General features: G+C 43.7%; 2 protein-coding genes across 4 annotated transcripts; one reads left to right on the top strand and one right to left on the bottom strand.

The window, feature by feature from the left end:
• The first annotated feature begins 42475 nt into the window (after nt 1-42475).
• Nucleotides 42476-45020, top strand: LOC123144850 (uncharacterized). Its single transcript, XM_044564102.1, has 2 exons — nt 42476-44634; nt 44769-45020. Exons 1-2 carry the CDS (start codon nt 42720-42722, stop codon nt 44780-44782), a joined length of 1929 nt encoding a protein of 642 aa, XP_044420037.1. The 5' UTR covers nt 42476-42719; the 3' UTR covers nt 44783-45020.
• Nucleotides 45021-46537: 1517 nt separating this feature from the next.
• Nucleotides 46538-55679, bottom strand: LOC123144849 (probable inactive histone-lysine N-methyltransferase SUVR2). Of its 3 annotated transcripts, none has more exons than XM_044564100.1 (10): nt 55269-55679; nt 55047-55147; nt 52655-52850; nt 52180-52558; nt 49564-50522; nt 48772-49037; nt 48037-48103; nt 47892-47942; nt 47489-47585; nt 46538-46750 (listed from the first exon to the last, which is right to left on the bottom strand). In XM_044564100.1, the coding sequence occupies exons 3-10, from the start codon at nt 52847-52849 to the stop codon at nt 46719-46721; spliced, it is 2046 nt and encodes a 681-aa protein (XP_044420035.1). In that variant the 5' UTR covers nt 52850; nt 55047-55147; nt 55269-55679; the 3' UTR covers nt 46538-46718. The 3 variants fall into 3 exon arrangements, with proteins under 3 accessions (XP_044420035.1, XP_044420034.1, XP_044420036.1); XM_044564099.1 differs by having other exon boundaries at nt 55047-55142; XM_044564101.1 differs by lacking the exon at nt 55047-55147.
• Between the last annotated feature and the right edge of the window lie 16410 nt (nt 55680-72089).

The raw sequence follows: 72089 nt of genomic DNA, 5'->3' as shown, positions 1-72089 counted from the left end.
CTTTGGGGCACTCTTTGAAGTTCTTTGTGTTGGTTCGAATAGATGAATCTGAGATTGTGTGATGCATGTCGTATAATCAAACCCGCGGATACTTGTGGTGACATTGGTGTATCTAGGTGACATTAGGGTTTTGGTTGATGTGTGTCTTAAGGTGTTATTTTAGTGCAAACTCTAGGGCTGTTTGTGATACTTATGGGAATAGCCCAATAGATCGATCATAAAGAATAACTTTGAGGTGGTTTTGTACCTTACAATAATCTCTTCGTTTGTTCTCCGCTATTAGTGACTTTGGAGTGACTCTTTGTTGCACGTTGAGGGATTGTTATATGATCTAATTATGTTATCATTGTTGAGAGAACTTGCACTAGTGAAAGTATGAACCCTAGGCCTTGTTTCCAAGCATTGCAATACCGTTTTCGCTCACTTTTATTACTTGCTACCTTGCTGTTTTATATTTTCAGATTACCAAAACCTATATCTACCATCCATATTGCACTTGTATCACCATCTCTTCGCCGAACTAGTGCACCTATACAATTTACCATTGTATTGGGTGTGTTGGGGACACAAGAGACTCTTTGTTATTTGGTTGCAGGGTTGTTTGAGAGAGACCATCTTCATCCTATGCCTCCCACGGATTGATAAACCTTAGGTCATCCACTTGAGGGAAATTTTGTACTGTCCTACAAAACTCTGCACTTGGAGGCCCAACAACGTCTACAAGGAGAAAGGTTGTGTAGTAGACATCAGACGCGAACCTTTCCCATGCCTCTCTATCGATGGAGCTGCCCCTGATGCCTCACACACTCCCAGTCATTTCCCCTCTCCCAAGTCTTCCTCTCCTCCCCCAAATATTACCCGCTCCACCAAAACAGAGAGAAATCAAGAGATGAGAGAAAGCCCCCATGGCGTCCGCATGATCATGGCTTTCCCAGGGCCTCGTCATTGAGTCCAGGAGCATCGCAGCGATGCCTAATTCTGCCATGTACATGGAAATGGTCTGGGACTCCAAGACGCTGACACCTACTTTGTCGTCTTCGGCTATATAGCAAATCAACAGCGACGAGTGATTCCGTTTGACTCCGTCGACTCCATGGCTAGCTAAGCACCTGCACGTGGTTGTTGTGAGCCCCTATTCCTTTTCCCTCCATAATTTCCATTTGTTTCATCCTTTGACATGTCTTGCCATGAAACCTGAGCATCACCTCCGCACAACCATGTCGTCGGGAATGCTTCAATGACCTCTAGCCCTTTTATTTTGTGGCGGTCGTCGTAGTTTCATCTCTAGCGTCGATTACACCTTTTAGCTCACCATTTTGCACGCCGTAGTACCTGATCCGGTCGATCCCAAGCCAGTCTGGTTGTTGCTTACCACCGGTGATGCCTCCGTCCTCGTCTAGAGGCAAGACTTGCACCCGTGTGTGTAGATTTTCATGTTTGCTTTCGCACCTAGGTGCACGTCAAGAGTACGTCGGGAACGTGTTCCTCCACTGCTTTTGTGGTTGATACGTCTCCGTTGTATCTACTTTTCCAAATACTTTTGCTCTTGTTTTGGACTCTAATTTGCATGAGTTGAATGAAACTAACCCGGACTGATGCTGTTTTCAGCAGAACTACCATGGTGTTGTCGTTTGTGCAAAAATAAAAGTTCTCGGAATTGGACGAAACTTTTTAGAGATTTTTTTGGAACAAATAGAAAATACTTGAGCAAAGACCCACTGGAGGGGGGCACCTGCTGCCCACGAGGCACCAGGGCGCCCCACCCCCTGGGCACACCCTGGTGGCTGGTGGGGCCCACAAGGCTCCGCTGACCCTAATCTCAGCACTATAAATTCCTATTTCTCGAGAAAAAATAAAGGGGGAAGTTTCATCGCATTTTATGGTACGGAGCCGCCGCCACCTCCTGTTCTTCATCGGGAGGACAGATCTAGAGTCCGTTCGGCCTCCGGAGAGGGGAATCCTTCGTCATCGTCATCATCAACCATCCTCCATCACCAATTTCATGATGCTTACCGCCGGGAGTGAGTAATTCCTTCGTAGCCTTGCTGGACAGTGATGAGTTGGATGAGATTTATCATGTAATCGGGTTAGTTTTGTTAGGGCTTGATCCCAAGTATCCACTATGTTCTGAGATTGATGTTGCTATGACTTTGCTATGTTGAATGCTTGTCACTAGGGCCCGAGTGCCATGATTTCAGATCTGAACCGTTTATGTTTTCATCAATATATTTGTATTCTTGATCCTATCTTGCAAGTTTTATGCACCTGCTACGTGTTATGATCCGCATACCCCAAGGTGACAATAATTGGGATTCTTTCCGGTGATTACCGTAGTTTGAGGAGTTCATGTATTCACTATGTGTTAATGCTTTGTTCCGGTTCTTTATTAAAAGGAGGCCTTAATATCCCTTAGTTTCCTTATGGACCCCGCTGCCACGGGAGGGTAGGACAAAAGATGCCATGCAAGTTCTTATGGCAAGCACGTATGACTATATATGGAATACATGCCTACATTACATTGATGAATTGGAGCTAGTTCTGTGTCGCCCTAGGTTATAACTGTTACATGATGAATTTCATCTATCATAATTATCCATCACCGATCTAATGCCTATGAGCATTTCACATATTGATCTTTGCTAAGTGACTACTTTTTTTGCTTCTATCACAATTGCTACAAAACTATCACTGCTACCGTTATTGTTGCTATCGTTACTACTGCTACCAAATTATCATATTACGGTGCTACCGATCACTCTGCTGCAGATATTTAGTCTCGAGGTGTGGTTGAATTGACAACTCAACTGCTAATACTTGCAAATATTCTTTGGCTCCTCTTGTGTCGAATCAATAAATTTGGGTTGAATACTCTATCCTCGAAAAGTATTGTGATCCCCTATACTTGTGGGTTATCAATGGTAGCCACCCACGCACCAATGTCAGCAGCACAAGCTCCTTGTGAGCTTCAAAAATGGTTGTCATATTTGGTTTGAACAGCCGCGATTAGATTCCCCCGTACCCGTTCATCACCCAAAGGGAAAGGGCGGCGGTAATTACACCGGAGGGGGTGAGGATGAGGGGAGAGAGGAGGCATGATAATTACACATGGGGGCTGCCATGGCGCATAGAGGCGAGCTGCAATGACTTGAAATGGTCGGGAGCATCGGGACTGGGCGTAGAGCATCAGTTCTGCATGTCAGTGGCGTGTCCACCACTTGCATGGCATAGCCAAGCCAACTAAGTGCTGCCAAACCATGTTACTAGTGTTTCTTGTTTTCATAAGAGACAACCTAGAAGATGGGACAATCAGGGGATCAATGGATTGAGTGCAGTGACCGAAGACATGTTCTGAATGGCGAGTGTTTGTACTGAATGATGGTATATTGGGTTGGTGGAATGAGTTGACACTTGGTAGGTAGTGGTCGGTTACTATGGTGAGTGATGTGGTAAATTTTCAGTCAAATAGGATTAATCTAGTTGTCAGTTGTAGTTCAATGATGATGCCAAAGTTAGTTTTGGTAGTTTTGCACATTATATGTACCATGGGATCCAATGTGTTGGTGTGCATGGGTGTGGTAGGTGCACAAGCTTAATTATAATAACATTCTTTTCATAAAAAAATAATGTTTCTTTGGGGAGAAGAATTATGGAATGGCTAGAATAGATGTGCCATTGCCTTATAGAGGTTGGATCACTTGGGAGAGAAAGAGTAAAATGTTTTGATCTCAAGTCCAAACAAACTTCCAAATGAAGATCCGGACCAAAATTCAAAGAGAATCCAAATGAAACTCAAAGAGAAAGAAATGGGAAAATTTAGGGTGTTACAGAGCTCTAAGTTGTTTTTATTGAATTACCAAAAACTGGGAGACTGAAAATGCAATTGCCCTTTAATTGTGTTGTTTTGGAATCCATGATGACAAGTTAGTTGGGACTAACGTTGGCCTCTAAGTGTTTACACACGTGTTAGTCTCAAGGTTACAAAGTGTTGTGGCCTGACGACTGTCGAAAATTACTAGGCTCAAAGAAGAGGTGAAAATGGCCATCAAACATAGCATATCATTCATGTTTCTTGAGTATAGGCATCCCACATTATTAAGAGGGGATAATCAGGCTTCAAAGATTAAGACCGAATGGCAGTTACACACTTACCATATCCATAGCCAAATAACACTACAACAACTATGTGGGAAATGCAGGGAGAAGCCAAAAACAGGGGGTCGGCATAAATGGGGAATCACCCAGTGTAACAGGCCAGGAGGTCAGGGTAGAGGCACTAGTGGGAGGTTGGACCAGCTCTCGAGCTGGGGTCGGTTCAACTTGGCACTCTCGGGCTATCAACTAGGTATAACTGGGCGTTAGTGTGGCCTGCGTGTGGGTATCTGGATGGGAGACCTTCGCTGCCAGGTCTAACTAGTCGTACGACGGGCTTCTCTCAGCCTCACACTATATAACATGGCCTTCATGTTTGGTACAATCCGGCCCTGGGTTGTATAGGTTCTCTAACTAGTTGTCTCTATTCTCTACAACCGGCATTCATCAGTGACCCAGTCTGACCAAACACTTTGCCCCGGTTACACTAGGACCCAAATTTCTGCAGCCAAACATCTCTTTTACGCACTATATAATCCACCTACCACTTCAGTAGGTGGCTGCCACACTTATGATATTTTGATCAAGATTCATTTGAGCCTCTCTCTCTTTTCCCCTCATGAAAATTGAAGACTTCATGAGAGATTCTTGGCATTTTGGAGAGATTTCACCAAGCATAGATCCACTCATGCTCTCCCTTTTTGACATAATCTTTTCGTGATTTGAGCAAGTTCTAAGTTTTCCTTTCAATCTTGTTACTCTCGGAGGTTGCAGACACCTAGACGGTAGAAGTTCTTCGGCGAGGGATCAATCTTTTATTTACCTTGGAAAGTTTATGAAGGTTTGGAGTCTGCCTTAAGGTCTGTCACTAGTGGTTGAGAATCGCCTTCGTGGTGATATCTCAATGGGAATAGGGTGAGCCTTCGTGTGAACACTCATCTCTCCAATGGTGACTAGCTTTCCTTAGGTGGTGATATATCCTCATCTCCGAAGTCTTCGGTTATCTCCAATCTCTTTAATTGTGGTTTAGTTTAGTCACTTGACCTTGAATTCATCATATATGGTTGTATATCTTATTGTAGCAATTGTTTAAGCACACCTTTATATTTCACATAGCCTTAACTTGCTAATTATCAAAGTAAAATTTATAGTTGTCCCTATTCACCCCTCCCTCTAAGGCCATCTTGATACTTTTAGCGACGTGTGGCGTGATTGTATAGGGGATGGGTTCTCCTTAGTAATGGGAGGATGAAGGATTGATTGAATATGTTAGTGGTGGTTGTCGTGGTCATGGTGCAGATGACGAGATATTAGCATCATTGAATGTGGTGGAGTATAGTGCATCACTGGTTAAGGAAAAAAATGGAAAGAGCTAGAGAAGCTGAAACCGAATAAGTAAAGCTTAAATTAGAGGACATGTTGATTCATTTGTTGATCTTTATTTTCAATACTTAGAGAAGCTTTCTGGATTATCTGTTTACGGGAAAAGTTTTCCTTTTTTGGTCCTTTAATACAAGTTGCATTGCATTTTGAAATGACTATACCTATTGTCGTTTATGTGATCAATGGAATTTACAGAACACTAAGTATGATCTAAACAATGGCCACCATAATTGTATTGTGTGGATAGTACAACTTCAGTATTCATGTCCCCAATTACTATTTCAGTAAGCACAATGTCTAAAGTTTTGGTGAAACCATGGAACGTTCATATAGTTTATAAATTTGTGTGGTGATGCCCTTTGAGAGCTGGTTTGGATAGCAGAAGGTTTTTGTGCCTTTCCTCAAGGAATGACCCTGAGTTATCAAACCCACAACAGGATGTGCACTATATGACAAAGGCTCTGACAAGTTATTGCTAAAAATATTAAATTCTAGTTTTCAACCTTTAACAACCTTTTGGGGTGTAAACACTAGTATTAAAAACATGCATAGGTATGAGGTCTTACTCTCACAACGTTATATGTGTGCTTGGGATCTTAATGATATTAAACTGTGCTCTGGAAAACAACCTCTATGATGTGCTTGCGACGCGAGAATGTGGGGGATGTATCAAAAGTACGTATTGACCGGTGCACGACCTGCATCAAGAGTTAGTTGTCCAACTGATGGCCCTTACCGTTGTGTGGGGTTACCTTGGTTATCAAGAATAAACATTCAGATAAAAGCATTGGGCGTTTAATGACTACACCTCATTCGTCCCCAGGGAATAGCTTTCTGCTACCGTACTAACCCCTTCTCTCACTGTTGTTTGGGATAGCGTTCCACCTTCTCCTTGATAGATCTATAGGATCCTAGGTACCTACAGAGCCTTAGAATGAGAAGAAGACAAGAAACAACTTTATTGCAATCGAACACATAAATAGTGTCAAATACCCAAAGCCATTCCAACAATACCTTGCACAAATACATAGGGTTGCATGGCCTACCCTAAACCCATTACCTTACCAGATTACTCACACACGACGATCGGATCACAAGATGAACTCATTGAAGATAACATAAAGATGAATGATTGATTGATAATATGTCTTAAAATAGTTGTCGAATGTGATACACCGATTACAGGTATGACAAACTTGGAGAGGGATGGCTGCTATGGTGGCAGAGGCAATGGAGATGAGATAAGAAATGGCGGCGGCTAGGTTTGGAAGATGGTTATTTATCCCCGTTTCGTGAATGGTTCTCTCCCTGTCGAAAATTAGGTGTCGACCCCTTTATAACTATTGGTCATGTGGACCTCCGGGACCTGACGACAAGCGGTACAAGCATTGAGCGTGTGCTTGTACCAAGCGTCATCTTGTGCTATATTGGCCTTGGTACACCTCCAATTGTCTTGCCTCTTCCACCAAACTTCATGTTTCCTTGTGTGTGATGAATAGGAATGGACTAACAGATTCTGATGTGTTACAGTCTACAAGATAAGTGTGTAGATGTGGTTTTTAAGAAGAAAGATGGTGACCACAAAAGGAAATGCACTAGTTTGTTGCCTCCTATGTAGATTAGGTTGAATAGATGGGCTGAGGTGCTACAAAAACTCTGTCATGTAAGATGAAAATATGTTTTGTGATGTTACTAATGAGCTTAACAAGCTACTCATGAAACTTGTTAACTCGTTCGTTAAGCTTGTTCATTAAGAATCAAGCCTCAAGCTTAAGGAGCCGAACTATCGAGCGCTCATTAAGCTCACGAGTTACGAGCTTTTAGTCCACCCCTAGTGACGACCCCCTTTCGTGTTTAGACCACTTTCCTATTGAAACACATTAAACAAAGTATTTTGTGATCTCTCGCATTCATTACCCGGTTTAAACAACGGTGTGATGAGCTCAAAAATATCACTCATCATGTGGTTGTTACGATTTATGCTTAGTAGTTAGGTAAGAAATGAACCATACTTTTAATTTTTTTGAGAAATCACCGGGGGAGGAGTCCCTCCACCTCAATATATTACTCAAGTGGCCATATGCCAAGAGATTGATTTAGTTTATAAGGAAAACCGGACAATAACAAAATAAGTTGACCTCGTTTATGAGGAAAATCGTAGAAGTAACAAGGTTAAAAGAAGAGAATAAACGAACACCAAGGAGACGGTGTGACCTAGCTAGCAGACAGAAAGACCATCACCACAAAAGGCACAAGAGATGTGGGGTGCTATCGAGGGATCACAATACCAAAACTTTGCAAACAGCTTAACACACCGCACTGGCGTGCGTACCGAACCCCGTGGCACAACACAAGAGCATCAACAATCATTGAGTGCCTTGACACGAACCTTGACTGCAAGCACCGCCACGAGAGATCGGAAAATTTAGCTAGTTGGGGAGGCATCATTGCACCATCACTGAGCAAAGGCGAACCAATATAACACCAAGAGCACAATGCTCACCACAACACAACGGCAACCATGGGAAGGTCTTGAGCATGCGCAACAAAAGGATGCCACACCACACAGTGGGCAAGCGTGGAAGGATGGCAACTCCACAAAACCAAGAGGTGTTATTGCCAGACCCAAGGATACACCACCGTTGCCCCAAAGTCGGTAGCCGCATCAACCCACAGCCACAATCCTCCTCCATCCAATCACCACCAATGACCTCAGGCAACCAACAAGGATTGTCACCTCCAAGACGGCGCCACCATGGTGGTTACGGTCTCAGGGAGTCGCTGTCATCCGATCCAGGAGCTGGATCTTGGGAAATTACCCATAGAGTATACAAGGTAGGCGGGCATAAGAGCATGACGCAATGACGCCTCCAAGGAGGGATACGACACCGCCGGTGCTGATCAAAGTTGACATTGGGCTATCACCCGTAGCATCCCATCTCTCCACCGAAATTGCACCATCTCCTCGTTGAGACCAAAGGCACCATCACTCAGGTCCTCACTAACCTCCCGTCACGACTATTTCCGAGCGCCGCCAGATCCAACCCAGGTAGTCGAAGCTATCACGTTTGGACAGATCTAGGCGACACAACCATGATCTGGCAGGGACCGCAAGCCTCCCGGTGCCGGGAGACGCTTGCAGAGGGAGGCAGCCACCCGGACCTTCAACAGACTGGAGCAGACGAAAGGACTGTCCGCCAACTGATAACCCAAGAGTATAGGGGATCGCAACAGTTTTCGAGGGTAGAGTATTCAACCCAAGTTTATTGATTCTACACAAGAGCCAAAGAATATTCTCAAGTATTAGCAGCTGAGTTATCAATTCAACCACACCTGGAAGACTTAATATCTGCAGCAAAGTATTTAGTAGCAAAGTAATATGGAAGTAACGGGAACGGTGGCATAAGTAACAGTAGCAGTTTCGTAGTAATCGTAACAGTGGCAGCGGAAAAGTAACTAAGCAAAGATCAATATGTGAAAAGCTCGTAGGTAATGGATCAGTGATGGATAATTATGCCGGATGCGATTCCTCATGCAACTGTTATAACATAGGGTGACACAGAACTAGCTCCAGTTCATCAATGTAATGTAGGCATGTATTCCGAATATAGTCATACGTGCTTATGGAAAAGAATTTGCATGACATCTTTTGTCCTACCCTCCTGTGGTAGCGGGGTCCTATTGGAAACTAAGGGATATTAAGGCCTCCTTTTAATAGAGTACCGGACCAAAGCATTAACACTTAGTGAATACATGAGCTCCTCAAACTATGGTCATCACAGTGAGTGGTCCCGATTATTGTCACTTCGGGGTTGCCGGATCATAACACATAGTAGGTGACTATTGACTTGCAAGATAGGATCAAGAACTCACATATATTCATGAAAACATAATAGGTTCAGATCTAAATTCATGGCAATCGGGCCCTAGTGACAAGCATTAAGCATAGCAAAGTCATAGCAACACCAATCTCAGAACATAATGGATACTAGGGATCAAACCCTAACAAAACTAACTTGATTACATGATAAATCTCATCCAACCCATCACCGTCTAGCAAGCCTACGGTGGAATTACTCACGCACGGCGGTGAGCATCATGAAATTGGTGATGGAGGAAGGTTGATGATGACGACGACGACGGATTCCCCTCTCCGGAGCCCTGAACGGACTCCAGAGCAGCCCTCCCGAAAGAGATTAGGGCTTGGCGGCGGCTCCGTATCGTAAAACGCGATGAATCCTTCTCTCTGATTTTTTCTCCCCGAACGTGAATATATGGAGTTGGAGTTGAGGTCGGTGGAGTCTCAGGGGGCCCATGAGGTAGGGGCGTGCCCCAGGGGGGTGGGCGCGCCCTGCACCCTCGTGGACAGGGTGTGGGCCCCCTGATGTTGATTCTTTCGCCAGTATTTTTTATTATTTCCAAAAAGTGTCTCCGTGGATTTTCAGGTCATTCTGAGAACTTTTATTTCTGCACAAAAATAACACCATGGCAATTCTGCTGAAAACAGCATCAGTCCGGGTTAGTTCCATTCTAATCATGCAAGTTAGAGTCCAAAACAAGGGCAAAAGTGTTTGGAAAAGTAGATACGTTGGAGACGTATCAACTCCCCCAAGCTTAAAGCTTTGCTTGTCCTCAAGCAATTCAGTTGACAAACTGAAAGTGATAAAAAAACTTTTACAAACTCTGTTTGCTCTTGTTGTTGCAAATATGTAAAGCCAGCATTCAAGTTTACTCATATCAATAACATTTAGGTCTCATGTTTACTCATATCAATGGCATAATCAACTAGCGAGCAATAATAATAAATCTCAGATGGAAACACTTTCTCAAAGCAATCATAATATGATATAACAAGATGGTATCTCGCTAGCCCTTTCTGAGACCGCAAAACATAAATGCAGAGCACCTCTGAAGATCAAGGACTGACTAGACATTGTAATTCATGGTAAAAGAGATCCAGTCACAGTCATACTCAATGTAAATTAATAGTAATGCATACAAATGACAGTGGTGCTCTCTAACTGGTGCTTTTTAACAAGAGGATGATGAGTCAACATAAAAGTAAATAGATAGGCCCTTTGCAAAGGGAAGCAGGGATTTGTAGAGGTGCCAGAGCTCGAGTTTTGAAATAGAGATAAATAATATTTTGAGTGGCATACTTTCATTGTCAGCATAACAACCAAGAGATCTTGATATCTTCCATCCTACATACATTATAGGCGGTTCCCAAACAGAATGGTAAAGTTTATACTCCCCCACCACCAACAAGCATCAATCCATGGCTTGCCCGAAACAACGGGTGCCTCCAACTAACAAAAATCCTGGGGGAGTTTTGTTTGCAATTATTTTGATTTGATTTGAGCATGGGACTGGGCATCCCGGTTACCGGCCATTCTCTCGTGAGTGATGAGCGGAGTCCACTCATCGTGAGAATAACCCACCTAGCATGGAAGATATAGACAGCCCTAGTTGATACATGAGCTATTCGAGCATACAAAACAGAATTTCATTTGAAGGTTTAGAGTTTGGCATATACAAATTTACTTGGAACGGCAGGTAAATACCGCATATAGGAAGGTATGGTGGACTCATATGAAATAACTTTGGGGTTTATGGAAGTGGATGCACAAGCAGTATTCCCGCTTAGTACAAGTGAAGGCTAGAAAAAGACTGGGAAGCGACCAACTAGGGAGCGACAACAGTCATGAACATGCATTAAAATTAATAAACAATGAGTGCAAGCATGAGTAGGACATAGATCACCATGAACATAAATATCGTGGAGGCTATGTTGATTTTGTTTCAACTACATGCGTGAACATGTGCCAAGTCAAGTCTCTCGAATCGTTCAAAGGAGGATACCACCCTATCATACCACATCACAACCATTTTAATAGCATGTTGGCACGCAAGGTAAACCATTATAAACTCCTAGCAAATTAAGCATGACATGAGCAACTATAATCTCTAATTGTCATTGCAAACATGTTTAATTCATTAGGCTGAATCAGGAATGATGAACTAATCATATTTACAAAAACAAGATAGGTCGAGTTCATACCAGCTTCTCTCATCTCAATTAGTCCATCGTATATCGTCATTATTGCCTTTCACTCGCATGACCGAACGGTGTGGATAATAATAATAGTGCACGTGCATTGGACTAAGCTGGAATCTGCAAGCATTTAATACAAGGGAGAAGACGAGGTAATATGGTCTCTTGGTTAAATCAATAATAATGCATATGAGAGCCACTCAACATTTTCATCATGGTCTTCTCCTCTCGACCCCCAAAGAAAAGAAAATAAATAAAACTATTTACACGGGAAAGCTCCCAACAAGCAAAAGAAAACTAGCTAAAAGCTACAAACATTTTCATCTTTTTGGATTTTCTTTTAATTACTACTACTACATGCATGAAAAGTAAACTAGCTAAAAGCTACAAATATTATTTTTTTGGTTTTTCTTAAGGTTTTTCAGACACACAAGAAGAAGGCTTAGAAAAGAAAATAAACTAGCATGGATAGTACACTGAAAAAGTATGAGCACCGGCAACTAGAATGAGTGTGTGATCATGAATGTAATGTCGGTGAGAAATACGTACTCCCCCAAGCTTAGGCTTTTGGCCTAAGTTGGTCTATGGCCGCTACTGGCCTGACGGATATCCAAAGTTGTAACTGGGGTTGTACTGAGATGCAGCGGCTACTGCCTGACGAACTGCAGCTTGGAGGCGAGCTGCCTCCGTCCTCCTTTCATACTCGTTCGCCTCCTCCCTGGTTATAACATATCTCATTTTTGCCTGAAAGTCAAAGAAAGTAGGAGCAGGGAGAGCAACATGGACGGTGCGACGTCTGCCAAAGATTAGTCGGTACTGGAGGAACTGTTCATTCCTCTCCACAAACTGATGGCGAACCATAGCATTATAATCTAGATAAGCAGGAGGCAACTCTATATCATTTTCACGTATGGGTACATCAAGATAATTAGCTACACGAGTTGCATAAATTCCACCAAACAAATCTCCACTTATACCGTTAAGATGCAACCTTCGTGCAACAATGGCCCCCAAGTTATATTGTTTATCACCTAATACCGCACTCTTGAGGACACTAAGATCTGGAACGCACATGTGACAAGCCTCATCTTTACCATTAATGCATCTATCTACGAAGAGAGCAAAATAATGTATGGAAGGAAGATGAATGCTCCCTATGGTAGCTTGTGTGATTTCTCTAGATTCCCCCACAGTGATATTAGCAAGAAAGTCTTTAAATTCAGATTTGCGAGGTTCACTAATATTGCCCCACTGCGGGAGTTTACAAGCGGTATTAAAATCTTCTAGGTCCATGGTGTATGATTTATCATAAATATCAAATAAAACAGTGTGAGAATTTTGCGTGGATGTAAATTTAAACCTTCTCACAAAGGAATCAGTTAAGTAGTAGTATTGTGGGCACTTATCTGACACGAAGCCCTCAAGATTAGCGTTACGCACATACGTGTCAAATTCATCCTTGATGCCTGCTTGGACCATAAACTCCTTTGACGGCCATTCACAAGGCCGTACTTGAGCTTCCCTTGGTGGTTCATCGTCCGGCTCACGTATCGCGAGCCTTGGTCCTTGCTTCCTTGAGGAACCACCTCGGTATATTTTCATGAAGATTTTTCTTTCTCTGAAAAATTTCTGAAATTTTAGTGACTCAAAATAAAAGTGAACCAAACTCGACAAGATTGATAGCAACTACTCCCACAAGTGCCTAGAGGCTATATCATGCATTAAAACTACTTTGGACCTTATAAATTTGACATGCAAGCTCAAGAACAGGGTCACTGATACGTCTCCAACGTATCTATAATTTTTTATTGCTCCATGCTATATTATATTTTGTTTTGGACATTATTGGGCTTTATTATTCACTTGTATATTATTTTTGGGACTAACCTATTAACCGGAGGCCCAGCCCAGAATTGCTGTTTTTTGCCTATTTCAGAGTTTCGCAGAAAAAGAATATCAAATGGAGTCCAAACAGAATGAAACCTTCGGGAACGTGATTTTCGGAGCGAACATGATCCAGAGGACTTGGACCCTACATCAAGAAACAAAAGAGGAGGCCACGAGGTAGGGGGCGCGCCTACCCCCCTCCCCCCCCCAGGCGCGCCCTCCACCCTCGTGGGCCCCCTGTTGCTCCACCGACGTACTCCTTCCTCCTATATATACCTACGTACCCCCAAACAATCAAAAACGGAGCCAAAAACCTAATTCCACCGCCGCAACCTTCTGTACCCACGAGATCCCATCTTGGGGCCTGTTCCGGAGCTCCGCCGGAGGGGGCATCGATCACGGAGGGCTTCTACATCAACACCATAGCCTCTCCGATGATGTGTGAGTAGTTTACCTAAGACCTTCGGGTCCATAGTTATTAGCTAGATGGCTTCTTCTCTCTTTTTGGATCTCAATACAATGTTCTCCCCCTCTCTCGTGGAGATCTATTTGATGTAATCTTCTTTTCGGTGTGTTTGTTGAGACCGATGAATTGTGGGTTTATGATCAAGTTTATCTATGAACAATATTTGAATCTTCTCTAAATTCTTTTATGTATGATTGGTTATCTTTGCAAGTCTCTTCGAATTATCAGTTTGGTTTGGCCTACTAGATTGGTTTTTCTTGCAATGGGAGAAGTGCTTAGCTTTGGGTTCAATCTTGCGGTGTCCTTTCCCAGTGACAGCAGGGGCAGCAAGGCACGTATTGTATTGTTGCCATCGAGGATAACAAGATGGTTTTTTTTATCATATTGCATGAATTTATCCCTCTGCATCATGCCATCTTGCTTAAGGCGTTACTCTGTTCTTATGAACTTAATACTCTAGATGCATGCTGGATAGCGGTCGATGTGTGGAGTAATAGTAGTAGATGCAGGCAGGAGTCGGTCTACTTGTCTTGGACGTGATGCCTATATACATGATCATACCTAGATATTCTCATAACTATGCTCAATTCTGTCAATTGCTCAACAGTAATTTGTTCACCCACCATAAAATACTTATCTCTTGAGAGAAGCCACTAGTGAAACCTATGGCCCCCGGGTCTATCTTCATCATATTAATCTTCCAACACTTAGTTATTTCCGTTGCTTTTTACTTTGCATCTTTATCATAAAAATACCAAAAATATTATCATATCATATCTATCAGATCTCACTCTCGTAAGTGACCGTGTAGGGATTGACAACCCCTTATCGCGTTGGTTGGGAGGATTTATTTGTTTTGTGTAGGTGCGAGGGACTCGCACGTAGCCTCCTACTGGATTGGTACCTTGGTTCTCAAAAACTGAGGGAAATACTTACGCTACTTTGCTGCATCACCCTTTCCTCTTCAAGGGAAAACCAACGCAGTGCTCAAGAGGTAGCAAGAAGGATTTCTGGCGCCGTTGCCGGGGAGGTCTACGCAAAAGTCAACATACCAAGTACCCATCACAAACCCTTATCTCCCGCATTACATTATTTGCCATTTGCTTCTCGTTTTCTTCTCCCCCACTTCACCCTTGCCGTTTTATTCACCCTCTCTTTTTCGTTCGCCTCTTCTTCGCTTGCTTCTCGTTTGCTCGTGTGTTGGATTGCTTGTTTGTCACGATGGCTCAAGATAATACAAATTATGTGACTTTACCAATACCAACAACAATGATTTCCTTAGCACTCCGATTGCTCCTCTTACCGATACTGTGAAGGAAATATGCCCTAGAGGCAATAATAAAGTTATTATTTATTTCCTTATATCATGATAAATGTTTATTATTCATGCTAAAATTGTATTAACCGGAAACGTAATACTTGTGTGAATACATAGACAAACAGAGTGTCACTAGTATGCCTCTACTTGACTAGCTCGTTAATCAAAGATGGTTATGTTTCCTAGCCATTGACATGGGTTGTCATTTGATTAACGGGGTGACATCATTAGGAGAATGATGTGATTGACTTGACCCATTCTGTTAGCTTAGCACTCGTTCGTTTAGTATGTTGCTATTGCTTTATTCGTGACTTATACATGTTCCTATGACTATGAGATTATGCAACTCCCGTTTACCGGAGGAGCACTTTGTGCGCTACCAAACGTCACAACGTAACTGGGTGATTATAAAGGTGCTCTACAGGTGTCTCCGAAGGTACTTGTTGGGTTGGTGTATTTCGAGATTAGGATTTGTCACTCCGATTGTCGGAGAGGTATCTCTGGGCCCTCTCGGTAATGCACATCACTTAAGCCTTGCAAGCATTGCAACTAATGAGTTTGTTGTGGGATGATGTATTACGGAACGAGTAAACAGACTTGCCGGTAATGAGATTGAACTAGGTATTAAGATACCGACGATCGAATCTCGGGCAAGTAACATACCGATGACAAAGGGAACAACGTATGTTGTTATGCGGTCTGGCCGATAAAGATCTTCGTAGAATATGTGGGAACCAATATGAGGTTCCGCTATTGGTTATTGACCGGAGACGTGTCTCGGTCATGTCAACATAGTTTCGAACCCGTAGGGTCCGCACGCTTAAGGTTTCGATGACAGTTATATTATGAGTTTATATGTTTTGATGTACCGAAGGTTGTTCGGAGTCCCGGATGTGATCACGGACATGACGAGGAGTCTCGAAATGGTCGAGACATGAAGATTGATATATTGGATGACTATATTCAGACACCGGAATGGTTCCGTGGGTTATCGGATATATACCGGAGTACCGGGTGTTACCGGAACCCCCCGGATGCTATTGGGCCTCATGGGCCCAATTGGTGGAAGAGGAGAGGCGGACAAGGGGCATCCGCGCGCCCCTCCCCCCCCCAAGTCCAAATTGGACAAGGAGGGGGGCGCCGCCCCCCCTTTCCTTTCCCCCTCTCTCCTTCCCTCTCCCCTCCTAGTCCAACAAGGAAGGGAGGGAGTCCTACTCCCGGTGGGAGTAGGACTCCTCCTGGCGCGCCTCCTCCCTGGCCGGCCGCACCTCCCCCTTGCTCCTTTATATACGGGGGCAGGGGGCACCCCAAAGACACAACAATTGATCGTTTGATCTTTTAGCCGTGTGCGGTGCCCCCCTCCACCATAGCCCACCTCGATAATACTGTAGCGGTGCTTAGGCGAAGCCCTGCGTCGGTAGAACATCATCATCGTCACCACGCCGTCGTGCTGACGAAACTCTCCCTCAACACTCGGCTAGATCGGAGTTCGAGGGACGTCATTGGGCTGAACGTGTGCTGAACTCGGAGGTGCCGTGCGTTCGGTACTTGATCGGTCGGATCGTGAAGACGTACGACTACATCAACCGCGTTGTGCTGACGCTTCCGCTTTCGGTCTACGAGGGTACGTGGACAATACTCTCCCCTCTCGTTGCTATGCATCACCATGATCTTGCGTGTGCGTAGGAATTTTTTTGAAATTACTACGTTCCCTAACAGTGGCATCCGAGCCAGGTTTTATGCGTTGATGTTATATGCATGAGTAGAACACAAGTGAGTCGTGGGCGATATAAGTCATACTGCTTACCAGCATATCATACTTTGGTTCGGCGGTATTGTTGGATGAAGCGGCCCGGACCGACATTACGCGTATGCTTACGCGAGACTGGTTTTACCGCCGTGCTATGCACACAGGTGAGTAGCGGGTGTCAGTTTCTCCAACTTTAGTTGAACCGAGTCTGGCTACGCCCGGTCCTTGCGAAGGTTAAAACAGCACCAACTTGACAAACTATCGTTGTGGTTTTGATGCGTAGGTAAGAACGGTTCTTGCTCAGCCCGTAGCAGCCACGTAAAACTTGCAACAACAAAGTAGAGGACATCTAACTTGTTTTTGCAGGGCATGTTGTGATGCGATATGGTCAAGACGTGATGAGATATAAGTTGTTGTATAAGATGATCATGTTTTGTTGAAGTTATCGGCAACTGGCAGAAGCCTTATGATTGTCTCTTTATTGCATAAGATGCAAGCGCCATATAATTGCTTTACTTTATCGCTATGCGATAGCAGTAGTTGCAAGAGCAATAGTTGGCGAGACGACCTTGTGACGACACATTGATATAGATCAAGATGATGGAGATCATGGTGTCATGCCGGTGACGATGCTTTGAAGATGGAGATCAAAGGCGTAAGATGATGATGGCCATATCATGTCACATATTTTGATTGCATGTGATGTTTGTCTTTTATACATCTTATTTTGCTTAGTTCGACGGTAGCTTTATAAGATGATCTCTCACAATTTATCAAGGTACAAGTGTTCTCCCTGAGTATGCACCGTTGCGAAAGTTCTTCGTGCTGAGACACCACGTGATGATCGGGTGTGATAGGCTCTATGTTCAAATACAACGGGTGCAAAATAGTTCACACGCAGAATACTCAGGTTAAACTTGACGAGCCTAGCATATAACAGATATGGCCTCGGAACACTGAGACCGAAAGGTCGAGCGTGAATCATATAGTAGATATGATCAACATAGTGATGTTCACCATTGAAACTACTCCATCTCACGTGATGATCGGACATGGTTTAGTTGATATGGATCACGTGATCACTTAGAGGATTAGAGGGATGTCTATCTAAGTGGGAGTTCTTAAGTAATATGATTAATTGAACTTAAATTTATCATGAACTTAGTCCTGGTAGTATTAGCATATCTATGTTGTAGATCAATAGCTCGCGTTTAGCTCCCCTGTTTTATTTTTGATATATTCCTAGAGAAAAATAAGTTGAAAGATGTTAGTAGCAATGATGCGGATTGGATCCGTGATCTGAGGTTTATCCTCATTGCTGCACAGAAGAATTATGTCCTTGATGCACCGCTAGGTGACAAACCTATTGCAGGAGCAGATACAGATGTTATGAACATTTGGCTAGCTCAATATGATGACTACTTGATAGTTTAGTGCAGCATGCTTAAACGGCTTAGAATCGGGACTTCAAAGACGTTTTGAATGTCATGGACCATATGAGATGTTCCAGGAGTTGAAGTTAATATTTCAAGCAAATACCCGAGTTGAGAGATATGAAGTCTCCAACAAGTTCTATAGCTAAAAGATGGAGGAGAATAGCTCAAGCAGTGAGCATGTGCTCAGATTGTCTGGGTACTACAATCGCTTGAATCAAGTGAGAGTTAATCTTCCAGATAAAATAGTGATTGATAGAATTCTCTAGTCACCATCACCAAGTTAGTAGAACTTCGTGATGAACTATAATATGCAAGGGATAACGGAAACGATTCCCAAGCTCTTCGTGATGCTGAAATCGACGAAGGTACAAATCAAGTAAAGCATCAAGTGTTGATGGTAAACTAAAACCACTAGTTTCAAGTAAAGGGACAAAGGGAAGAAAGGGGAACTTCAAGAAGAACGGCAAGCAAGTTGCTGCTCAAGTGAAAAAGCCCAAGTATAGACCTAAGCCTGAAACTGAGTGCTTCTACTGCAAAGGGACTGGTCACTAGAAGCGGAACTACCCCAAGTATTTGGCGGATAAGAAGGATGGCAAAGTGAACAAAGGTATATTTGATATACAGATTATTGATGTGTATTTGTTCGTAGCAACCCCTCGGTATTTGATACTGGTTCAGTTGCTAAAGAGTAGTAACTCGAAACGGGAGTTGCAGAATGAACAGAGACTAGTTAAGGGTGAAGTGACGTTGTGTGTTGGAAGTGGTTCCAAGATTGATATGATCATCATCGCACGCTCCCTACACTTTCGGGATTAGTGTTGAACCTAAATAAGTGTTATTTGGTGTTTGCGTTGAGCATGAATATGATTTGATCATGTTTATTGCAATACGGTTATTCATTTAAGTTAGAGAATAATTGTTGTTCTATTTACATGAATAAAACCTTCTATGGTCATACACCCAATGAAAATGGTTTGTTGGATCTCGATCGTAGTAATCCACATATTCATAATATTGAAGCCAAAAGATGCAAAGTTAATAATGATAGTGCAACTCATTTGTGGCACTGCCGTTTAGGTCATATTGGTGTAAAGCGCATGAAGAAACTCCATGCTGATGGGATTTTGGAATCACTTGATTATGAATCACTTGGTACTTGCGAACCGTGCCTCATGGGCAAGATGACTAAAACGCCGTTCTCCGGAACTATGGAGAGAGCAACAGATTTGTTGGAAATCATACATACAGATGTATGTGGTCCGATGAATATTGAGGCTCGTGGCGGATATCGTTATTTTCTCACCTTCATAGATGATTTGAGCAGATATGGGTATATCTACTTAATGAAACATAAGTCCGAAACATTTGAAAAGTTCAAAGAATTTCAGAGTGAAGTTGAAAATCATCGTAACAAGAAAATAAAGTTTCTACGATCTGATCGTGGAGGAGAATATTTGAGTTACGAGTTTGGTCTACATTTGAAACAATGCGGAATAGTTTCGCAACTCACGCCACCCGGAACACCACAGCGTAATGGTGTGTCCGAACGTCGTAATCGTACTCTACTAGAAATGGTGCGATCTATGATGTCTCTTACTGATTTACCGCTATCGTTTTGGGGTTATGCTTTAGAGATGGCCGCATTCACGTTAAATAGGGCACCATCAAAATCCGTTGAGACGACGCCTTATGAACTGTGGTTTGGCAAGAAACCAAAGTTGTCGTCTCTTAAAGTTTGGGGCTGCGATGCTTATGTGAAAAAGCTTCAACCTGATAAGCTCGAACCCAAATCGGAGAAATGTGTCTTCATAGGATACCCAAAGGAGACTGTTGGGTACACCTTCTATCACAGATCCGAAGGCAAGACTTTTGTTGCTAAATTCGGAATCTTTCTGGAGAAGGAGTTTCTCTTGAAAGAAGTGAGCGGGAGGAAAGTAGAACTTGATGAGGTAATTGTACCTGCTCCCTTATTGGAAAGTAGTTCATCGTAGAACCAGTTTCTGCGATGCCTACACCAATTAGTGAGGAAGTTAATGATGATGATCATGGAACTTCAGATCAAGTTGTTACTGAACCTCGTAGGTCAACCAGAGTAAGATCCGCACCAGAGTGGTACGGTATTCCTGTTCTGGAGGTTATGCTACTAGACCATGACGAACCTACGAACTATGAAGAAGCGATGGTGAGCCCAGATTTCGCAAAATGGCTTGAGGCCATGAAATCTGAGATGGGATCCATGTATGAGAACAAATTGTGGACTTTGGTTGACTTGCCCGATGATCGGCAAGCCATTGAGAATAAATGGATCTTCAAGAAGAAGACTGACGTTGACGGTAATGTTACTGACTATAAAGCTCGACTTGTTGCAAAAGGTTTTCGACAAGTTCAAGGGATTGACTACGATGAGACCTTCTCACCCGTAGCGATGTTTATTCTATCCGAATCATGTTAGCAATTGCCGCATTTTATGATTATGAAATTTGGCAAATGGATGTCAAAACTGCATTCCTGAATGGATTTCTGGAAGAAGAGTTGTATATGATGCAACCGGAAGGTTTTTTCGTTCCAAAGGGAGCTAACAAAGTGTGCAAGCTCCAGCGATCTATTTATGGACTGGTGCAAGCCACTCGGAGTTGGAATATACGCTTTGATAAGTTGATCAAAGCATATAGTTTTATACAGACTTGCGGTGAAGCCTGTATTTACAAGAAAGTGAGTGGGAGCACTACAGCATTTCTGATAAGTATATGTGAATGACATATTGTTGATCGGAAATAATGTAGAATTATTCTGCAAAGCATAAAGGAGTGTTTGGAAGGAGTTTTTCAAAGAAAGACCTCGGTGAAGCTGCTTACACATTGAGCATCAAGATCTATAGAGATAGATCAAGACGCTTGATAAGTTTTTTCAATGAGTACATACCTTGACAAGATTTTGAAGTAGTTCAAAATGGAACAGTCAAAGAAAGAGTTCTTGCCTGTGTTACAAGGTGTGAAATGGAGTAAGACTCAAAGCCAGACCACGGCAGAACATAGAAAGAGAATGAAAGTCATTCCCTATGCCTTGGCCATAGGTTCTATAAAGTATGCCATGCTGTGTACCAGATCTATTGTATACCCTACACTGATTTTGGCAAGGGAGTACAATAGTGATCTAGGAGTAGATCACTGGACATCGGTCAAAATTATCCTTAGTGGAATAAGGATATGTTTCTCGATTATGGAGGTGACAAAAAGGGTTCGTTGTAAAGGGTTACGTCGATGCAAATTTTGACACTGATCCAGATGACTCTAAGTCTCAATCTGGATACATATTGAAAGTGGGAGCAATTAGCTAGAGTAGCTCCGTGCAGAGCATTGTAGACATAGAAATTTGCAAAATACTTACGGATCTGAATGTGACAGACCCATTGACTAAAATTATCTCACAAGCAAAACATGATCACACCTTAGTACTCTTTGGGTGTTAATCACATAGCGATGTGAACGAGATTATTGACTCTAGTAAACCCTTTGGGTGTTGGTCACATGATGATGTGAACTATGGGTGTTAATCACATGGTGATGTGAACTATTGATGTTAAATCACATGGCGATGTGATCTAGATTATTGACTCTAGTGCAAGTGGGAGACTGAAGGAAATATGTTCTAGAGGCAATAATAAAGTTATTATTTATTTCCTTATATCATGATAAATGTTTATTATTCATGCTAGAATTGTATTAACCGGAAATGTAATACTTGTGTGAATACATAGACAAACAGAGTGTCACTAGTATGCCTCTACTGGACTAGCTCGTTAATCAAAGATGGTTATGTTTCCTAGCCATTGCATGGGTTGTCATTTGATTAACGGGGTCACATCATTAGGAGAATGATGTGATTGACTTGACCCATTCCGTTAGCTTAGCACTCGACCGTTTAGTATGTTGCTATTACTTTCTTCATGACTTATACATGTTCCTATGACTATGAGATTATGCAACTCCTGTTTACCGGAGGAACACTTTGTGTGCTACCAAACGTCACAACGTAACTGGGTGATTATAAAGGTGCTCTACAGGTGTCTCTGAAGGTACTTGTTGGGTTGGCGTATTTCGAGATTAGGATTTGTCACTCTGATTGTCGGAGAGGTATCTCTGGGCCCTCTCAGTAATGCACATCACTTAAGCCTTGCAAGCATTGCAACTAATGAGTTAGTTGTGGGATGAAGTATTACGGAACGAGTAAAGAGACTTGCCGGTAACGAGATTGAACTAGGTATTGAGATACTGACGATCGAATCTCGGGCAAGTAACATACCGATGACAAAGGGAACAACGTATGTTGTTATGCGGTCTGACCGATAAAGATCTTCGTAGAATATGTGGGAACCAATATGAGCATCCAGGTTCTGCTATTGGTTATTGACCGGAGACGTGTCTCGATCATGTCTACATAGTTCTCGAACCCGTAGGGTCCGCACGCTTAAGGTTTCGATGACAGTTATATTATGAGTTTATATGTTTTGATGTACCGAAGGTTGTTCGGAGTCCCGGATGTGATCACGGACATGACGAGGAGTCTCGAAATGGTCGAGACATGAAGATTGATATATTGGATGACTATATTCGGACACCGGAATGGTTCCGGGGTTATCGGATATATACCGGAGTACCGGGGGTTACCGGAACCCCCCCCCCCCCCCCCCCGGAGGCTATTGGGCCTCATGGGCCCAATTGGTGGAAGAGGAGAGGCGGCCAAGGGGCAGCCGCGCGCCCCTCCCCCCAAGTCCGAATTGGACAAGGAGGGGGGGGCGCCCCCCCTTTCCTTTCCCCCTCTCTCCTTCCCTCTCCTCTCCTAGTCCAACAAGGAAGGGAGGGAGTCCTACTCCCGGTGGGAGTAGGACTCCTCCTGGCGCGCCTCCTCCCTGGCTGGCCGCACCTCCCACCTTGCTCCTTTATATACGGGGGCAGGGGCACCCCAAAGACACAACAATTGATCGTTTGATCTTTTAGCCGTGTGCGGTGCCCCCCTCCACCATAGTCCACCTCGATAATACTGTAGCGGTGCTTAGGCGAAGCCCTGCGTCGGTAGAACATCATCATCATCACCACATCGTCGTGCTGACAAAACTCTCCCTCAACACTTGGCTGGATCGGAGTTCGAGGGACGTCATCGGGCAGAACGTGTGCTGAACTTGGAGGTGTCGTGCGTTCGGTACTTGATCGGTCGGATCATGAAGACGTATGACTACATCAACCGCGTTGTGCTAACGCTTCCGCTTTCGGTCTACGAGGGTACGTGGACAACACTCTCCCCTCTCGTTGCTATGCATCACCATGATCTTGCGTGTGCGTAGGAATTTTTTTGAAATTACTATGTTCCCTAACATACTGAATCTTGTGAAATCAATACTGCTTTGTTGAATCTTGTCATGAAAGATCAATTCGCCGGCCTTCCTAGTGAAGATGCCGCTACTCATCTAAATAGCTTCGTTGATTTGTGTGATATGCAAAAGAAGAAAGATGTTGACAATGATATTGTTAAGTTGAAGCTATTTCCTTTTTCGCTTAGAGATCGTGCTAAAGCTTGGCTTTCGTCTTTGCCTAAAAATAGTATTGATTCTTGGAATAAGTGCAAAGATGCTTTTATCTCTAAGTATTTTCCTCCCGCTAAGATTATCTCTCTTAGAAACGATATCATGAATTTTAAGCAACTTGATCATGAACATGTTGCACAAGCTTGGGAGAGGATGAAATTAATGATACGTAATTGCCCTACACATGGTTTGAATTTGTGGATGATTATACAAAAAATTTATGCCGGATTGAATTTTGCTTCTCGAAATCTTTTAGATTCGGACGCGGGAGGCACCTTTATGGAAATCACTTTAGGAGAAGCTACTAAACTCCTAGATAATATTATGGTTAATTATTCTCAATGGCACACTGAAAGATCTACTAATAAAAAAGTGCATGCGATAGAAGAAATTAATGTTTTGAGTGGAAAGGTGGATGAACTTATGAAATTATTTGCTACTAAGAGTGTTTCTTCTGATCCTAATGATATGACCTTGTCTACTTTGATTGAGAATAATAATGAATCTATGGATGTGAATTTTGTTGGTAGGAATAATTTTGGTAACAACGCGTATAGAGGAAACTTTAATCCTAGGCCTTACCCTAGTAATTCCTCTAATAATTATGGCAATTCCTACAACAATTCTTATGGAAATTTTAATAAGATGCCCTCTGAATTTGATACTAGTGTTAAAGAGTTTATGAATTCGCAAAAGAATTTCAATGCTTTGCTTGAAGAGAAATTGCTTAAAGTTGATGAATTGGCTAGGAACGTTGATAGAATTTCTCTTGATGTTGATTCTTTAAAACTTAGATCTATTCCTCCTAAACATGGTATCAATGAGTCTCTCAAAGCCATGAGAATTTCCATTGATTAGTGCAAAGAAAGAACCGCTAGGATGCGTGTAAGAAAGATTGCTTTATAAAAGCATGTTCTTCTAATTTTTATGAAAACAAAGATGAAGATCTAAAAGTTATTGATGTGTCCCCTATTAAATCTTTGTTTGGCAATATGAATCTTGATAATGATAGGACTGAATATGATCCACCTTTACCTAGAAGGCGTTCCAAAAATTCGGAGTTTTTAGATCTTGATGCTAAAATTGATAAAAGTGGGATTGAAGAGATCAAAACTCTAGATGTTAATGAACCCACTATTTTGGATTTCGAGGAATTTAATTATGATAATTGCTCTTTGATAGATTGTATTTCCTTGTTGCAATCCGTGCTAAATTCTCCTCATGCTTATAGTCAAAATAAATCTGTTACCAAACATATTGTTGATGCTTTGATGCAATCTTATGAAGAAAAACTTGAGTTGGAAGTTTCTATCCCTAGAAAACTTTATGATGAGTGGGAACCTACTATTAAAATTAAGATTAAAGATCATGAATGCTATGTTTTGTGTGATTTGGGTGCTAGTGTTTCCACGATTCCAAAAACTTTGTGCGATTTGCTAGGTTTCCGTGATTTTGATGATTGCTCTTTAAACTTGCACCTTGCGGATTCCACTATTAAGAAACCTATGGGAAGAATTAATGATGTTCTTATTGTTGCAAATAGGAACTATGTGCCCGTAGATTTTATCGTTCTTGATATATATTGCAATCCTTCATGTCCTATTATTCTTGGTAGACCTTTCCTTAGAATGATTGGTGCAATTATTGATATGAAGGAAGGGAATATTAGATTCCAATTTCAATTGAAGAAAGGCATGGAACACTTCCCTAGGAAGAAAATAAAACTACCATATGAATCTATTATGAGAGCCACTTATGGATTGCCTACCAAAGATGGCAACACCTAGATCTATCCTTGCTTTTATGCCTAGCTAGGGGCGTTAAACGATAGTGCTTGTTGGGAGGCAACCCAATTTTATTTTTAGTTTTTTGCTTTTTGCTTCTATTTAGGAATAAATATTTGATCTAGCCTCTGGTTAGATGTGTTTTTATGTTTTAATTAGTGTTTGTGCCAAGTTAAACCTATAGGATCTTCTTGGATGATAGTTATTTGATCTTGCTGTAATTTCCAGAAACTTTATGTTCACGAAAATAATTGTTAAAAATCACCAGAATGTGATAAAATATTGATTCCAATTGCTGCTGATGCAGGCAGGAGTCGGTCTACTTGTCTTGGACGTGATGCCTATATACAAGATCATACCTAGATATTCTCATAACTATGCTCAATTCTGTCAATTGCTCAATAGTAATTTGTTCACCCACCGTAAAATACTTATGCTCTTGAGAGAAGCCACTAGTGAAACCTATGGCCCCCGGGTCTACCTTCATCATATTAATCTTCCAACACTTAGTTATTTCCGTTGCTTTTTTACTTTGCTTTTATTTTACTTTGCATCTTTATCATAAAAATACCAAAAATATTATCCTATCATATCTATCAGATCTCACTCTCGTAAGTGACCGTGTAGGGATTGACAACCCCTTATCGCGTTGGTTGCGAGGATTTATTTGTTTTGTGTAGGTGCGAGGGACTCGCGCGTAGCCTCCTATTGGATTGATACCTTGGTTCTCAAAAACAGAGGGAAATACTTACGCTACTTTGCTGCATCACCCTTTCCTCTTCAAGGGAAAACCAATGCCGTGCTCAAGAGGTAGCAGTCACCTTAGCAGCAAAAATTTGCAATAAATAAAGCACTAGAACAAAAACTAATTGGACCATTGGAGGAGTCACATACCGAAGAACAATCCCCCAAAACAGTTTTGTGAATGAAGCTTTGAGCAAGGAGATCGAAAATGGCAGCAAGATGAGCTAGAACACGGGTTTGAGCTATGGGAGGATTTTTTCTGGAGGAAGACAAAGTGAGTGGGTGTAGGAATAAGTGGAGGGGGTCCACGTGGGGCCCACGAGGCAGGGGGCGCGCCCTGCACCCTCGTGGCTAGATGGTGGGGCCCCCTGGTGTGTTCTCAGTGCCAGATATTCTTAAATATTCTACAAAAAATCATATTTCAATTTCAGGATGTTTGGAGAACTTTTATTTTCGGGGTATTTTTTTTATTACAAGGATAATTCGGAAAACAGACAGATAATACTATTTTTGCTTTATTTAATCTAAATAACAGAAAGTAAAAGGAGGGTACAAAGAGTTGTGCTTTCTAACTTCATCCATCTCATTCTCATCAAAAGGAATCCACTAACAAGGTTGATCAAGTCTTGTTAACAAACTCTTTCCAAATAACATGAAACTGGAGAATTTTTGAATAACACTAGGTTACCTCAACGGGGATATGCATGTCCCCAACAATAAGAATATCCTATTTCTTCTTGATGGTAGGAAGAGGGAATTCAAAACCTCCAATAGTAATTGTTGAGGTTTTTCCAATAGAATTGATACTGTGGACTTGAGGTTGTTTCCTCGGAAAGTGTACTGTGTGCTCATTACCATTAACATGAAAAGTGGCATTGCCTTTGTTGCAATCAATAACAGCCCCTGCAGTATTCAAAAAGGGTGTACCAAGTATAATCGACATACTATCGTCCTCGGGAATATCAAGAATGACAAAGTCCGTTAAAATAGTAACGTTCGCAACCACAACAAGCACATCCTCACAAATACCGACAGGTATAGCAGTTGATTTATCGGCCATTTGCAAAGATATTTCAGTAGGTGTCAACTTATTCAAATCAAGTCTACGATATAAAGAGAGAGGCGTAACACTAACACCGGCTCCAAGATCACATAAAGTAGTTTTAACATAGTTTCTTTTAATGGAGCATGGTATAGTTGATACTCCTGGATCTCCTAGTTTCTTTGGTATTCCACCCTTAAAAGTATAATTAGCAAGCATGGTGGAAATTTCAGCTTCCGGTATCTTTCTTTTATTTGTAACAATATCATTCATGTACTTAGTATAAGGATTCATTTTAAGCATATCAGTCAAACGCATACGCAAAAAGATAGGTCTAATCATTTCAGCAAAGCGCTCAAAATCCTCATCATCCTTTTTCTTGGATGGTTTAGGAGGAAAAGGCATGGGTTTCTGAACCCATGGTTCTCTTTCTTTACCGTGCTTCCTAGCAACGAAGTCTCTCTTATCATAATGTTGATTCTTTGATTGTGGGTTATCAAGATCAACAGCAGGTTCAATCTCTACATCATTGTCATTGCTAGGTTGAGCATCAACATGAACATCATCATTAACATTATCACTAGGTTCATGTTCATCACCAGATTGTGTTTCAGCATCAGAAATGGAAATATCATTGGGATTCTCTGGTGGGTCAACACCAAGTTCACTAAAATCATGAAAAGTCCTATCATTTTTCTTTTCTTCCTCTTAGAAGGACTAGGTGTATCAACATTAGTTCTCTCAGAATCTTGCTCAACTCTCTTAGGTTGGCCCTCAGGATACAAAGGTTCCTAATGAAGGAAATATGCCCTAGAGGCAATAATAAAGTTGTTATTTATATTTCCTTATATCATGATAAATGTTTATTATTCATGCTAGAATTGTATTAACCGGAAACTTAGTACATGTGTGAATACATAGACAAACAGAGTGTCACTAGTATGCCTCTACTTGACTAGCTCGTTGAATCAAAGATGGTTATGTTTCCTAGCCATAGACATGAGTTGTCATTTGATTAACGGGATCACATCATTAGAGAATGATGTGATTGACTTGACCCATTCCGTTAGCTTAGCATTTGATCGTTTAGTATATTGCTAATGTTTTCTTCATGACTTATACATGTTCCTATGACTATGAGATTATGCAACTCCCGAATACCGGAAGAACACTTTGTGTGCTACCAAACGTCACAACGTAACTGCGTGGTTATAAAGGTGCTCTACAGGTGTCTCCGATGGTACTTGTTGAGTTGGCATAGATCAAGATTAGGATTTGTCACTCCGATTGTCGGAGAGGTATCTCTGTGCCCTCTCGGTAATGCACATCACTATAGGCCTTGCAAGCAATGTGACTAATGAGTTAGTTGCGGGATGATGCATTACAGAACGAGTAAAGAGACTTGCCGGTAACGAGATTGAACTAGGTATTGAGATACCGACGATCGAATCTCGGGCAAATAACATACCGATGACAAAGGGAATAACATATGTTGTTATGCGGTTTGACCGATAAAGATCTTCGTAGAATATGTAGGAACCAATATGAGCATCCAGGTTCCGCTATTGGTTATTGACCGGAGATGAGTCTCGGTCATGTCTACATAGTTCTCGAACCCGTAGGGTCCGCACGCTTAAAGTTCGATGGCGATCAGTATTATGAGTTTATGTGTTTTGATGTACCGAAGGTAGTTCGGAGTCCCGGATATGATCACGGACATGACGAAGAGTCACGAAATGGTCGAGACATAAAGATCGATATATTGGACGACTATATTTGGACATCAGAATGGTTCCGGGTGAGATCAGGAATATATCGGAGTACCGGGAGGTTGCCGGTACCCCTCGGGAGGTATATGGGCCTTATTGGGCCATAGTGGGAGAGAGGATAAGGGAACAAAGGAGGGGGCGCCCCCCCCCCCAAGCCCAATCCGAATTGGGAAGGGGGCCGCCCCCCCTTTCCTTCCTCCTTCCTCCCCCTTCGTTCTCTCCTAATCCAACTAGGGAAGGGGGGAATCCTACTCCCGGTGGGAGTAGGACTCCCCTTGGGGCGCGCCTAGGAGGCCGGCCTCCTCCCCGTCCTCCACTCCTTTATATACGGGGGAAGGGAGCATCCCATAGACACACAAGTTGATCATGGATCTCTTAGCCGTGTGCGGTGCCCCCTCCACCATAATCCACCTCGGTCATATCATCGTAGTGCTTAAGCGAAGCCCTGCGCCGGTAGCTTCATCATCACCATCATCACGCCGTCGTGCTGACGAAGCTCTCCCTCGTAGCTCTACTGGATCATGAGTTCATGGGACGGCACCAAGCCGAACGTGTGCAGATCGCGGAGGTGTCGTACGTTCGGTACTAGGATCGGTCGATCGTGAAGACGTACGACTACATCAACCGCGTTGTCATAACGCTTCCGCTTACGGTCTACGAGGGTACGTGGACAACACTCTCCCCTCTCGTTGCTATGCATCACCATGATCTTGCGCGTGCGTAGGATTTTTTTTTTGAAATTACTACGTTCCCCAACAGAGGCATCCGAGCTAGGTTTATGCGTAGATGTTATATGCAAGAGTAGAACACAAGTGAGTTGTGGGTGATACTAGTCATACTGCTTACCAGCATGTCATACTTTGATTCGGCGGTATTGTTGGATGAAGCGGCCCGGACCGACATTACGCGTACGCTCACGCGAGACTGGTTCTACCGACATGCTTCGCACACAGGTGGCTGGCGGGTGTCAGTTTCTCCAACTTTAGTTGAATCGAGTGTGGCTACGCCCGGTCCTTGTTGAAGGTTAAAACAACATATACTTGACGAAATATCATTGTGGTTTTGATGCGTAGGTAAGAACGGTTCTTGCTCAGCCCGTAGCAGCCACGTAAAACTTGCAACAACAAAGTAGAAGACGTCTAACTTGTTTTTGCAGGGCATGTTGTGATGTGATATGGTCAAGACATGATGCTAAATTTTATTGTATGAGAGGATCATGTTTTGTAACGGAGTTATCGGCAACTGGCAGGAGCCATATGGTTGTCTCTTTATTGTATGAAATGCAATCGCCATGTAATTGCTTTACTTTATCACTAAGCGGTAGCGATAGTCATAGAAGTAATAGTTGGCGAGACGACAACGATGCTACGATGGAGAACAAGGTGTCACGCCGGTGACGATGGTGATCATGACGGTGCTTTGGAGATGGATATCAAAGGCACAAGATGATGATGGCCATATCATATCACTTATACTAGTTGCATGTGATATTTATCTTTTATGCATCTTATTTTTCTTAGTACGGCGGTAGCATTATAAGATGATCTCTCACTAAATTTCAAGGTACAAGTGTTCTCCCTGAGTATGCACCATTGCGAAAGTTCGTCGTGCCGAGACACCACGTGATGATCGGGTGTGATAAGCTCTACGTTCAGATACAACGGGTGCAAGCCAGTTTTGCACACGCAGAATACTCGGGTTAAACTTAACGAGCCTAGCATATGCAGATATGGCCTCGGAACACTGAGACCGAAAGGTCGAGCGTGAATCATATAGTAGATATGATCAACATAGTGATGTTCACCATTGAAAACTACTCCATCTCACGTGATGATCGGACATGGTTTAGTTGATATGGATCACGTGATCACTTAGATGATTAGAGGGATGTCTATCTAAGTGGGAGTTCTTTAGTAATATGATTAATTGAACTTTAATTTATCATGAACTTAGTACCTGATAGACCTGATAGTATTTTGCATGTCTATGTTGTTGTAGATAGATGGCCCGTGTTGTTGTTCCGTTGAATTTTAATGCGTTCCTTGAGAAAGCTAAGTTGAAAGATGATGGTAGCAACTACACGGACTGGGTCCGTAACTTGAGGACTATCCTCATTGCTGCACAGAAGAATTACGTCCTGGAAGCACCGCTAGGTGCCAAACCCGCTGCAGGAGCAACGCCAGATGTTATGAACGTCTGGCGGAGCAAAGCTGATGACTACTCGATAGTTCAGTGTGCCATGCTTTACGGCTTAGAACTGGGACTTCAACGACGTTTTGAACGTCATGGAGCATATGAGATGTTCCAGGAGTTGAAGTTAATATTTCAAGCAAATGCTCGGATTGAGAGATATGAAGTCTCCAATAAGTTCTACAGCTGCAAGATGGAGGAGAATAGTTCTGTCAGTGAACATATACTCAAAATGTCTGGGTATAATAATCACTTGATTCAACTAGGAGTTAATCTTCCTGATGATAGTGTCATTGACAAAATTCTTCAATCACTACCACCAAGCTACAAGAGCTTCATGAAGAACTATAACATGAAAGGGATGGATAAGACAATTCCCGAGCTCTTCGCGATGCTAAAGGCTGCGGAGGTAGAAATCAAGAAGGAGCATCAAGTGTTGATGGTCAACAAGACCACCAGTTTCAAGAAAAAGGGTAAAGGTAAGAAGGGGAACTTCAAGAAGAACGGAAAGCAAGTTGCTGCTCAAGTGAAGAAGCCCAAGTCTGGACCTAAGCCTGAGAGTGAGTGCTTCTACTACAAAGGAACTGGTCACTGGAAGCGGAACTACCCCAAGTATTCGGCGGATAAGAAGGATGGCAAGGTGAACAAAGGTATATGTGATATACATGTTATTGATGTGTACCTTACTAATGCTCGCAGTAGCACCTGGGTATTTGATACTGGTTCTGTTGCTAATATTTGCAACTCGAAACAGGGACTACGGATTAAGCGAAGATTGGCTAAGGACGAGGTGATGATGCGCGTGGGAAATGGCTCCAAAGTCGATGTGATCGCGGTCGGCACGCTACCTCTACATCTACCTTCGGGATTAGTTTTAGACCTGAATAATTGTTATTTGGTGCCAGCGTTGAGCATGAACATTATATCTGGATCTTGTTTGATGCGAGACGGTTATTCATTTAAATCTGAGAATAATGGTTGTTCTATTTATATGAGTAATATCTTTTATGGTCATGCACCCTTGAAGAGTGGTCTATTTATATTGAATCTCGATAGTAGTGATACACATATTCATAATATTGAAGCCAAAAGATGCAGAGTTGATAATGATAGTGCAACTTATTTGTGGCACTGTCGTTTAGGTCATATTGGTGTAAAGCACATGAAGAAACTCCATTCTGATGGACTTTTGGAATCACTTGATTATGAATCACTTGGTACTTGTGAACCATGCCTCATGGGCAAGATGACTAAAACGCCGTTCTCCGGAACAATGGAGCAAGCAATAGATTTGTTGGAAATCATACATACTAATGTATGTGGTCCGATAAATGTTGAGGCTCCCGGCGGGTATCGTTATCTTCTCACATTCACAGATGATTTGAGCAGATATGGGTATATCTAATTGATGAAACATAAGTCTGAAACATTTGAAAAGTTCAAAGAATTTCAGAGTGAAGTGGAAAATCATCGTAACAAGAAAATAAAGTTTCTACGATCTGATCGTGGAGGGGAATATTTGTTACGAGTTTGGTCTTCATTTGAAACAATGCGGAATAGTTTCGCAACTCACGCCACCCGGAACACCACAGCGTAATGGTGTGTCCGAACTTCGTAATCGTACTTTACTAGATATGGTGTGATCTATGATGTCTCTTACTGATTTACCGCTATCGTTTTGGGGTTATGCTTTAGAGACGGCCGCATTCACGTTAAATAGGGCACCATCTAAATCCGTTGAGACGACACCTTATGAACTGTGGTTTGGCAAGAAACCAAAGTTGTCATTTCTTAAAGTTTGGGGCTGCGATGCTTATGTGAAAAAGCTTCAACCTGATAAGCTCGAACCCAAATCGGAGAAATGTGTCGTCATAGGATACCCAAAGGAGACTGTTGGGTACACCTTCTATCACAGATCCAAAGGCAAGACACTCGTTGCTAAGAATGGATCCTTTCTAGAGAAGGAGTTTCTCTCGAAAGAAGTGAGTGGGAGGAAAGTAGAACTTGATGAGGTAATTGTACCTGCTCCCTTATTGGAAAGTAGTTCATCACATAAATATGTTCCTGTGACTCCTACACCAATTAGTGAGGAAGCTGATGATGATGATCATATAACTTCAATCAAGTTACTACCAAACTTCGTAGGTCAACCAGAGTAAGATCCGCACCAGAGTGGTACGGTAATCCTGTTCTGGAGGTCATGTTACTTGACCATGACGAACCTACGAACTATGAGGAAGCGATGATGAGCCCAGATTCCGTGAAATGACTTGAGGCCATGAAATCTGAGATGGGATCCATGTATGAGAACAAAGTGTGGACTTTGGTTGACTTGGCCGATGATAGGCAAGCCATCGAGAATAAATGGATCTTCAAGAAGAAGACTGATGCTGACAGTAATGTTACTGTCTATAAAGCTCGACTTGTTGCGAAAGGTTTTCGACAAGTTCAAGGAGTTGACTACGATGAGACCTTCTCACCCGTAGCAATGCTTAAGTCCGTCCGAATCATGTTAGCAATTGCCGCATTTTATGATTATGAAATTTGGCAAATGGATGTAAAGACTGCATTCCTGAATGGATTTCTGGAAGAAGAGTTGTATATGATGCAACCTGAAGGTTTTATCGATCCAAAGGATGCTAAAAAAGTTTGCAAGCTCCAGCGATCCATTTATGGACTGGTGCAAGCATCTCGGAGTTGGAATAAATGTTTTGATAGTGTGATCAAAGCATATGGTTTTATACAGACTTTTGGAGAAGCCTGTATTTACAAGAAAGTGAGTGGGAGCTCTGTAGCATTTCTAATATTATATGTGGATGACATATTTTTGATTGGAAATGATATAGAATTTCTGGATAGCATAAAAGGATACTTGAATAAGAGTTTTTCAATGAAAGACCTCGGTGAAGCTGCTTATATATTGGGCATCAAGATCTATAGAGATAGATCAAGACGCTTAATTGGACTTTCACAAAGCACATACCTTGATAAAGTTTTGAAGAAGTTCAAAATGGATCAAGCAAAGAAAGGGTTCTTGCCTGTGTTACAAGGTGTGAAATTGAGTCAGACTCAATGCCTGACCAATGCAGAAGATAGAGAGAAAATGAAAGGTGTTCCCTATCCTTCAGCCATAGGCTCTATCATGTATGCAATGCTGTGTACCATACCTGATGTGTGCCTTGCGATTAGTTTAGTAGGGAGGTACCAAAGTAATCAAGGAGTGGATCACTGGACAGCAGTCAAGAACATCCTGAAATACCTGAAAAGGACTAAGGATATGTTTCTCGTTTATGGAGGTGACAAAGAGCTCGTCGTAAATGGTTACGTCAATGCAAGCTTTGACACTGATCCGGATGACTCTAAGTCACAAACCGGATACGTGTTTATATTGAACGGTGGAGCTGTCAGTTGGTGCAGTTCTAAGCAAAGCGTCGTGGCGGGATCTACGTGTGAAGTGGAGTACATAGCTGCTTCGGAAGCAGCAAATGAAGGAGTATGGATGAAGGAGTTCATATCCGATCTAGGTGTCATACCTAGTGCGTCGGGTCCAATGAAAATCTTTTGTGACAATACTGGTGCAATTGCCTTGGCAAAGGAATCCAGATTTCACAAGAGAACCAAGCACATCAAGAGACGCTTCAATTCCATCTGCGATCAAGTCAAGGAGGGAGACATAGAGATTTGCAAGATACATACGGATCTGAATGTTGCAGACCCGTTGACTAAACCTCTCTCACGAGCAAAACATGGTCAGCACCAAGACTCCATGGGTGTTAGAATCATTACTGTGTAATCTAGATTATTGACTCTAGTGCAAGTGGGAGACTGAAGGAAATATGCCCTAGAGGCAATAATAAGGTTGTTATTTATATTTCCTTATATCATGATAAATGTTTATTATTCATGCTAGAATTGTATTAACCGGAAACTTAGTACATGTGTGAATACATAGACAAGCAGAGTGTCACTAGTATGCCTATACTTGACTAGCTCGTTGAATCAAAGATGGTTATGTCTCCTAGCCATAGGCATGAGTTGTCATTTGATTAACGGGATCACATCATTAGCGAATCATGTGATTGACTTGACCCATTCTGTTAGCTTAGCATTTGATCATTTAGTATATTGCTATTGCTTTCTTCATGACTTATACATGTTCCTATGACTATGAGATTATGCAACTCCCGAGTACCGAAAGAACACTTTGTGTGCTACCAAACGTCACAGCGTAACTGGGTGATTATAAAGGTGCTCTACAGGTGTCTCCGATGGTACTTGTTGAGTTGGCATAGATCAAGATTAGGATTTGTCACTCCGATTGTCGGAGAGGTACCTCTGGGCCCTCTCGGTAATGCACATCACTATAGGCCTTGCAAGCAATGTGACTAATGAGTTAGTTGCGGGATGATGCATTACAGAACGAGTAAAGTGACTTGCCGGTAATGAGATTGAACTAGGTATTGAGATACCACGATCGAATCTCGGGCAAGTAACATACCTATGACAAAGGGAATAACGTATGTTGTTATGCGGTTTGACCGATAAAGATCTTCGTAGAATATGTAGGAACCAATATGAGCATCCAGGTTCCGCTATTGGTTATTGACCGGAGATGAGTCTCGGTCATGTCTACATAGTTCTCGAACCCGTAGGGTCCGCACGCTTAAAGTTCGATGGCGATCAGTATTATGAGTTTATGTGTTTTGATGTACCGAAGGTAGTTCGGAGTCCCGGATATGATCACGGACATGACGAAGAGTCACGAAATGGTCGAGACATAAAGATCGATATATTGGATGACTATATTTGGACATCGGAATGGTTCCGGGTGAGATCGGGAATATACCGGAGTACCGGGAGGTTACCGGAACCCCCCGGGAGGTATATGGGCCTTATTGGGCCATAGTGGGAGAGAGGAGAAGGGAGCAAAGGAGGGGGTGCGCCCCCCCAAGCCAAATCCGAATTGGGAAGGGGGCCGGGCCCCCTTTCCTTCCTCCTTCCTCCCCCTTCCTTCTCTCCTAATCCAACTAGGGAAGGGGGGGGGATCCTACTCCCGGTGGGAGTAGGACTCCCCTTGGGGCGCGCCTAGGAGGCCGACCTCCTCCCCCTCCTCTACTCCTTTATATACGGGGGAAGGGGGCACCCCATAGCTAGACACACAAGTTGATCATTGATCTCTTAGCCGTGTGCGGTGCCCCCCTCCACCATAATCCACCTCGGTCATATCGTCGTAGTGCTTAGGCGAAGCCCTGCGCCGGTAGCTTCATCATCACCGTCACCACGCCGTCGTGCTGACGAAGCTCTCCCTCGAAGCTGTACTGGATCGTGAGTTCGTGGGACGTCACCGAGCCAAACGTGTGCACATCGTGGAGGTGCCGTACGTTCGGTACTAGGATCGGTCGATCGTGAAGACGTACGACTACATCAACCGCATTGTTATAATGCTTCCGCTTATGGTCTACGAGGGTACGTGGACAACACTCTCCCCTCTCGTTGCTATGCATCACCATGATCTTGCGCGTGCGTAGGATTTTTTTTGAAATTACTACGTTCCCCAACACCTAAGTCATTTTACCCCCTCTAGTCATAACTCTAACAGCATTATCATTTTTCTTATTATTTAATTCCTTGAGAAAATCATCTGGAGCTTTAAGCACTTGTTCTACCTGAGTGGTGACCATAGAAGCATGTTTACTAATAAGTTTAAGTTCACCTTTAACTCTAGACATATAATCACTCAAGTGTTCAATCATATAAGCATTACGTTTCAATTGTCTACCAACATAAGCATTGAAGTTTTCTTGTTTAACAATAAAATTATCAAACTCATCTAAGCATTGGCTAGCAGACTTATTACGAGGAATATCACCTTCATCAAATCTATAGAGAGAATTTACCTTTACTACCTGTGTCGGGTTATCAAGACCATGTATTTCTTCAATAGGTGGTAAATTCTTAACATCTTCAGCTTTAATACCTTTTTCTTTCATAGATTTCTTTGCCTCTTGCATATCTTCAGGACTGAGAAATAAAATACCCCTTTTCTTCGTAGTTGGCTTAGGAGTTGTTTCAGGAAGTGTCCAATCATCATCATTACTCAATATATTATTCAATAACAATTCAGCTTGCTCAACAGTTCTTTCCCTGAAAACACAACCAGCACAACTATCCAGGTGGTCTCTGAAAGCATCGGTTAGTCCATTATAAAAGATATCAAGTATTTCATTTTTCCTTAGAGGATGATCAGGAAAAGCATTAAGTAATTGGAGAAGCCTCCCCCAAGCTTGTGGGAGACTCTCTTCTTCAATTTGCACAAAATTATATATTTCCCTCAAGGCAGCTTGTTTCTTATGAGCGGGGAAATATTTAGCAAAGAAGTAATAAATCATATCCTGGGGACTACGCACACAACCAGGAGTAAGAGAATTAAACCATGTTTTAGCATCACCCTTTAACGAGAACGGAAATAGCTTAAGGATATAGTAGTAACGAATTTTTTCCTCATGAGTGAATAGGGTGGCTATATCGTTCAATTTAGTAAGATGTGCCACAACAGTTTCAGATTCATAGCCATAAAAAGGATCAGATTCAACCAAAGTAATTAACTCAGGATCGACAGAGAAATCATAATCCTTATCAGAAATACAGATAGGTGAAGTAGCAAAAGCAGGGTCATATTTCATTCTAGCATTCAAAGACTTTTCTTTCAGCTTAGCTAACAGTTTCTTAAGATCATATCTATCTTTGCAAGCAAAAAGATCTCTACCAGTTTCTTCATCCATAACATAACCCTCAGGCACATCGGGCAATTCATATCTAGGGGGAGAAGTTCATCATCACTTTCATCAATATTATCAGTTTCAATAATTTCATTCTCTCTAACCCTAGCAAGTTTTTCATCAAGAAATTCACCTAATGGCACAGTGCTATCAAGCATAGAAGTAGTTTCATCATAAGTATCATGCAAAGTAGAAGTGGCATCATCAATAACATGCGACATATCAGAATCAATAGCAGGTGCAGGTGTCGCAAGTTTACTCATAACAGAAGGTGAATCAAGTGCAGAGCTACATGACATATTTTTACCTCCCCTCGTAGTTGAGGGATAAATCTTGGTTTTTCGTCTTTCAAGTTCCTCATAGGGATCAACAGATATAAATCCCAAGTGACTCAGAGAATAGAGCTATGCTCCCCGGCAACGGCGCCAGAAAATAGTCTTGATAACCCACAAGTATAGGGGACAGCAACAATTTTCGAGGGTAGAGTATTCAACCCAAATTTATTGATTCGACACAAGGGGAGCCAAAGAATATTCTCAAGTATTAGTAGCTGAGTTGTCAATTAAACCACACCTGGAAGACTTAATATCTGCAGCAAAGTATTTAGTAGCAAAGTAATATGGAAGTAACGGTAACGGTGGCAAAAGTAACAGTAGCAGTTTTGTAGTAATCGTAACAGTGGCAGCGGAAAAGTAACTAAGCAAAGATCAATATGTGAAAAGCTCGTAGGCAATGGATCAGTGATGGATAATTATGTCGGATGCAATTCCTCATGCAACAGTTATAACATAGGGTGACACAGAACTAGCTCCGGTTCATCAATGTAATGTAGGCATGTATTCCGAATATAGTCATACGTGCTTATGGAAAAGAACTTGCATGACATCTTTTGTCCTACCCTCCCGTGGCAGCGGGTCCTATTGGAAACTAAGGGATATTAAGGCCTCCTTTTAATAGAGTACCGGACCAAAGCATTAACACTTAGTGAATACATGAACTCCTCAAACTACGGTCATCACCGGGAGTGGTCCCGATTATTGTCACTTCGGGGTTGCCAGATCATAACACATAGTAGGTGACTATTGACTTGCAAGATAGGATCAAGAACTCACATATATTCATGAAAACATAATAGGTTCAGATCTGAATTCATGGCACTCGAGCCCTAGGACAAGCACTAAGCATAGCAAAGTCATAGCAACATCAATCTCAGAACATAATGGATACTAGGGATCAAACCCTAACAAAACTAACTCGATTACATGATAAATCTCATCCAACCCATCACTGTCCAGCAAGCCTACGATGGAATTACTCACGCACGGCGGTGAGCATCATGAAATTGGTGATGGAGGAAGGTTGATGATGACGACGGCGACGGATTCCCCTCTCCGGAGCCCCGAACGGACTCCAGATCAGCCCTCCCGAGAGAGATTAGGGCTTGGAGGCGGCTCCGTATCGTAAAACGCGATGAATCCTTCTCTCTGATTTTTTTCTCCCCGAACATGAATATATGGAGTTGGAGTTGAGGTCGGTGGAGTCTCAGGGGGCCCACGAGGCAGGGGGCGCGCCCCGGGGGGTGGGCGTGCCCTGCACCCTCGTGGACAGGGTGTGGGCCCCCCGATGTTGATTATTTCGGCAGTATTTTTTTATTTCCAAATAGTGTCTCCGTGGATTTTCAGGTCATTCCGAGAACTTTTATTTCTACACAAAAATAACACCATGGCAATTCTGCTGAAAACAGCGTCAATCCGGGTTAGTTCCATTCAAGTCATGCAAGTTAGAGTCCAAAACAAGGGCAAAAGTGTTTGGAAAAGTAGATACGTTGGAGACGTATCACCAACACATTGAGACCACCACTTGCCATCCTCCATCCTTGCACAGCTGATGCCCTAGAAGCTAGCTGCCATCACACTGCCTAGCAAATGCCACCGCCACACCCCAAGCAGCTGCGTCCGCCACATCTCGAGGAGGGAAATTGCAAGCCGCGACCAAGGGAAAGACCCACCTGGCTCAAGTGACGGTTGGGCTAGCCAGTAAGCGGCAACACAACACATCACATGCATGCACGCGCAGGCAAGCCAACCAAAGCCGCCAAGGTCATCAAATCAGTTCAACGCCGGGCAGGGGGGAGCCACCGACTCCATAGTCATCACCGGGCCCTGGGTGGGACCGCAGAACCTCCAAATCAGTGCCATCGCTCGCCACGAGCACTGTCGCGCGACCAACGAGCCACCGTAGATCTGGGCGCGGGATCCCTTGATCCACTGCACCAAACAACGACGACCACGCAGTATCCCAAGCTGACAATCCCCGTCGCTGATGAAGGTAGGGCCACCGCCGCCACCCACCCTAAGGCCACCACTCCGGCACACCTCACCCTAGGATGATCGCCTCCCCGCAACCACGTCCGCCGACCCCAGTGCCCTCAGGGCAGGGCCCAAGCCCCCCTACAATCTTAGAGCATCTACGCCGGGCTTGGCAAATGTAGCCCCTCAAACGCCCGCGGAGACGCCCAAACGCGTCCATGGGCACTGACCGAGCATGCCTCAAATTTCCACAGTTGTAGCCGGACATCTCATACTAGATTCTCAAATCCATACAAAGACATGCAAACTAAAAGAAACCTATGTACCACGTCGATCACCTAGCTACTCGTCGTCGGAGATGTCGATGATCTCCGTGCCTGGCTCCGGCAGCATGGGTGGCAGCTGCAGCTCCGGCTCCTCCGCCTCTATCTCCACGTCGAGTTCGGCGAAGAGCGCGCTGGACTCCGCTGGAGGAACGCCTGGTTGGCCTCCACATAGGCCTCATCCTGGATAGACTGCAGGATGGCCTGCTGCTCCAGCATCTCGTCGGATCGGGCGACGGCGAACTCCGCCTCCGCCTGCTCCATGTTGAAGCCCGGCAGCTGATGCTCCGGCTCCTGCTGCTCCGTATCCTCCACCTCCATCGGAACCATCTCCTCATCTTCCCCCGGCTACTACTACTCCTCCTCCTCCGGCTCCGGCGAGTCCGAAAGCAGCCCGGCAGCGATGCGAGCGGCGCGCGTAGCTTGCCTCGCCCGGATCTCCTATTGGATCTCGGTGCGGCACTCCGGCGTCAGCATGGCGTAGTAGATGATCTTGCTCCGGACCATGGCGGAGTGCCGGAGGGTGGGCGAAGCGTCGGACCGTGGGCAGAGCGCCGGAGCAGGAGAGGGAGGAGGTGGATGGGCTCGGACTGGCGGTGCGAAGAGGGGGGAGGTGGATGTGTTAGGGTTGCGGGAGGCCGGCCGGCTTAAATAGCTAGATTCGGTCTTGGGCGGCGAGCCGGAGCGGCGCCACGCGGCGTTCACACTGCGGCGACGGGCGCGGCGTCCCTCGGACCGCCGGGTTTTCGGGCGGTTTCCCGTGGGACCCCTTCGTCAGTCCGACGTGGCGGGCGTGCCCGGGCGCCCCCATGTCCGCCCCATATTTGGGCTGGGTATGGGGGGTGCCGGTCAGCCCATGCGTTTGAGGCCTGTTTGAGACGTTCGTCTAGGTCGAAAAAACATGACCAGCCAGTGACCGGGCAGCCCGCCCAGACGTATGAGACGAGTTTGTGTGCCCGGTTGTAGATGCTCTTAGGTAGCAAGGCCCACCACTACCGCAGCAAAGGCTAGCAGCCACGACAATGAGAGATCGCTGGGAGGAAGCTTTTTTGGTGGCGGCCAAGTTTCTCCCCTTGTCACAAGGGGAGCGACACAAGGAGCGTGGATTTTTTTGACATCATAGTGCTCTTTATTGCAAGGTGATCACCGTATTATTAAACCCATTAAGAGGCACTAGAATGGTGGCCAACCAGCTATGCCATGTGGCGCATGCTGGTTGGTCACGGTGAGAAAGTATTGTTTAGAGTTTTTTTAAATGGTAGGGAGACTTTTTTTAGAGAAGTCTTTGTAAGTTTTTTTAAGATGATTGTGATGTACACATGACGCAATAATATTTTTAATTTTTTTACATGATGATGAGGTGTGCATAGCTTTCTCTCAAGTGGCCCGCAATGGCAGGCCCCAACCACTAGTCTTTTACAAGAGTATCAACAATCTCTTGTGAGCAAGCTCGGATGGCGGACTGTTAGCGACTTCCCCTGCTCTCGCATGGGATCGATAATGGGCCATAACTACTGGGCTTGGGCTGCTCGGTAGCCAGGCAACACGGCAACTACAAATACAAGGGATAGAGTTACGAACAACTTGGCTTGGATCAAGACGGCTTCGGCCTCCTCTGCTTCTGTCTCTTCTTCCTCTCGTGTTCCTCTCCTCCTCTGTACTAGCTAAACCTTGGTGAATCCATGGCTTGTAGTTCAAGTCCTTGAGCAATTGATCTCTGTACTAGTGTGTTGCTAACAATTGGTATTCAGAGCCAATCGATTCCTCCACGCAAAATCCACACAAAATTTCCCCACCGTAATCGATCTCCAGCCATGTCACGGGGATCAGCTTGGGCTGGCCGCCCTGATCGAGTGTTCACGTCGGTGGAGGACCCGCAGCAGCGACGCCTCGCTGAGTGGATGGACCAAGACAAGCAGGCGCGGCGTCGCGCCGAGTTTGGCATCCGTATTGCAGCCATCGCGGCGCAGGTGGCTTCCGAGGTGTCGGCGGCGGTAGCATCGGAGGTGTCGGCTGCCGTTGCCGCGGCGCTACAGTCTGCGCGGGCGGGGCACCACGAGTACCTCGACCTTGAGTCGACGACCACATCGACCCCAACTGCTCCAGTGGCAGACGACCTCGCCTCTCCCACCGCAGCATCAAATTTGTCTGAGGTCATCGTCGGTGTCGTCACCGAGTGTGGCTGCACCGACCTCGAGCCCACGGCCGCGACCTTAACTCTGACCTCCGCACTGGACATCTCGGGCGCCTGTTCAGCGGTGAACTCGCTCGCGCTCCCTACAACCAGTGGCTGCTCCGCCGTGGTGCACACCACGTGTTCGACGCAATGCGCAAGCCGCACCGTCACCATGTCGGTGTCAGCGACAGCTCCAGCCACAATGTCAGCTTCGTCCAAGGTCACCGGCGATGTCGTTCCCGAGCTCTGCTGCCTTGACCTTGAACCATCAGATGTCCTCGAGCTTATCAGAACGCCGCCCAAGTGTTCGACAGAAGGTCTGAATGACGACCCCGTGGTCATGCATGAACAGCAGGAGCGCTCCAAGGAATATGAACATTCAGTACAAGATGCCAACATGCCCTGTGTGCTTCATGTCATCAACAGTTGTGAGTTCCCTGGAACTACCAACCAGGTCAAAACTGCAGCCCTTCGCCCAACTAAATCAATCACCGAGCACAAGCTAATTGGTGTGGATTCACTGCACACACCGTGGACTCCAGCGAGGAGCACAACTTGTAGAATGTTCAACGTGCAAGGTACACTGTATGTTATGCAGTTATCAGGGGAATTGCAAGACTTGGAAATAGTGGAACCTACAGGGAGTGCACCTCTCACTGTGATTTATAGTGTTCCTGGAGTTCAAACAGCACGGCTGAATCCAACTGTATTCAAGTGGTCAGATCTTTTTTGTTTTGCCACACAATTTCTTAGTGCAAGCACTCTTGATTTATTACTAGCGAAGCGAGATGCACCTACTGTGATTGGGAATTTGTGCTGTGAGATTCAGAGCAAGGGAATAATAATAGAGAGACCATATTGGCAATTGATTGCGGAAGTAAGTTTGGAAGCACTCAAGCTTTCATGGCTGCCACCTCAAGGTATTATTTGTGTACCACTCAGAATTTCTCTGCTGAAGAAATCAATTGGCATATATCGACAATTCTATTGGGAGGGTAGAAATTCTTTTGCAGTAGTGTGGGCACTGACTTTGCAAGTGCACGAGCATAAGAACAGATGCAGTTTACTAGAACATGATACATCAGTGGTGCTCCTTATTGCTCATGGTACTACTATCGTTCAGTGCATCCTTGTGCATCAGGAGAGGTCCATTGGAAGTTTGAAGATTGATATGTCAACTAGAGATATAATTGCAGCATTACATAGGAAGAAGCCAAGGCCTTGTTGGACGACATTTTTCTATGGCCACCAGTTACACTATTCTGACCAGTCAGATTCAGTTACAAATGTTTTTCAGAACCAGCACAGAACTGAATATTCTATTGGAAGAGTCATTCTTGAGGATTTCCAGTGGGCACCTGCTTGGTCCTTTTCCATGGAGTTTTTGCTATTTGGAGATGAATGTTCGTTTGAAGCTCTGTTGGGCTGCCACATCTATAGTGCGTGTTTGTTGGATAAAAGCATGGGGATCACTCTAGGAAGCGATGCAAGCTACGGTGAATGCATAATAATCAGTCCTTGCCGTCCCCAATTTCAACCCGAACCATGTGAAGGTACTTGTTTCTATAGCTTTCGTGTTGTAGTTTTTTCACGAGTTGTTCCTACGATAAGGCTTGCATACTTTGAGAGGCCTGGAATGGGGCTATATCAGGAATATATGCAGCTGATTGGTATGATTGGGAGGCAGGTTCCTGCTCTTGATTTATGGGCTACCAGAATTGTGTTCCAGCCAAGGGAAACAGAGGGCGTGCAGCCTAGCGCATATTCCTTCTGTTTGGAAATTTCCTTTCAACACCGCCCATGTTTCCAACGAACAAGTTTCCAGTTCAGGAGGTGTGCTACTTTGAACCTCTCAACCACAAGCTTGGTAATGGTAGTGGCCTTTCCACCGGTATTTGAAGAGGGACAGACAAGTGCCATGCTCTGTATGGACCAGATGATGATGAAAACTGGGCATGTTATTCAATGTGGTCTGGAGTATGTCCAATGGGAGATTGCACGGTCACTTAACTTGAAGTACATGGATATCATCAAACAGTCCAAGCAACAAATTCTTGCCGCAACATACCCTGAGTTGTATTTTCCATGGGATCCAGGCGATGTCGTAGCACAACATATCCTGCTTCCAACCAGACCATGGGCTCTGGCATCAGCCAATCGACATGTTGCTAGGATCTCCTCTTATGTGCCTGTTCTTGGGGGAGAATTCTTTGCTCCATGGAATAATGGTAGCTGCAACAGGGGGAGTTGTCATTGCAGAGTGCTAGTCTATCTTCACATGGACGAGTTCAGTTGCCTAAGAATACAGTATCCTAACGGCAAAAGGCTCATCGGGGAAGAGTGTTCCTATGGAAGATTTCCTGGCCAATGGTTCTGGAGCACTCTACTATTGACAAGACACCTAATTCCTGTAGAAACACTGAGGTCCTTCGCACAAGTTAAAGCTACAGCAGGGATGAAGGTTGAAGCTCCAACCTTCTATTGCGTCTGCTACCTTGGCCAAGACCCCGACGGCCACAACTACTACATCGTCCTCATTCAAGTGCATCCCGTCATTCGACTACGGCTACCACGACGAGCCCATTACCACCAGCAAAATTCAAGTGCCATGGGATCCTGGTGGTTCAACATGGCGTCGGCTTGAGGTCAAGCCGAAAATTAAGGAGGGGGGAATGTTAGCAACTTCCCCTGCTCTCGCATGGGATCGATAATGGGCCATAACTAGTGGGCTTGGGCTGCTCGGTAGCCAGGCAACACGGCAACTACAAATACAAGGGATAGAGTTACGAACAACTTGGCTTGGATCAGGACGGCTTCGGCCTCCTCTGCTTCTGTCTCTTCTTCCTCTCGTGTTCCTCTCCTCCTCTGTACTAGCTAAACCTTGGTGAATCCATGGCTTGTAGTTCAAGTCCTTGAGCAATTGATCTTTGTACTAGTGTGTTGCTAACACGGACGCAGCTGCTTGGGGTGTGGATCATGGGCGGTGGTATCAATAAGCAACTTTTGATTTGGATGCAGCTGTCACGGGTGGATCTTTCATCCGCCCCACAAACTTTACTTCTAGCTAGTTTGGCTAAATCATGAGCAGCACAATTAGTCTCTCTAGAAACATGCTCAAAAATAATATGCAAAAAATCACATGCAAGGTGATATATATCACCAAAAAACTGCCGCCAAAAAACCGAAAGAGCGACCTCCATTCTTCATTGTCTCTATAACCTCGATGTTGTCGGAGTTCATGTAGTTACACCCAAGTATAGTTGCCAAATTCAGAGTGCATATTTTAAGTTAGAAAACCAAAAACGATTCATATACTTGAACTTCGTACATACTCCCTCCGTCGTAAAATTCTTGTCTTAAATTTGTCTAGACCGTAATATATCGTCAAGAAAAGGAATCAAGAGACCTTTCCAAATCAAAAGTTGAGATCAAGAACGGGGAACCAAAAAGTGCTGCTTGGAAGCAAGGTCGGATGACAACACTTAAACGGGCAATCCAGGTCCAGTGACGAGTCATTAATCTGGAACATTTGTTCTACACAGAGCAAAATATCACTTGTGACAAAACCATGACGATGACACTGTAGATGCTATGTAATCTTGAATCTCCATGGTGCCATATATCTCTTGAAGAGTACTCATAGCAACACCAGGGCTCTGGATCTAGATCCTGCAGCAGCATACCATCATTTGGGGTCAGCTGATGCAACTTTAATGGTATCATACCACTCAAAATATCAAATGAAAAAGCAATTTTGGTGAAAATATTCATTTGTCTTTACCGGATGAAAACTAAAAAAAAAATTACCAGATGGAAATTTTCATTCCCTATACATTCTGGAAAAATTATATGTTGGGTAGGGTTACAAGGGTATTCTAGTATATATGTTTCAAGATCAAACTCAATTACCTCACTATCTATCTTACAAATTTCACGACAATTTGGTTGCTTTCAACTGGTACGGCCATAACAGGACATCATATGGGCATATAGTCATGTATTTTTCACCCAAAATGTTCAATACCAAGGAACTGCTATATTGAGGGGTACACACTAAAGATATGCTAGTTCTTCTGCTAAAATTGGTTACACTAAATAGTACTCCCTCTGATCCAAAAAGAGTGTCGTGGTTTCAGTTCAGTTTTAGTTCAAATTTGAACTAAAACCACGACACTTTTTTTTTGGATCGGCGGGATTAGTATATTGCCAGCCGTCATGTGCATAGACATAGAAACACTAAATTGAAAAAATAGTTAATGAGAAATAACCATAGATGCACCATTAAGAGGCATGCTAAAACCACTAGACATCTTCCAAAGATTAGGGTAGGCCAGTGGGGTAGGGAAGGTTGAGAAATAAGCATCAGTAACTATCAAGTGCACCATAGAAAAAGGTTAAGGCACCTACTTGGGTTGCTTTTTTTGTCCCGGCAGTGCTTGCTTCCGCAGCAACACTTGAATGCCTTGATAGGGTGGTTGACATCGTTAAAATCAATATTGTAGTCCTGTGGTCAAAATGTGCACAAAACAAGATCATGCATTTTGACGCGCGACTTAAAGTAGGCAAGAAGATTTCACTAAAAAAAGAAGGGACAGTAGCCTGGCAAAACTATTGATGGGTTCGAATTGATACAGTTCAACATTAAGTTATAGAAGTCAAAAACACGAGATTGAGCAAAATATAACTAGCATGGTAGAAACGGGTTAGCCCATATCTTGTAGCCCTCAGATTCACTGGTACAGGACAGATACAGCACAATGGAGCTTAAATGCAATTGGCTAACTGGATGAAATACAAGTGTGCCACCTACCCATGTCAGTTCTTCAAATGGCTCTATTTTCCTTTTGGTGAAAAATGCCACCTGAACGAAACAAAAGAATAGATAAACAATCTTCATGTGTTTCAAACTGGATTAACACACAAAAGCCAATAACTAGCTGGAGTTGCATACATACATGGTAGTAGTGGCGGTCAGGTGTCTCGATCTGAACAGGTATATCAATGAGATTGGCATCAGAACACCTACAGCGTACAATGACATACCAAGTCAACAACTTCTCACGACAAAACATACCAAATTAATAAGTCAAAGTTATTATGCAGCATAGTATGGAAGCAGCATTTTTTTGTCTCAAAATCACTTCTGTTCAAATTTTGGGTTAGGAAGTGTTATTAGCTAGCTTCAAATTAGAGTGGCATCACTTGAATATCTTAATCAAAGTGCTGTCATAAGGAATAATACAAGCGCACCCACTACTAGTTTACAAGCATTTATAAAGAGAAATACTGGATGGTGATAACACACAGGCAAGAGTTAAGAGTGTTCACTTCTACAAGTACACACAACAAGATTTGAACCTTCAGGTGGCAAGGTTTCCCCAAACCCTCACAGGTGGCCGTTCATCAGTTACATTTTGGTCAAATTTGATTACAATTTCTACAACCCTTTTTTTGCGGGGGGCGATTTTCTATTACTCCTTTTTTGGGGGTTGGGGGCTGGGGAGGTGGTTTTCTACGACATTTTTCTTGCGGGGGAAATTTTAACTTATAACTCCAAACGGCATGTATTGCGTTGTCTAATCACACAAAACCAGAAACATGATGTATTATAGAGAACTGTGAAGGATCATTATGCATCTCTGTTTAAAAAATAGCAACTCTATGATGACAAATCATAAAAGGAATGTTACCTATGGTTTATAAACCTTGCCACATTCCCGTAAAAGGTGGCATCCAGACAGAGAGCATGGTCGTCCCCAAGAACATCTTCAGTGTCCCAATCAGCATTGAGCAGTGTTGGATATGTATGGCGACCTTTTGATGTCCCTTGAGTGTTTCGCTCATCAAGCTCAGTGTTAGTTAATATTTCACCAACATACTCACAAATAAACGCGCCTCGTGGAATTTCCTCAGCAGCCTGCAGTCCCCATCCCTTTTTTCCAGGGGTTAAGAATACCTGAAACGACGATACTCAAATGAACATAAGAAAACATGCATGATGTTCAGTTTGATGTGCAGAGCACATGAACATACACAGAATGCACCACATCGCAAGAAAAAGAAATGCTGCACTTGCCATCATACACCATTATATTAGGACACAAGGTCAAAATGGAGTTCTTTGTTTGATCGACATTGCCGTAATAATTGAAGTTAAAATACAAGGAATAGTTAAGCAAGTTAAAATAGAAAGAAACAGGCTCGCCATTTTCACAGCTTGTTTAGAAGGTGCAGATTAATCATGTATCACTTGAAGTCGTATACGAAATAGTTAAATACAACTATATATTTAGTTATAAGCATTAAAACTGTATAACAGACAAAACTCTATTTTTATTATATGCATATGTAGCTGCATAATTGCACAGGGAATACAGTTATTCTATCATATTTGCCAATTGGCACTGATTAATCAAAACTTTTATCTTTTGTACAAAAAGGGTCATACCAAGAGCATATATAGATACGAGTATATGACTTACCTGTAGTTGCCGAGTAATTCCTCGCTGCACCACACGATTTCCACAATTTCTGGCACAGCCACATTTACTCCAGCATTCCTTGATAAATTTCTTTGTAGGGTGTCCTTCACAAGGATTGCAAATTTTGCAGTGGAATTTAGGAAGCCCAGCGACACAAGAATCAAGAAATCCTTCCTTAAGCAGGCCATCCCTTGTATAAGCAAATTCACCTCCAGTTACTGTTGCACATGCACAAGGAAGTTGTTCTGCTAGACAATCTCCAAAGCAGCCTGAGCAGCAGCTTTCATCTCCTATTCTAGCAAGCGAAAGATTGACATATGCATTCTGGTATATGATATTGCATGGTATGTAGTGGAAGGGGGGCGGAAGAATCCCATTGCCAACCGTATTAATTATGGGAATACTCACATGTTCTTCACCTTTTGTTATGTCATTGACATCATGAGCTGGTCTATTGGCAATAACAAGCATATTACTGGAACTGATCTGTTCTCCAGCAAAAGAACCAGAAGAGCATACACCACCATGAATAATGTGGTCATTAGGTGGCATACACGAGGAACCAGCTTCATTTGGCTGCAACACTCGTGACACTGAAGGTTTAGACAAAAAGTCCATGGCAGGAACTATTTGTACCATTCCACTTTCTCTAGGTCCACTAGATGCATGACCCAAATCAACGATACACTGGCAAGTGTCTTGCAAAAGTTTTATGAAAGAGAAATTGGGTTCTAGGATCTTGTATGTCCTGAGACATCTAGCCTCCATTTCCTTGCATACAGACTCCATGTCCGGCATGTGGAAATCAGGATGATCTGCCGAGTTACATGTAAATGACAGTTTCCCTGTTCCAGAATTTGACAAAGCTACCTCAAAGTTGGTTGAAGAGTCTGTGCTGCTTGTGATTACTTGGCTTCTAGATGTATAAGATATGTTTCTTTCATGTGCATCCTTGTATGCTGGAGTATTTGAAAAATCAAAATACAGAAATTCTATAGTGGTTAGAAGTTACTCCGTATTAGAGATTAAGATCCTAGATTAACAAGGCAACGGAAAAAAAATATTAACAGCGCAGCTACAACAAGATGATGCAATCTTTGCAGGAAAAACAGGATATCTATGGAGCAGTTGCAGTACACATATTGGTATCATTAAAAGCGATATGGCAGTATTTTATAAATTCAAAGTTCACAACAGTACAATTCCTAACTTCCTATGTCAGTATGCCGTATAGGCTCACACGCAAGCCAAAGATATCAGACAAACTGGTAAGCAATACAAACCGTAACTAGTGATGCATTGAGAAAATAGCACGGAAATTAACTAGAGTTTGTAGTCTCAAGGGAAACCATTTATGAAACCTATTTGATGTATTCCCAGCAGTCATTGATGTTTTTAGGCCTCCTTTGGTTTGGAGGAATTTCATAGGAATTCTATAGGATAGGATTCTTATAGGAATTTTTCTTTAGAGCCCTTTGATTAATGCATTCCTATTCCTACATAGGATTTGTTCCTGTCCTCCACATTTCAAAGGAAAATAAACATTAGACTAGACTCGGTGGAAAATTTCCTATGATGTGAACGAAATGACATCTCTTTTCCTATTCCTAATCATAGGATTTGAGATACATGTCATCTCATTTTCTACGGCCTCCTTTGGTTTAGAGGAATCTTGGAGGAATTTCATAGGATAGGATTTCTATAGGAAAAATTCCTTTAGAGCCCTTTGGTTTGTAGGAATGAAATCCTATTCCTATTGAGGAATTATTCCTATCCTTCACATTTCATAGGAAAATAAACATTAGGCTAGACTCGATGGAAAAAAAATCCTATGATGTGAATCAAAGGGCATCTCCTTTCCTATTCCTACTCATAGGATTTGAGATACATGTCATCTCATTTGAACCAAAGGAGGCCTACAAGTTTTCTATTCCTATGATATTCCTATCCTATAAACCAAAGGAGACCTAGTGTTTTTTGGACACACACCAAGATTGAGTGTCATCTGTATATTAAGAAGTGCACTGAAATGGCACAAGTAAAAATAGACCTCAAAAAAGAACAGAGAACTGGTAAACAAGAGTGTTTATTACTAGCTAATTAATCGTACAAAAGGATGAAGAACAAAGAGAAAACTAAAAGGGGAAAACCAAGGCAAGATCTAAGCTGGGAAAGGTCATGAGGCCTGGAGTGGCAACTGTCAAAGTGCCTTGGCTCCAGCAACCACCTGCCACAGCTCAGCTTAGTTAAAGAGGGACTCAATCAACTGCTGGCACCTCAGGATCACACCATCAAACACGCATGCATTGCGTAGCCACCGAATTTCCAGTGTCAGGATGATCAGTGAGTGTGTCTTTTAAGTCTACGAGTTATAAAACTTATGATCGCTAACTTCTATCACACTACAAACTATATTATGGAAGTAACTGGTGATAACTGCTAATGGTGGAAATTTTGCAATCCCCAAAGAGCCTTTATTTGGAAATATTAAAAAGACTATAAAACTCAAAACATCAAGATTATATAATACCTGATTATAACAATATTTCTTCATATAAAATGTGGGCGCTCAGCAAATAATACGAGTGTGAGACATTTTGCTTAAACAGAAATTACCTCTTTGATGCCTGGAATCTTGAACTGGTGGGCTCATAATAGCCAGTGGGGTCTCGAAAGTAGGAAGGTCTTGACCTTGGACTGATAAAGCTAAACTATCTTCATCTGTCGGTGTATCCTCCAGAACACTGGTTTCCATATTTCTTTCTTTAATCGGCAGTCGCGAAGAAGACAACTGCAATGTGTTTACAGTGCCACAAACTGTTTGAGGGCACAGCTTGCCTGCTTCTTGCTGCGGTGGAGCTTCAGCCAACTCTCTCTTCTCATTGGCATGCATCTTGGATGTAGGTTTTTGAGAATGATGTTTTGCCCTAAGCTTCTTGTTATAGTGGTCCGAATCAGGATTCTTCCTTTTGTTAGCTTGTTTTTTCTGTTCTTCCTGTACCAAAAGTGGTAGCATAACAAGTTATAAGAGAAATGTTGTCCCTCAAAACAATACATTCTGACTATAAAATCAGAACAAAGTAAACTGTACTTTGGGATCTGGCTCGTCAAATATAGCATCGGTTAGAACCCGAAAGTCATCAGCTTCTATGTACTCCCAGTTGTAATCATACAACTCTAGTAGCTTCGTCAACACTGGTGAAACAGTTTTTCTCGCGATTCCAATAGCATCCAGCTTTGTGACAGCAGCCTCAAATTTTTCATCGAAAACGTTTGAAGATGACATCCTGCATGCAACGGAAGAAATCAGCACGGTGCGTCATGCATAAAGTGACATCCTCAAAAAACTAAGTGATAAAAATAATAAAATGCATAGAAAAAGGATATTGTTGGTATATTACGAAAAGTTGTCTAACTACTAAGTGAGTGCAATGCTAGAGCGCTGCAACACCACCGACGTGCTCGCAAAGAACGGGTGGCCACACGACCCTGCCTGCGCGCTCGGCTTGGGGCCATTGGAGGACGCTGTACTGCTCGCATTGTGCCCCTACACGATTGAGGTCTGGCAGGCCACACTCTGGCATTGCATCCTGCGGTGGGCACTTGCACCATCATCAACCACTACCTCCCTTGAGTGGACGGAGCGGAGCACCGTGATACTGCCGAGAGAGGAGAAGAAGGCCTGGAGCTAGTTGGTCCAGCTCGCCTGGTGGACCACGTGGAAGGAACAGAACACAAGAATCTTCAAAACCAGCACTGCGGCGATGGTTGGTTAGAAGGCGGATGCTTACTGCTGCTTTAATAGTATGCTTACAATACTGATCTACCCTCATCTTTAAAATCGAAATAATATTCCAAATAATTTTGCGTAAAAAATACTTCAATAAGGACTATGTGTGCTAGGAAACTAAGAAATATATAGGAAACTAGAAACCTGAATATAAAAAAAGGTTTTCCCAATATTGCCTAGGGGATACCCATGAAAGAATGCCACCCACTAGAGCACTGAGCGATACATAAAGCAATTGTGAAGTCCTGCCAAAACAACTAAAATTTCTATCTATCACTAGCGACCAAATTTCAAATCCAGATTCAGTTTACATACGGAAATACAAATACAACAGTGAATAGTAAGATTGTATTTTTTTTTCTTATAAGTTTCAGAAAGGTATATGTCTTTTCTTCCATTTCATTTGCATCGGGTCTAGACTTGAAATTTTGTGACTTGACAGATTTAATGTACCAACCAGAACTTCTCTGAAATTTACAGGTCATCTGCACTTAATGACCGCATCAAAAGTTGGTCTGTACCGGATACAGACTTGTTAACACCCAATGCAGCATGCACGCAAATCTATTTCCTAACATGCAACCGACATGTTAAAGAGAATAACCTGATGCAAATCAACACACATTTTGGGCCAATAGCACTAAATGTATGCCCCTGAACCTAGGGGCATTTTGTGTATACAAGTGTCGTGGAGGCTCAGTTAGAACCTCAAATAGTCATGAGAAATTTGAAGAAATTAAACCTTTCTTTCTTTTGACAGCCTCATGGAGGGATGAAAGAAGGGAAGTTACAAAAGGGGGCAGTGAAGGCTACCTTCAGCTAAGCACCTTCGGTCTAGTCAACACAGAAGGCATACAAAAATGCTCTAAATTCAGACACATTGAGAACAAAAAAGGCAGATCATATTGCAAATTAGTAATTTTACAGAGCATACATTCGGTATGAAGCCTTGCAGCACGACGGGCTCATGGCCTCTAATCGCCCTTCATGATGTTGACAGCATAAGCCCAGCCAACCTGCGCCGTGCAGCAGGGGTTTCTCCGTATCTCAGTCCATTGTGAATAGTACCCCAGGTCTATTGTTCGCACTAAAGTTTTCTACTACATATATGACATGATTTATCTCATTTGTTCCAGGATGTAGGAAACAAAATTGTACTAAATCAGCGACAATTAATATGAATCGGAGGGAGTATTAGTTGTTTGCTATGTTATTACTCCCTCCATCCGAAATTACATGTCGCAAAACTGAATGTATCTAGACGTTTAGTTTTAGATACATCCATTTTTATTCATTTCTGCGACAAGTAATTCAGGACGGAGAAGTTTTGCCGTAGATTTGTTAAATTTTTTTATGGCCATTAAAGCACAGCAGTACATTAAAATATCGTCCAGAAATTGCAACGCTTCATGTATAGTCGAAAGCAGAGCATCCAGTCGTATTATCATCAGTTCATCGCCACGCAAGCCTGCAAACTCAAAAAGGCAAACCGCATAACCAAGGGCCCACAACACGAAGTACCTCCCCAGATTTGACTGAGGACAAACAAAGGAACGAAACCATGGCAATCCGCCGAAACGGAACGGAACAAAAATCATCATCAGAAAACACGCATTCCACACCGAAACGGAACGGAGAAAAAATCATCACAAAACCCGCACTCCACACCGCAACGGAGGCAGCGCGCGCATACCTCCTCAATGCAAAACCAGCGGGAGGAATTCGCAGCGAGGATCTGGACAGCCGCGCCCCGTCGCAAGCTTACCCAGCGGCGAAGTGCCTCCGAACCCTGAACTAACCGCACGGAAAAAGGAAAAGGAAGAGAGCACGTCAGAATCCGCAGGAATGGGCCGGAAAAAGGAAAAAAGTAAAAACCCAACAACAAAACCCTGCTCCGCGCAACAAACGCACCCACCTCCTACGCCAGCCGCCCAAGGAGACAAAGCCGATGCAAGGCGAAGCGCCCGAGGGCTCCGCGGAGGACGGAGGCGCGGTCGCCGCCGGCGATCGCCGATGGGCTAGGGTTTGGGGTTTTGGAGAGGCGTTGCCGTGCGCTGGGGTTTTCAGGATGGGATGGATCGCGTGGAGAACAGGCTGTTGGTGGTGGTGGATTTATAGGACAGAGGGGGGCGACGGAGGACAGATGGCAAAACAGAGGCGGCGTGGGAACTGGGAAGTCCAGGCGACGAGAACGGGGAAGAAAGCGAGCGGACTGCCCCACCCGCTGCGCTGCGTGCGATTTGATACGGCAGGACCAGGGGGAGTGCGTTGCTGTCAGATCAAAAGAGATGCTATGGTGGAGTAGTAATTTCGCAGCGCAGGCGTCTCCGCTGGCTCCCTCGCCCCATTGCCACTTTTGCTGATCGCCCCTTACTCTGTTGGAACGTGATTTTGCAGAGCCCACGAATGCGATGATCGGCCAGCCTTTTTCCATCATAATACATCCAGGTGGCACTTTGACAAACCGAAATATCCATGGCAACCGTATATATGCAACGCAGGTTCAACAAAAACAAACCTATAGGAGTATGTATTTTTCTTTTGAAAAGCAAGAAAAAACCTTAAAGAACCTACGGTCCGCATATGCCTTTTCAGCATGACGCAGTCAGTACCGTCGGATTTGTCAGTTATTGTACGGATGCGTGGTTGTGATGGTTTTCATGACGTCAGCAGAAGCGTCTGAAAATATTGAGGTGGCGGCACATGATACAAAGTTGGCGCGGCGTCCAAATTTGAATAGTAGTAATTGTCGCATTGAAAGAGTATTACACAGATGTTCCATTAAGACACGACGACAAGATACTAGGTTACAATGTCCAAGAAGTGTGTCAACCACGCCGTGTGGTTTTCGTGGACTGCCCGACACCCATCAAAGTTGCTTTATTACAAGAGCTTGGATGAAACACTACTCGAACTTTAATGAAACAAGTAGTCACGAGGAACTTCGGGTGTCGAAAATGATGTCAAAAAAAAAACTTCAGTTGCCGAAACTATGCCTACGTCCTGCTCGGCCATTGGATTAATTTTCTGCATGGTTTACTTTTACGGGTTCTTTGATTCAAGAGAAATTATGCTAGACCTTGAAGGATATAATTATTTTGTTTCTCGTATGTTGGTTGTGCTCATTTTGTGGTTTAGGACCTCTATGATTTGAAAGTTTTGCAAAACATATAAATAGGAAAATGCATATATGAATTTGAATCAAATAGAAAGTTTTGTAAAACATATAAATATGATATAATTTGAAAGTATCATGTCTTCTTCAATCTTGTAGGATCATAAAACTATATATGAATTTGTATCAAATAGTACATGGCATTGCATGAAAAAAATAGATTGTAAGAAAAGATTTGGGTGGATGAAAATGTATCTTCAAAGTACAGTAGACAGGAATCCCTAGGATAAAACTAAGGATTCCAATCCTACCAATAAAATACACCTTCAATAACTCCTTAGGATTCTTGTGCTCTAAAGATTCTACAAGTTTTTTTTTTGAATTGCATGTGGAGTTCAATGGGACACGATATTATAAGACGATGATTTCTCTATTCTTTTTGTTTCAAAAATCATGCCATTCAAAGGACCCATTATTAGATTCACTTTTTTCGTATAAGTATATCTATCTATATCTGTACCAATATAAAAAGACCCAAATGGACAGATCTAACAAATCTGGGCCATCAAACAACATCGATCCAACGACCTATATTGCTCATATGAAGAACACTCAACATGTTTAGCATGCAATTAAAATCGTATCAAATATCATCATCTACAGTGTCCTGGTAATTAACGCGTAATTGATATCCACCTAATATGAACGTGCAATTATTATTTTTCCTAATATTAACATGCATTGCGCGTACATACTTACTGGTACTAGCAGAACGCCGATGCGTTGCTACGGGCTATTTGTCGCATGTGGGCTCAACACAAAAACCCCACCTACGACGCACCATTCTCTTTTTCTATCGGATCCTCCCCCTCCCGCTTGGTTTTCCGTCGTAGCAAGACATTTCTCGCTGGAGCCTCCTTCTTTAAAACCAGATGACGCCCATCTCATCTTTGCCATGCGTTTCAATAGGGGTGAAATTTTCCATGTTTACAATATAACAGAGTGGGTTGAACTAACTCATACTATTGACAGAAAACAATAAATAACTATAGAGATCATTCTCAAAGATCCATTCAACTTTGCAAATGCACACTAACGTGGGAGGTGAGTGGCAATCTGAATGTAGTCACCAACAAGCTCCAACTCCACCCCACGCACCATTCATTGCTATAAGGGATAATTGTTGTTCTTCACTTCCCCGTCCTTCCCTACATCTTCTACTCCTAGCCCCTTCGTGAACCCGTTTCGTCGGTGCCAACCAGCACCACGTAAACATTAGTGCGTTCATCAGCGACGCCTTATCACATTCTTCCCTTCGATTTGTATTTCTTTTGGTATAGAAGCTACACTTCGCAAGAGGCCATTTTCCATTTTTTTAATTCAAGTATGGTTGTTCATCAAACCTCACCAACATTAGTTCTCATTCCTATTTTCTATTTGAATGGACACACTTGATTTGAGAATGTAGCTTGTCTCGCTTTCTCTATGACTGACAAGAAATATAATATGACCGCGTCCACGAATGTGTGTACGTGACGGTCCGACGAGCCGACTTCCACCACGGCCGTCCTCTACGCCGTGATCCACGCCCTGACATTCTCGAGCATCACGCCGGTGTCAGGCCCGGCCACAACGTCCTACATGGTGTCGCACACGGCGCCCTCCACAAGGGCGCACGGATGATAACAAAAAAGATATGTTATATTTTTGTATTAGGAAAGTTGTGACTCTCCATTAATAGTACAGATAATGATAATAATAAATGGCATAGTGCGTGGGATTAGTGATTTGTTATTGTGGAATATATGATTTTGTTTTGGAGGGTTATCAAGAAAAATCGTATGTCTGCCTTTTAGAAAGGTGATCTCACATATATCGTGTGATTTTTGAATTCTTGATTACATATCATTTACGTGATTGAATTAAAGCAGCACCTGCCAAAGCAAGCACGAAACAAGATCTCACCCTTTAATGGGATTTGGTTCTATAATGGGAGATAGAAAATCTAGTGGGAAGGGGGGGGGGTGGGAGGTGAGACAGGAAAAACCGGATGAAAAGAAGACAAATAAAAACAAACAGTGGAGGCGAGGCTAGCAACTCCCCCTTTAGGAGTAAACAAGGGGTGGTGGGAGGTGAGACGAAAAAATCGGACGGGAAAAAGCCAGATGAAAATAAACCATGGAGGCGAGGCTACCAACTCTCCCTTTAGGAGTAGATATTGGTCGTCAAACCTCACCAGGTTTAGTTCCCGTTCCTACTTTCTATTTGAATGGACACACTTGATTTGAGAATGTAGCCTGTCTCATTTTCTCTATAACTGACAAGAAATATAATATGACTGCGTCCACGAATGCGTGTACATGACAGTCCGACGACTCGATTTCCACCACGGTCGTCCTCGACGCCGTGATCCACGCCCTGGCATTCTCGAGCATCACGCCGACGTCGGGCCCGGCCACAGCGTCCTACATGGTATCGCGCACGACATCCCTCCACAAGGGCGCACAGATGCGTACACTGATAACAAAAAAGATATGTTATATTTATGTATTAGGAAAGTTGTGATTGTCCATTAATAGTAGAGGTAATGATAATAATAAATGGCATAGTGCGCGGGACTAATGATTTGTTATTGAGGGATATATGATTTTGTTTTGGAAGGTTATAAAGAAAAATCGTATGTCTATCTTTTAGGAAGGGGATCTCACATATATGGTGCGATTTTTGAATTCTTAATTACCTATCATTTACGTGATTGAACTAAAGCAGCACTTGCCAAAGCAAGCACGAAACAAGATCTCACCTTTTAATGGGATTTGATTTTTTAATTGGAGTGAGTAAATCTAGTGGGAAGGGGTGGTGGGAGGTGAGACGAAAAAATTGGACGAAAAAAGATAGATGAAAATAAACCGTGGAGGCGAGGCTAGCAACTCCCCTTTAGGAGTAGAGAAGGGGTGGTGGGAGGTGAGACGAAAAAAGCCAGAAAAAAATAAATCATGGAGGCGAGGCTACCACCTCTCCCTTTGGGAGTAGAGATAGTGCGCGGGATTAGTGATTTGTTATTGCAGAATATCTGATTTTGTTTTGGAAGGTTATCAAGAAAAATCTTATGTCTGTCTTTTAGGAAGGTGATCTGACAAATATGGTGGGATTTTGAATTCTTAATTACCTATCATTTACGTGATGGAATTAAAGTGGGAGGGAGAAAATCCAGTGGGAAGGGGTGGTGGGAGGGGAGACAAAAAAGGCACACAAAAATTGATACGTTCTCCAACGTATCTATAACTTTTGATTGTTTCATACTATTATATTATCAATTCGGTATACTTTATATGCAATTATATATAATTTTTGGGAACTAACCTATTAACCTAGTGCCCAGTGCCAATCAATACCAAACGAAGTCCAAACATGATGAAACTTTACGGTGATTTTTTCTAGACCAGAAGGGATCCTAGAAGATTTGGGAGGAGGCCAGAAGCATTACGAGAGGGCCACAAGCTCATCCTGCGCGCCCCCAGGGGGTGCCACCTAAGCTTGTGGGCCCCTCGTAACTCTGTTTGCCCTAATTCCACTTTTATAAATGGATTTTTTTATTTTTATGCCCCTGGTTCCTTAGCTCTATTCATTCATCCCCACTTTGTTAACTTTTGCTCACTTTTCCCCACTCCCTTGCCCAAAACCCTCAGAACAGGTTACAACGTACGCTGCCGTCGGGTCAATGCCTTTGACCGTTAACTCTGACGAGTGGGGCCGCGTAGGGCCGAGTACACCTTTGACTGTTACCCGTATAGTTGTTTCGTATGCTGACCGTACATGTATTCGTATACGTGGGTGCATGCAACAGACCGCGGTCATGGGGTAGCACGTGTCCATGGGACATGCCTGAAACATCCCATCGTATAAAGAGGGGCAACCACCTCCATTGCCCCCTACAATTTTCCCTCAAATCGCCTCCCTGTCGCATCGTCTTCCTCTCCCCCACCGGTGTCGGCGTTCTGGGAACGGGGGTCCCGAGACTTGCCTGCCTGCAGCCCACGGCATGGCTGAGCTACCAGTCCTGTACGACCCATCCTCATTAACAAGGCACTCAAGACCCTCGCGAGGCGGACGACGCAAGACCTCCTCAGGAGCGGCCTCACCAGGTTGCCTCGTGAGGAGCGGAGAGATCAAGGCGGGGCAAACCTCGCGAGGTTCTTGTGACGTGAGCCATGACGATCGAGGCCAGGCGGGCGCCAGCACGCGCAGTGTCCTTGTTTCCCCTTCGGTGCTAAGGAGGCAAGCGCAGGCGCGGAGTACCGAGGCATCAAGCAAAGGTTTCCACATCGGTGCAACAAGACCAAGACCAGCAGGACGGCGAGACGGAGGTCACCATGGAGCCCAAGACGGCATCACCACCAGAGCCTTTTGCAGGCGAAGACCGCTTTTGTCAGGATAAGCTGTACTACTTGTCCCCTTTCAAATTGGCCGTTGTTGGCTCCCTTCCCGCTCAATATTTGGGGAGAGGACCAGGGCCTATATAAGTAGAACTAGCCACCACCGTAGGGGAGGACAGATTAGAGGCACCTCACCTAATCCTTAGCCACACACCAAGCACAAGAACACCTCAACCTCAGGAGGCTGTTCTTCCCCTTGTACTGTTCATCATCAGCCCAAGAGGCAATCCACCACCACCACACTGGAGTAGGGTATTACACCACAACGGTGGCCCGAACCAGTATAAATCTTGTGCCTTTTGTGTTGTGAGTTTGTCGAGTTCGTCCACGAGATCTTAGCGAGCTAGGGCGTGGATCGGTAGGGAGGAATTCTTCGCGCGCACCCCAGTGTTCGAACCTTGAGGGTTTTGCTGGAACCCGTGATCCGACATTTGGCGCGCCAGGTAGGGGTGCGACGTGGCTTTCCTTCCGTCGATCTGCGCTCTGTCGCCACCGCGCTCCGCCCTCATGGCAGGCGCCCCGCTACCGACTCCGACGGCCGGCGTTGACAACGGGGCCAGGGGGCTCCGAGCCCTGGCCCCTGCCCTGTGGCAGGTGCGGTGGCCACCCAAGTTCAAGCCGGAGATGCCGCCGCGCTACGACGGCTGATACGTCCATTTTGCATCATGCTTTTATATTGATATTTATTGCATTATGGGCTGTTATCACACATTATGTCACAATACTTATGCCTATTCTCTCTTATTTTACAAGGTTTACATAAGGAGGGAGAATGCCGGCAGCTGGAATTCTGGGCTGGAAAAGGAGCAAATATTAGAGATCTATTATGCACAACTCCAAAAGTCCTGAAACTCCACGAAAGTTATTTTTGGAAATAATAAAAAATACCGAGCGGAAGAAATACCAGAGGGAGCCCACACCCTGGCCACGAGGGTGGGGGGCGCGCCCTACCCCCCTAGGTGCGGCCCCCTGCCTCGTGGGCCCCCTGTTGGCCCTCCGGTGCCCATCTTCTGCTATATGAAGTCTTTCGCCCGAAGAAAAATCACAAGAAAGCTTTCGGGACGAGACTCCGCCGCCACGAGGCGGAACCTTGGCGGAACCAATCTAGGGCTCCGGCAGAGCTGTTCTGCCGGGGACACTTCCCTCCGGGAGGGGGAAATCATCGCCATCGCCATCGTCATCACCAACGATCCTCTCATCGGTAGGGGGTCAATCTCCATCAACATCTTCACCAGCACCATCTCCTCTCAAACCCTAGTTCATCTCTTGTGTCCAATTCTTGTCTCTAAGTCTGGGATTGGTACCTGTAGGTTGCTAGTAGTGTTGATTACTCCTTGTAGTTGATGCTAGTTGGTTTATTTGGTGGAAGATCATATGTTCAGATCCTTTATGCATATTAATGCTCCTCTGATTATGAACATGAATATGTTTTGTGAGTAGTTACGTTTGTTCTTGAGGACATGGGAGAAGTCTTGCTAATAGTAGTCATGTGAATTTGGTATTCGTTCGATATTTTGATGAGATGTATGTTGTATTTCCTCTAGTGGTGTTATGTGAACGTCGACTACATGACACTTCACCATTATTTGGGCCTAGAGGAAGGCATTGGGAAGTAATAAGTAGATGATGGGTTGCTAGAGTGACAGAAGCTTAAACCCTAGTTTATGCGTTGCTTCGTTAGGGGCTGATTTGGATCCATATGTTTCATGCTATGGTTAGGTTTACCTTAGTACTTCTTTTGTAGTTGCGGATTCTTGCAATAGGGTTTAATCATAAGTGGGATGCTTATCCAAGTAAGGACATCACCCAAGCACCGGTCCACCCACATATCAAATTATCAAAGTACTGAACGCGAATCATATGAACATGATGAAAACTAGCTTGACGATAATTCCCATGTGTCCTCGGGAGCGCTTTTCTCTATATAAGAGTTTGTCCAGGCTTGTCCTTTGCTACAAAAAGGATTGGGCCACCTTGCTGCACTTTATTTACTTTTGTTACTTGTTGCTCGTTACAAATTATCTTATCACAAAACTATCTGTTACCGATAATTTCAGTGCTTGCAGAGAATACCTTGCTGAAAACCGCTTATCATTTCCTTCTGCTCCTCGTTGGATTCGACACTCTTACTTATCGAAAGGACTACGATAGATCCCCTATACTTGTGGGTCATCAAGACTCTTTTCTGGCGCCGTTGCCGGGGAGTGAAGCGCCTTTGGTAGGTGGAATTTGGTAAGGAAAATATTTATATAGTGTGCTAAAATTTATTGTCACTTGTTACTATGGAAAGTAATACTCTGAGAGGCTTGTTCGGGGTATCTTCACCCCGACCAGTAGAGCAAAGAGTTGCTCCTCAACCTACTGAACCTACTGAAAATGAAAATGTCTACTTTGAGATTCCTTCGGGTATGATAGAAAAACTGCTAGCTAATCCTTTTGCAGGAGACGGAACAATGCATCCTGATGAGCACCTAATATATGTGGATGAAGTTTGTGGATTATTTAAGCTTGCAGGTGTGCCCGATGATGTTATTAAGAAGAAGGTCTTCCCTTTATCTTTGAAGGGAGATGCATTGTCATGGTATAGGCTATGTGATGATATGGGATCATGGAACTACAAACGATTGAAATTGGAATTTCATCAGAAGTTTTATCCTATGCATCTTGTTCATTATGATCGCAATTATATATATAATTTTTGGCCTCGCGAAGGAGAAAGCATCGCTCAAGCTTGGGGGAGGCTTAAATCAATGTTATATTCATGCCCCAATCATGAGCTCCCAAGAGAAATAATTATTCAAAACTTTTATGCTCGGCTTTCTGATAACAATCGCACCATGCTCGATACTTCTTGTGCTGGATCTTTTATGATGAAGACTATTGAATTCAAATGGGATTTATTGGAAAGAATTAAACGCAACTCTGAAGATTGGGATCTCGATGAAGGTAAGGAGTCAGGTATGCACCTAAGTTTGATTGTGTTAAATCTTTTATGGATACCGATGTTTTTCGTAAATTTAGCACTAAATATGGACTTGACTCTGAGATAGTAGCTTCTTTCTGTGAATCTTTTGCTGCTCACGTTGATCTCCCTAAGGAGAAGTGGTTTAAATATCATCCTCCCATAGAAGTAAAAGTAGCTGCACCTATTAAAGTTGAAGAAAAGACTATCACTTATAATGATCCTATTGTTCCTACTGCTATGTTGAGAAACCACCTTTTCCTGTTAGGATAAAAGATCATGCTAAAGCTTCAACTGTGGTTCGTAAAAGCAATATTAGAACCTATTGTTGGAAATATGCCCTAGAGGCAACAATAAAATGGTTATTATTATATTTCCTTGTTCATGATAATTGTCTGTTGTTCATGCTATAATTGTGTTATCCCGAAATCGTAATACATGTGTGAATACATAGACCACAACATGTCCCTAGTGAGCCTCTAGTTGACTAGCTCGTTTATCAACAGATAGTCATGGTTTCCTGACTATGGACATTGGATGTCATTGATAACGGGATCACATCATTAGGAGAATGATGTGATGGACAAGACCCAATCCTAAGCATATCACAAGATCGTGTAGTTCGTTTGCTAGAGCTTTTCCAAATGTCAAGTATCATTTCCTTAGACCATGAGATTGTGCAACTCCCGGATACCATAGGAGTGCTTTGGGTGTGCCAAACGTCACAACGTAACTGGGTGGCTATAAAGGTGCACTACGGGTATCTCCGAAAGTGTCTGTTGGGTTGGCACGAATCGAGACTGGGATTTGTCACTCCGTATGACGGAGAGGTATCTCTGGGCCCACTCGGTAATGCATCATCATAATGAGCTCAATGTGACCAAGTGTTTGGTCACGGGATCATGCATTACGGTACGAGTAAAGTGACTTGCCGGTAACGAGATTGAACAAGGTATTCGGATACCGACGATCGAATCTCGGGCAAGTAACGTACCGATTGACAAAGGGAATTGTATACGGGATTGATTGAATCCTCAACATCATGGTTCATCCGATGAGATCATCGTGGAACATGTGGGAGCCAACATGGGTATCCAGATCCCGCTGTTGGTTATTGACCGGAGAGTCATCTCGGTCATGTCTGCATGTCTCCCAAACCCGTAGGGTCTACACACTTAAGGTTCGGTGACGCTAGGGTTGTAGAGATATTAGTATGCGGAAATCCGAAAGTCATTCGGAGTCCCAGATGAGATCCCGGACGTCACGAGGAGTTCTGAAATGGTCCGAAGGTGAAGAATTGTATATAGGAAGTCCAGTTTCGGCCACCGGGAAAGTTTCGGGGGTCACCGGTATTGTACCGGGACCACCGGAAGGGTCCCGGGGGTCCACCGGGTGGGGCCACCTATCCCGGAGGGCCCCATGGGCTGAAGTGGGAGGGGAACCAGCCCCTGGTGGGCTGGTGCGCCCCCCTTGGGCCTCCCCCTGCGCCTAGGGTTGGAAACCCTAGGGGTGGGGGGCGCCCCACTTGGCTTGGGGGGCAAGCCACCCCCTTGGCCGCCACCCCCCCTTGGAGATTGGATCTCCTAGGGCCGGCGCCCCCAGGGGCCCTAATAAAGAGGGGGGAAGGGAGGGCAGCCGCACCCAAGCCCCTGGCGCCTCCCTCTCCCTCCCGTGACACGTCTCCCTCTCGCTGAGCTTGGCAAAGCCCTGCCGAGATCCCCGCTGCTTCCACCACCACGCCGTCGTGCTGCTGGATCTCCATCAACCTCTCCCTCCCCTTGCTGGATCAAGAAGGAGGAGACGTCTTCCCCAACCGTACGTGTGTTGAACGCGGAGGTGCCGTCCGTTCAGCGCTCGGTCATCGGTGATTTGGATCACGACGAGCACGACTCCATCAACCCCGTTCACTTGAACGCTTCCGCTCGCGATCTACAAGGGTATGTAGATGCACTCTTTTCCCTCTCGTTGCTAGAAGACTCCATAGATTGTTCTTGGTGATGCGTAGAAATTTTTTAATTTCTGCAACGATCTACAACAGTGGCATCATGAGCTAGGTCAATGCGTAGTTTCTATGCACGAGTAGAACACAAACTTGTTGTGGGCGTAGATGTTGTCAATTTTCTTGCCACTACTAGTCTTATCTTGTTTCGGCGGCATCGTGGGATGAAGCGGCCCGGACCGACCTTACACATATGCTTACGTGAGACAGGTTCCACCGACTGACATGCACTAGTTGCATAAGGTGGCTAGCGGGTGTCTGTCTCTCCCACTTTAGTCGAATCAGATTCGATGAAAAGGGTCCTTATGAAGGGTAAATAGAAGTTGGCATATCACGTTGTGGTTTTACGTAGGTAAGAAACGTTCTTGCTAGAAACCTATAGAAGCCACGTAAAAACATGCAACAACAATTAGAGGACGTCTAACTTGTTTTTGCAGCATATGCCTTGTGATGTGATATGGCCAAAAGGATGTGATGAATGAAATATATGTGATGTATGAGATTGATCATGTTCTTGTAATAGGAATCACGACTTGCATGTCGATGAGTATGACAACCGGCACGAGCCATAGGAGTTGTTTTTATTTTTTGTATGACCTGCGTGTCATTGAATAACGCCATGTAAATTACTTTACTTTATTGCTAAACACGTTAGCCATAGAAGTAGAAGTAATCGTTGGCGTGACAACTTCATGAAGACACGATGATGGAATCATGGTGTCATGCCGGTGATGAAGATGATCATGGCGCCCCAAAGATGGAGATCAAAGGAGCAATATGATACTGGCCATATCATGTCACTATTTGATTGCATGTGATGTTTATCATGTTTTACATCTTATTTGCTTAGAACGACGGTAGCTTAAATAAGATGATCCCTCGCAATAATTTCAAGAAAGTGTTCCCCCTAATTGTGCACCGTTGCGAAGGTTCGTTGTTTCGAAGCACCACGTGATGATCGGGTGTGATAGATTCTAATGTTCGAATACAACGGGTGTAAGCTAGATTTACACATGCAATACACTTAGGTTGACTTGACGAGCCTAGCATGTACAGACATGGCCTCGGAACACGGAAGACCGAAAGGTTGAGCATGAGTCATATAGAAGATACGATCAACATGAAGATGTTCACCGATGTTGACTAGTCCGTCTCACGTGATGATCGGACACGGCCTAGTTGACTCGGATCATGTTTCACTTAGATGACTAGAGGGATGTCTATCTGAGTGGGAGTTCATTGAATAATTTGATTAGATGAACTTAATTATCATGAACTTAGTGTAAAATCTTTACAATATGTCTTGTAGATCAAATGGCCCACGCTAATGTTGCCCTTAACTTCAACGCGTTCCTAGAGAAAACCAAGCTGAAAGATGATGGCAGCAACTATACGGACTGGGTCCGGAACTTGAGGATCATCCTCATAGCTGCCAAGAAAGATTATGTCCTAGAAGCACCGCTAGGTGACGCACCCATCCCAGAGAACCAAGACGTTATGAACGCCTGGCAGTCGCGTAGTGATGATTACTCCCTGGTTCAGTGCGGCATGCTTTACAGCTTAGAACCGGGGCTCCAAAAGCGTTTTGAGCAACACGGAGCATATGAGATGTTCGAAGAGCTGAAAATGGTTTTCCAAGCTCATGCCCGGGTCGAGAGATATGAAGTCTCCGACAAGTTCTTCAGTTGTAAGATGGAGGAAAATAGTTCTGTCAGTGAGCACATACTCAAAATGTCTGGGTTACACAACCGCTTGACTCAGCTGGGAGTTAATCTCCCGGATGACGCGGTCATTGACAGAATCCTTCAGTCGCTTCCACCGAGCTACAAGAGCTTTGTGATGAACTTCAATATGCAGGGGATGGAAAAGACCATTCCTGAGGTATATTCAGTGCTGAAATCAGCGGAGGTGGAGATCAAAAAGGAACATCAAGTGTTGATGGTGAATAAAACCACTAAGTTCAAGAAAGGCAAGGGTAAGAAGAACTTCAAGAAGGACGGCAAGGGAGTTGCCGCGCCCGGTAAGCCAGTTGCCGGGAAGAAGCCAAAGAATGGACCCAAGCCTGAGACTGAGTGCTTTTATTGCAAGGGAAGTGGTCACTGGAAGCGGAACTGCCCCAAGTACTTAGCGGACAAGAAGGCCGGCAACACCAAAGGTATATGTGATATACATGTTATTGATGTGTACCTTACCAGCACTCGTAGTAGCTCATGGGTATTTGATACCGGTGCGGTTGCTCATATTTGTAACTCAAAGCAGGAGCTGCGGAATAAACGGAGACTGGCAAAGGACGAGGTGACGATGCGCGTCGGGAATGGTTCCAAGGTCGATGTGATCGCCGTCGGGACGCTACCTCTACATTTACCTACGGGATTAGTTTTAAACCTCAATAATTGTTATTTAGTGCCAGCTTTGAGCATGAACATTCTATCAGGATCTCGTTTAATTCGAGATGGCCACTCATTTAAATCTGAGAATAATGGTTGTTCTATTTATATGAGAGATATGTTTTATGGTCATGCCCCGCTGGTTAATGGTTTATTCTTAATGAATCTCGAACGTAGTGTTACACATATTCATAGTGTGAGTACCAAAAGATGTAAGGTTGATAATGATAGTCCCACATACTTGTGGCACTGCCGTCTTGGTCACATTGGTGTCAAGCGCATGAAGAAGCTCCATGCTGATGGACTTTTAGAGTCTCTTGATTACAAATCATTTGACACGTGTGAACCATGCCTCATGGGTAAGATGACCAAGACTCCGTTCTCCGGAACAATGGAGCAAGCAACCAACTTATTGGAAATCATACATACTGATGTGTGCGGTCCAATGAGTGTTAAGGCTCGCGGTGGCTATCGTTATCTTCTCACTCTCACTGATGACTTGAGTAGATATGGGTATGTCTACCTAATGAAAGACAAGTCTGAGACCTTTGAAAAGTTCAAGGAATTTCAGAGTGAGGTTGAGAATCAACGTGACAGGAAAATAAAATTCTTACGATCAGATCGTGGAGGGGAATATTTGAGTCACGAATTTGGCACACACTTAAGGAAATGTGGAATAGTTTCACAACTCACGCCGCCTGGAACACCTCAGCGAAATGGTGTGTCCGAACGTCGTAATCGCACTCTATTGGATATGGTGCGATCTATGATGTCTCTTACCGATCTACCGCTCTCATTTTGGGGCTATGCTTTAGAGACTGCCGCATTCACTTTAAATAGGGCTCCGTCGAAATCCGTTGAGACGACACCGTATGAATTATGGTTTGGGAAGAAACCTAAGCTGTCGTTTCTAAAAGTTTGGGGATGCGATGCTTATGTCAAGAAACTTCAACCTGAAAAGCTCGAACCCTAGTCGGAAAAATGCGTCTTCATAGGATACCCTAAGGAAACCATTGGCTATACCTTCTACCTCAGATCCGAAGGCAAGATCTTTGTTGCCAAGAACGGGTCCTTTCTGGAGAAAGAGTTTCTCTCGAAAGAAGTAAGTGGGAGGAAAGTGGAACTTGATGAAGTACTACCTCTTGAACCGGAAAGTAGCGCAGCTCAGGAAGATGTTCCTGTGGTGCCTGCACTGACTAGAGAGGAAGCTAATGATGATGATCAAGGTACTTCGGATCAAGTTACTACTGAACTTTGTAGGTCCACGAGGACACGTTCCACACCAGAGTGGTATGGCAACCCTGTCCTGGAAATCATGTTGTTAGACAACGGTGAACCTTCGAACTATGAAGAAGCAATGGCGGGCCCAGATTCCAACAAATGGCTTGAAGCCATGCAACCCGAGATAGGATCCATGTATGAAAACAAAGTGTGGACTTTGACAGACTTGCCCGATGATCGGCGAGCGATAGAAAACAAATGGATCTTTAAGAAGAAGACGGACGCGGATGGTAATGTTACCATCTATAAAGCTCAACTTGTCGCTAAGGGTTATCGACAAGTTCAAGGGGTTGACTACGATGAGACTTTCTCACCCGTAGCGAAGCTGAAGTCCGTCCGAATCATGTTAGCAATTGCCGCATACTATGATTATGAGATATGGCAAATGGACGTCAAAACGGCATTCCTTAATGGCTTTCTTAAGGAAGAATTGTATATGATGCAGCCGGAAGGTTTTGTCGATCCTAAGAATGCTAACAAGGTATGCAAGCTCCAACGCTCCATCTATGGGCTGGTGCAAGCATCTCGGAGTTGGAACATTCGATTTGATGAGATGATCAAAGCGTTTGGGTTTACACAGACTTATGGAGAAGCTTGTGTTTACAAGAAAGTGAGTGGGAGCTCTGTAGAATTTCTCATATTATATGTGGATGACATACTGTTGATGGGAAATGATATAGAATTCTTGGGAAGCATAAAGGCCTACTTGAACAAGTGTTTTTCAATGAAGGACCTTGGAGAAGCTGCTTATATATTAGGCATCAAGATCTATAGAGATAGATCAAGACGCCTCATTGGTCTTTCACAAAGTACGTACCTTGACAAGATATTGAAGAAGTTCAATATGGATCAGTCCAAGAAGGGATTCTTGCCTGTATTGCAAGGTGTGCAATTGAGCACGACTCAATGCCCGACCACGGCAGAAGATAGAGAAAAGATGAGTGTCGTCCCCTATGCCTCGGCCATAGGGTCTATTATGTATGCCATGCTGTGTACCAGACCTGATGTAAACCTTGCCGTAAGTTTGGTAGGAAGGTACCAAAGTAATCCCGGCATGGAACACTGGACAGCGGTCAAGAATATCCTGAAGTACCTGAAGAGGACTAAGGATATGTTTCTCGTTTATGGAGGTGACGAAGAGCTCATCGTAAAGGGTTACGTCGATGCTAGCTTCGACACAGATCTGGATGACTCTAAGTCACAAACCGGATACGTGTATATTTTGAATGGTGGGGCAGTAAGCTGGTGCAGTTGCAAGCAAAGCGTTGTGGCGGGATCTACATGTGAAGCGGAATACATGGCGGCCTCAGAGGCAGCACAAGAAGTAATCTGGGTGAAGGAGTTCATTACCGACCTAGGAGTTATTCCCAATGCGTCGGGCCCGATGACTCTCTTCTGTGACAACACTGGAGCTATTGCCCTTGCCAAGGAGCCCAGGTTTCACAGGAAGACCAGGCATATCAAGCGTCGCTTCAACTCCATTCGTGGAAATGTTCAAAATGGAGACATAGATATTTGTAAAGTACATACGGACCTGAATGTAGCAGATCCGTTGACTAAACCTCTCCCTAGAGCAAAACATGATCAACACCAGAACTCTATGGGTGTTCGATTCATCACAATGTAACTAGATTATTGACTCTAGTGCAAGTGGGAGACTGTTGGAAATATGCCCTAGAGGCAATAATAAAATGGTTATTATTATATTTCCTTGTTCATGATAATTGTCTATTGTTCATGCTAAAATTGTGTTATCCGGAAATCGTAATACATGTGTGAATACATAGACCACAACATGTCCCTAGTGAGCCTCTAGTTGACTAGCTCGTTGATCAACAGATAGTCATGGTTTCCTGACTATGGACATTGGATGTCATTGATAACGGGATCACATCATTAGGAGAATGATGTGATGGACAAGACCCAATCCTAAGCATATCACAAGATCGTGTAGTTCGTTTGCTAGAGCTTTTCCAAATGTCAAGTATCATTTCCTTAGACCATGAGATTGTGCAACTCCCGGATACCATAGGAGTGCTTTGGGTGTGCCAAACGTCACAACGTAACTGGGTGGCTATAAAGGTGCACTACGGGTATCTCCGAAAGTGTCTGTTGGGTTGGCACGAATCGAGACTGGGATTTGTCACTCCGTATGACGGAGAGGTATTTCTGGGCCCACTCGGTAATGCATCATCATAATGAGCTCAATGTGACCAAGTGTTTGGTCACGGGATCATGCATTATGGTACGAGTAAAGTGACTTGCCGGTAACGAGATTGAACAAGGTATTGGGATACCGACGATCGAATCTCGGGCAAGTAACGTACCGATTGACAAAGGGAATTGTATACGGGATTGATTGAATCCTCAACATCGTGGTTCATCCGATGAGATCATCGTGGAACATGTGGGAGCCAACATGGGTATCCAGATCCCGCTGTTGGTTATTGACCGGAGAGTCGTCTCGGTCATGTCTGCATGTCTGCCGAACCCGTAGGGTCTACACACTTAAGGTTCGGTGACGCTAGGGTTGTAGAGATATTAGTATGCGGAAAT

This window comes from Triticum aestivum, chromosome 6D (assembly GCF_018294505.1).
Source record: "Triticum aestivum cultivar Chinese Spring chromosome 6D, IWGSC CS RefSeq v2.1, whole genome shotgun sequence".
Lineage (NCBI taxonomy): Eukaryota > Viridiplantae > Streptophyta > Magnoliopsida > Poales > Poaceae > Triticum > Triticum aestivum.
The sequence above is the reverse complement of the archived record's forward strand: the minus strand, read 5'-3'. Positions and strand labels throughout refer to the sequence as shown.

Excerpts from the sequence above, each read along its gene's own strand:
- LOC123144850 (XM_044564102.1), top strand. The coding sequence starts at position 42,720 with ATGTCACGGGGATCAGCTTGGGCTGGCCGCCCTGATCGAGTGTTCACG.
- LOC123144849 (XM_044564100.1), bottom strand. The coding sequence starts at position 52,849 with ATGTCATCTTCAAACGTTTTCGATGAAAAATTTGAGGCTGCTGTCACA. Across the intron at positions 50,523-52,179 it reads AGATTCCAGGCATCAAAGAG|CATACAAGGATGCACATGAA; the intron begins GTAATTTCTGTT and ends CAAATACTCCAG. Across the intron at positions 47,586-47,891 it reads CATTTGAAGAACTGACATGG|GACTACAATATTGATTTTAA; the intron begins GTAGGTGGCACA and ends TTTTGACCACAG.